The 71,764-nt window shown below is 45.5% G+C and overlaps 3 protein-coding genes across 4 annotated transcripts; 2 read left to right on the top strand and 1 right to left on the bottom strand.

The window, feature by feature from the left end:
• Positions 1-43,128: 43,128 nt before the first annotated feature.
• Positions 43,129-45,352, top strand: LOC125530576 (uncharacterized). 2 transcript variants are annotated; one of them, XM_048694956.2, is made up of 4 exons: positions 43,137-43,346; positions 43,441-43,516; positions 43,600-43,772; positions 45,084-45,352. In XM_048694956.2, the coding sequence occupies exons 1-4, from the start codon at positions 43,234-43,236 to the stop codon at positions 45,166-45,168; spliced, it is 447 nt and encodes a 148-aa protein (XP_048550913.1). In that variant the 5' UTR covers positions 43,137-43,233; the 3' UTR covers positions 45,169-45,352. The 2 variants fall into 2 exon arrangements, with proteins under 2 accessions (XP_048550912.2, XP_048550913.1); XM_048694955.2 differs by lacking the exon at positions 45,084-45,352 and having other exon boundaries at positions 43,129-43,346; positions 43,600-44,182.
• A 2,128-nt stretch (positions 45,353-47,480) lies between these two features.
• On the top strand, positions 47,481-49,217 carry LOC125530575 (uncharacterized). The gene is made up of 4 exons (XM_048694954.2): positions 47,481-47,756; positions 47,851-47,926; positions 48,035-48,207; positions 48,950-49,217. Exons 1-4 carry the CDS (start codon positions 47,644-47,646, stop codon positions 49,032-49,034), a joined length of 447 nt encoding a protein of 148 aa, XP_048550911.1. The 5' UTR covers positions 47,481-47,643; the 3' UTR covers positions 49,035-49,217.
• Positions 49,218-49,388: 171 nt separating this feature from the next.
• On the bottom strand, positions 49,389-54,515 carry LOC125530578 (uncharacterized). The gene is made up of 6 exons (XM_087517592.1): positions 53,902-54,515; positions 52,962-53,079; positions 52,428-52,798; positions 50,432-50,548; positions 50,251-50,349; positions 49,389-50,175 (listed from the first exon to the last, which is right to left on the bottom strand). The coding sequence occupies exons 1-6, from the start codon at positions 54,369-54,371 to the stop codon at positions 49,605-49,607; spliced, it is 1,746 nt and encodes a 581-aa protein (XP_087373718.1). The 5' UTR covers positions 54,372-54,515; the 3' UTR covers positions 49,389-49,604.
• Positions 54,516-71,764: the final 17,249 nt, after the last annotated feature.

Below are 71,764 nucleotides of genomic sequence, written 5' to 3'. Positions count from 1 at the left end.
TTAGACCTAAATAATTATTATTTGGTGCTAGCGTTGAGCATGAACATTATATCTGGATCTTGTTTGATGCGAGACGGTTATTCATTTAAATCAGAGAATAATGGTTGTTCTATTTATATGAGTAATATCTTTTATGGTCATGCACCCTTGAAGAGTGGTCTATTTTTGATGAATCTCGATAGTAGTGATACACATATTCATAATGTTGAAGCCAAAAGATGCAGAGTTGATAATGATAGTGCAACTTATTTGTGGCACTGCCATTTAGGTCATATCGGTGTAAAGCGCATGAAGAAACTCCATACTGATGGACTTTTGGAACCACTTGATTATGAATCACTTGGTACTTGCGAACCGTGCCTCATGGGCAAGATGACTAAAACACCGTTCTCCGGTACTATGGAGAGAGCAACAGATTTGTTGGAAATCATACATACAGATATCGTTATTTTCTCACCTTCACAGATGATTTAAGCAGATATGGGTATATCTACTTAATGAAACATAAGTCTGAAACATTTGAAAAGTTCAAAGAATTTCAGAGTGAAGTTGAAAATCATCGTAACAAGAAAATAAAGTTTCTACGATCTGATCGTGGAGGAGAATATTTGAGTTACGAGTTTGGTTTACATTTGAAACAATGCGGAATAGTTTCGCAACTCACGCCACCCGGAACACCACAGCGTAATGGTGTGTCCGAACGTCGTAATCGTACTTTACTTGATATGGTGCGATCTATGATGTCTCTTACAGATTTACCGCTATCGTTTTGGGGTTATGCTTTAGAGACAGACGCATTCACGTTAAATAGGGCACCATCAAAATCCGTTGAGACGACACCTTATGAACTATGGTTTGGCAAGAAACCAAAGTTGTCGTTTCTGAAAGTTTGGGGCTGCGATACTTATGTGAAAAAGCTTCAACCTGATAAGCTCGAACCCAAATCGGAGAAATGTGTCTTCATAGGATACCCGAAGGAGACTGTTGGGTACACCTTCTATCACAGATCCGAAGGCAAGACATTTGTTACTAAGAATGGATCCTTTCTAGAGAAGGAGTTTCTCTCGAAAGAAGTGAGTGGGAGGAAAGTAGAACTTGATGAGGTAACTGTACCTGCTCCCTTATTGGAAAGTAGTACATCACAGAAACTGGTTTCTGTGACACCTACACCAATTAGTGAGGAAGCTAATGATGATGATCATGAAACTTCAGAACAAGTTACTACTGAACCTCGTAGATCAACTAGAGTAAGATCCGCACCAGAGTGGTATGGTAATCCTGTTCTGGAAGTCATGCTACTAGATCATGATGAAGCTACGAACTATGAAGAAGCGATGGTGAGCCCAGATTCCGCAAAATGGCTTGAAGCCATGAAATCTGAGATGGGATCCATGTATGAGAACAAAGTGTGGACTTTGGTTGACTTGCCCAATGATCGGCAAGCAATTGAGAATAAATGGATCTTCAAGAAGAAGACTGACGCTGACGGTAATGTTACTGTCTACGAAGCTCGACTTGTCGCAAAAGGTTTTCGACAAGTTCAAGGGATTGACTACGATGAGACCTTCTCACCCGTAGCGATGCTTAAGTCTGTCCGAATCATGTTAGCAATTGCCGCATTTTATGATTATGAAATTTGGCAGATGGATGTCAAAACTGCATTCCTGAATGGATTTCTGGAAGAAGAGTTGTATATGATGCAACCAGAAGGTTTTGTCGATCCAAAGGGAGCTAACAAAGTGTGCAAGCTCCAGCGATCCATTTATGGACTGGTGCAAGCATCTCGGAGTTGGAATAAACGCTTTGATAGTGTGATCAAAGCATTTGGTTTTATACAGACTTTTGGAGAAGCCTGTATTTACAAGAAAGTGAGTGGGAGCTCTGTAGCATTTCTGATATTATATGTGGATGACATATTACTAATCGGAAATGATATAGAATTTCTGGATAGCATAAAGGGATACTTGAATAAGAGTTTTTCCATGAAAGACCTCGGTGAAGCTGCTTACATATTGGGCATTAAGATCTATAGAGATAAATCAAGACGCTTAATTGGACTTTCACAAAGCACATACCTTGACAAAGTTTTGAAGAAGTTCAAAATGGATCAAGCAAAGAAAGGATTCTTGCCTGTTTTACAAGGTGTGAAGTTGAGTAAGACTCAATGCCCGGCCATTGCAGAAGATAGAGAGAAAATGAAAGATGTTCCCTATGCTTCAGCCATAGGCTCTATCATGTATGCAATGCTGTGTACCAGACCTGATGTGTGCCTTACTATAAGTCTAGCAGGGAGGTACCAAAGTAATCCAGGAGTGGATCACTAGACAACGGTCAAGAACATCCTGAAATACCTGAAAAGGACTAAGGATATGTTTCTCGTATATGGAGGTGACAAAGAGCTCATCGTAAATGGTTATGTTGATGCAAGCTTTGACACTGATCCGGACGATTCTAAATCGCAAACCGGATACGTATTTACATTAAACGGTGGAGCTGTCAGTTGGTGCAGTTCTAAACAAAGCGTTGTGGCGGGATCTACATGTGAAGTGGAGTACATAGCTGCTTCGGAAGCAGCAAACGAAGGAGTCTGGATGAAGGAGTTCATATCCGATCTAGGTGTCACACCTAGTGCATCGGGTCCAATGAAAATCTTTTGTGACAATACTGGTGCAATTGCCTTGGCAAAGGAATCCAGATTTCACAAGAGAACCAAGCATATCAAGAGACGCTTCAATTCCATCCGGGATCTAGTCCAGGTGGGAGACATAGAGATTTGCAAGATACATACGGATCTGAATGTAGCAGACCCATTGACTAAGCCTCTTCCACGAGCAAAACATGATCAGCGCCAAGGCTCCATGGGTGTTAGAATCATTACTGTGTAATCTAGATTATTGACTCTAGTGCAAGTGGGAGACTGAAGGAAATATGCCCTAGAGGCAATAATAAAGTTATTATTTATTTCCTTATATCATGATAAATGTTTATTATTCATGCTAGAATTGTATTAACTGGAAACATAATACTTGTGTGAATACATAAACAAACAAAGTGTCACTAGTATGCCTCTACTTGACTAGCTCGTTAATCGAAGATGGTTATGTTTCCTAACCATAGACATGAGTTGTCATTTGATTAATGAGATCACATCATTAGGAGAATGATGTAATTGACATGACCCATTCCATTAGCTTAGCACCCGATCGTTTAGTATGTTGCTATTGCTTTCTTCATGACTTATACATGTTCCTATGACTATGAGATTATGCAACTACCGTTTAGCAGAGGAACACTTTGCGTGCTACCAAACGTCACAACGTAACTGGGTGATTATAAAGGTGCTCTACAGGTGTCTCCAAAGGTACATGTTGGGTTGGCGTATTTCGAGATTAGGATTTGTCACTCCGATTGTCGGAGAGGTATCTCTGGGCCCTCTCGGTAATGCACATCACTTAAGCCTTGCAAGCAATGCAACTAATAAGTTAGTTGCAAGATTATGTATTATAGAACGAGTAAAGAGACTTGCCGGTAACGATATTGAACTAGGTATTGAGATACCGACGATCAAATCTCGGGCAAGTAACATACCGATGACAAAGGGAACAAACGTATGTTGTTATGCGGTTTGACCGATAAAGATCTTCGTAGAATATGTAAGAGCCAATATGAGCATCCAGGTTCCGCTATTGGTTATTGACCAGAGACGTGTCTCGGTCATGTCTACATTGTTCTCGAACCCGTAGGGTCCGCACGCTTAACGTACGATGACAGTTTCATTATGAGTTTATATATTTTGATGTACCGAAGGTTGTTCGGAATCCCAGATGTGATCACGGACTTGACGAGGAGTCTCGAAATGGTCGAGATATAAAGATCGATATATTGGACGACTATATTTGGACACCAGAAAGATTCTGGGTGAGATTGGGACAATACCGGATCACCGGGAGGTTATCGGAACCCCCCGGGAGGTATATGGGCCTTATTGGGCCTTAGTGGAAAGGAGGGGAAAGGAGCAAGGGAGGGGGCGCGCCCCCCCAAGCCCAATCCAAATTGGGAGGGGGGCCGGCCCCCCTTTCCTTCCTCCCTCCTTCCTCTTCCTTCCTCTTCCTCTTCCTTCCTTAGGGCGCGCCACCCTCCTTGGCCGTCCCCCTCCTCCACTCCTTTATATACGGGGGCAGGGGGCACCCCATAGACACAACAATTGATCATTGATCTCTTAGCCGTGTGCGGTGCCCCCCTCCACCACAATCCTCGATAATATTGTAGCGGTGCTTAGGCGAAGCCCTGCGACGGTAGAACATCAAGATCGTCACCACGCCGTCGTGCTGACAGAACTCATCCCCGACACTTTGCTGGATCGGAGTCCGGGGTTCGTCATCGAGCTGAACGTGTGCTAGAACTCGGAGGTGCCGTAGTTTTGGTGCTTGATCGGTCAGGCCGTGAAGATGTACGACTACATCAACCGCGTTGTGATAACGCTTCCGCTTACGGTCTACGAGGGTACGTAGACAACACTCTTCCCTCTCGTTGCTATGCATCACCATGATCTTGCGTGTGCGTAGGAAAATTTTGAAATTACTACGTTCCCAAACAAATTCCATAAACCCTCGAAAGTTAACTTGGATGAGTTTTTTCACCACAGTAAGCCTCTATTCTGAAGCGATCTCATCCGAAGCCCTGTTTCGGCACCCTGCCAGAGGGGGGAAGTCATCATCGGAGGCCATCTTCATCATCCCTGCTGCCTCCATGACGAGGAGGGAGTAGTTCACCCCCGGGGCTGAGGGTATATACCAGTTGCTATGTGTTTGATCTCTCTCTCTCTCTCTCCTGTGATCTTGATAGGACATGATCTTAAATACCATGAGCTTTGTTAATATAGTCAGATCATATGGTGTTCTTTTCTCTCCATCTCTGTTGTGATGAATTGAGTCCTTCTCTTTGAAGTTTCATATGTTGGATTGAATACTTTAGATTTGAGATCACTTAATGTATGTCTTGCCTGTGGATACCCGTGGTGGCAATGGAGTAATTTATCAAGATCACTTGACAAGTGTTTTGGTAATCAACTCACATATTCTTATAGTGACATTGGGGTAATCTAGGCATAGAGGTTGATACACGTTTTCATCCTACTTTTCCAAAGGATATCTTATATGAGCCATACTTATCCAGGGAATCAATCGCGTGAGGGTGTTGTTAATAGAGGGAGCTCTGGCCAGGAGAGGCTAGAGCGAGTGATATCAACAAAAATGTACATTGGAGAGATTCTTTATCACACATTGAGGGATTGTTATGTGATTCAATTATGTCAGTATTGTTGAGAAACTGCACTAGTGAAAATATGAACCCTAAGCCTTGTTTTCAAGCATTGCAATGCCGTTTGTGTTCACTCTTATCACTTGCTACCTTGATATTTTTATTATTTCAGATTACAAAAACATATATCTACTATCCATACTACACTTGTATCATCATCTCTTCGCTGAACTAGTGCACCTATACAATTTACAATTGTATTGGGTGTGTTGGGGACATAAGGGATTTATTATATATGATTGCAGGGTTGTTTAGAGAGACCGTCTTCATCATATACCTCCCACAGATTCATAAACATTAGGTCATCTACTTGAGAGAAATTTGTTGCTGACCTACAAAACTCTGGTGAAAGTGCTAATGGCACTTATGCTATGTTTTGGTGTGATGACAATGTGGTTAGTTGAACTAATATCGGTTGCTAAAGTTTATCTCGGGTTATTGGTTCTAAGTGGCCACGATGGAGATGTGCGACCCCCCCATTTCAATAGGACAAAGGCGTGGTCTTTCGACGCTTCGAAGGTTTGGTTTGGTTTGCTTCGAGTCGTAGGAAAGACCGCACTATTAAGAGGGGTTTGTGTGGATAAATGTTGTGTGGGAATGCCTTTGCCGAGCCTTACTTGAAGGAAATATGCCCTAGAGGCAATAATAAAGTTATTATTTATTTCCTTATATCATGATAAATGTTTATTATTCATGCTAGAATTGTATTAACCGGAAACATAATACATGTGTGAATACATAGACAAACAGAGTGTCACTAGTATGCCTCTACTAGACTAGCTCGTTAATCAAAGATGGTTATGTTTCCTAACCACGGACAAAGAGTTGTTATTTGATTAACGGGATCACATCATTAGGTGAATGATCTGATTGACATGACCCATTCCATTAGCTTAGCACCCGATCATTTAGTATGTTGCTATTGCTTTCTTCATGACTTATACATGTTCCTATGACTATGAGATTATGCAACTCCCGTTTACCGGAGGAACACTTTGTGTGCTACCAAACGCCACAACGTAACTGGGTGATTATAAAGGTGCTCTACAGGTGTCTCCAAAGGTACATGTTGGGTTGGCGTATTTCGAGATTAGGATTTGTCACTCCGATTGTCGGAGAGGTATCTCTGGGCCCTCTCGGTAATACACATCACATAAGCCTTGCAAGCATTGCAACTAATGAGTTAGTTGTGAGATGATGTATTACGGAACGAGTAAAGAGACTTGCCGGTAACGAGATTGAACTAGGTATTGAGATACCGACGATCGAATCTCGGGCAAGTAACATACCGATGACAAAGGGAACAACGTATGTTGTTATGCGGTCTGACCGATAAAAGATCTTCGTAGAATATGTAGGAGCCAATATGAGCATCCAGGTTCCGCTATTGGTTATTGACCGGAGACATGTCTCGGTCATGTCTACATTGTTCTCGAACCCGTAGGGTCCGCACGCTTAAGGTTTTGATGACAGTTATATTATGAGTTTATGAGTTTTGATGTACCGAAGGAGTTTGGAGTCCCGGATGGGATCGGGGACATGACGAGGAGTCTCGAAATGGTCGAGACATAAAGATTGATATATTGGAAGTCTATATTTGGATATCGGAAGTGTTCCGGGTGAAATGGGGATTTTACCGGAGTACCGGGAGGTTACCGGAACCCCCCGGGAGGTATATGGGCCTTAGTGGGCCTTAGTGGAAGAGAGGAGAGGTGGCCAGGGCTGGGCCGCGCGCCCCTCCCCCCCTAGTCCGAATAGGATAAGGAGAGGGGGGCGGCGCCCCCCCCTTCCTTCTCCCTCTCCTCTTCCCCCCCGAAGTCATGCTACTAGATCATGATGAACCTACGAACTATGAAGAAGCAATGGTGAGCCCAGATTCCGCAAAATGGCTTGAAGCCATGAAATCTGAGATGGGATCCATGTATGAGAACAAAGTATGGACTTTGGTTGACTTGCCCAATGATCGGCAAGCAATTGAGAATAAATGGATCTTCAAGAAGAAGACGGACGCTGACGGTAATATTACTGTCTACAAAGCTCGACTTGTCGCAAAAGGTTTCGGCAAGTTCAAGGGATTGACTACGACGAGACCTTCTCACCCCTAGCGATGCTTAAGTCTGTCCGAATCATGTTAGAAATTGCCGCATTTTATGATTATGAAATTTGGCAGATGGATGTCAAAACTGCATTCCTGAATGGATTTCTGGAAGAAGAGTTGTATATGATGCAACCAGAAGGTTTTGTCGATCCAAAGGGAGCTAACAAATTGTGCAAGCTCCAGCGATCCATTTATGGACTGGTGCAAGACTCTCGGAGTTGGAATAAACGCTTTGATAGTGTGATCAAAGCATTTGGTTTTATGCAGACTTTTGGAGAAGCCTGTATTTACAAGAAAGTGAGTGGGAGCTCTGTAGCATTTCTGATATTATATGTGGATGACATATTACTAATTGGAAATGATATAGAATTTCTGGATAGCATAAAGGGATACTTGAATAAGAGTTTTTCAATGAAAGACCTCGGTGAAGCTGCTTACATATTAGGCATTAATATCTATAGAGATAGATCAAGACGCTTAATTGGACTTTCACAAAGCACATACCTTGACAAAGTTTTGAAGAAGTTCAAAATGGATCAAGCAAAGAAAGGGTTCTTGCCTGTGTTACAAGGTGTGAAGTTGAGTCAGACTCAATGCCTGACCACTGCAGAAGATAGAGAGAAAATGAAAGATGTTCCCTAAGCTTCAGCCATAGGCTCTATCATGTATGCAATGCTGTGTACCAGACCTGATGTGTGCCTTGCTATAAGTCTAGCAGGGAGGTACCAAAGTAATCCAGGAGTGGATCACTGGACAGCAGTCAAGAACATCTTGAAATACCTGAAAAGGACTAAGGATATGTTTCTCGTTTATGGAGGTGACAAAGAGCTAATCGTAAATGGTTACGTCGATGCGAGCTTTGACACTGATCCGGACGATTCTAAATCGCAAACTGGATACGTATTTACATTAAACGGTGGAGCTGTCAGTTGGTGCAGTTCTAAACAAAGCGTCGTGGCGGGATCTACGTGTGAAGCAGAATACATAGCTTGTAACATCCCAAATTTTGCAATTTGGAATGTTATACACTAGATCATCATGCATATCATATTTTCATGCATTTTGGTTGATCCTAGAAATTTCACGCAACTCAAGGACCTTCAGAGAGAGTTGGAGATTTCGTTATTTTCATATTTGAGAGTTTTCTCAAATTTTGAAAAGAGGATCATTTGATTTATTTGTTTCATCTTCAATTATTTTTCCAATATCAAAAATATAAGAGAGGGAATAATATGACTTTCCCAAACTTAGGAAAAATGAAGATTTAATGAATAAGTCAAATTTTGGTTTTCGGTGTTTGTTTGCTTTTTCTTTGGATAGGGAAAAATGCGCGTTTTCAAAAAATTGCATTTTAGGCCCGGAGTAAAGTTCATTTTGTTCGACTCGTTGTTAGGAGTCGGGGAAAATTTACTTTAGATTTTTCGGAGTTCGTTTAGTTAGTTTTCTTTTTGTTTTTCTGTGCGGAACTGTTAAAAAAAACTTCGCAGCGCCTTGGGCCAAGGCCCAGCCAGCAGGCCGGCCGGCCAGGCCCCAGCCCCAGCCGCGCGCGCGCCAGGCGCCAGGCGCCACTCGCAGGCAGCCGCCGCCTCTCGCTCTAGGCCGAGTCCCAGCGGGACTCTAGGCCGGTTAGCCCCCCCTCTTTCCTTGTTTCTTTTTCTTTTGCTTGCCCCCTGCCCCAAGTCTCCTCTCCCCTCACCTATATAAATACCAACACCCCCCCTCTCCTCACATCAAAACCCCAAGCCCCTCTCCTCCTAAGCCGCAGCAAGCAGCAGCGCGCAGCCCCAAGCCACCGCCTATAGCCGCCGCCGCCGCCTCTAGCTGCCGCCGCCGCCTTACCCCGCCGCCGCCGGAGCCCCTTGCCGGAGGTAGCCGCGCAACCCCTCGCCTCGGTTCTGTTTTTCTTAAAAGAACCATTCTGTTTCTTTTCCGTTTTCTTTTCCGGTTTTTGTTTCGGTTTTTCTTCCGAAACCCTAGATCGGTTTTCGTTATTCTTTTGGACCGTTCGTCTCAACGAACGTGATCACCGATTTTTCCCGGTTAACGACGCCCGTTCGTTTAACCGTTCATCTCTTTCTTTTCGTCGGATTTATTCCGCGATCGCGATCTCAGATCCGATCTTCGTTCTAGTCTTTCTTCTCGCTCGTTTATCGGAATCAGGTGATTCAAGCGCCTGGAGTTTCGTTTCGAAACCGCCGTTCCGACTAATCAACTTGAACAAGTTTTTTCCACAATAAAATTTGACCTAGTTTCAACTTGCTAGAACCGAGTTGTTTTCTTCCGCCATTTGTTTTCCGTTTCTTTGTTCGGTTCGTTCCTTCTTTGCAACCGGAGTTCTTAAGTTGAATTTTCTGGTTCGTTCTCTTGTTCGAGTTTTACCTGTGCATTAGTTGAGTACTTATTGTGTGCTTGTTGTTTGTCTGCGATAGATCACCCGGATTGCGCCGCTTGTTACTTCGAAACCCTAGGTCTCGCGGATCATCAGCAAGGCAAGTAACACTTTGATCATACCTTTTCTACAACCCAGTTTTATTGCATTAGATCAATCCTCTCACATTGCATGGTTAGGATCTGAATAAATTGTGGGATGGGAAGTAGATGAGGTAGTACCTATCACCTGTATTATTATGAAACCTTTGGGAGTTACTTCTACGTTTGCTTATTATGCCATGCTATGCTAGTAGACGTGGATTGGGTGAGTGATATCCATGACAGATGTGAGATTTATAATTAAGGGTTTATCTAAGGTGGCAACCTAACACACATCTGGGTGGATTGAGGCACCTGATGTCTATCAGGACTTGCCTGTTTTTATTTCGGACCGCCACCCAGGCTCAAAGGGATCATAAGATCATTCATGCTAGTAACTTCCGTGTGCAGCCACAAGCCATTATGGGCTCTGGCATAGTTGACTAAGTCGTGCGAACTCTTATGGGTAGACTAGCAGATGTAGGGGAAAGTAGGTGTACCGGTCTACCCACATGTAAGGTGCTAGTGCTTCTGAAAGACTGTGTCTCGGTCATCCGTCTTCTCAAACACCATGTAGTGCGAGAAACCAAACGGAGGCAATCGAGTCTTGTGGGGAAAAGTGCGCAAACCTCTGCAGAGTGTACAAACTAATCATGATTAGCCGTGTCCCCGGTTATGGACAACTTGAGTATCTAGTACTTGAATATCATGTGAATCTCATCACGTTACTTATAATTAATGTTGTTAGGTTTTAATTATTCACTTAATTGGGATCGGAATGCTGTCAACCATTCTCGATGTTTAACAACTACCATGATAGTTAAATAAATTTATTCGTTTGCAGTAGTGAAAAACTGGCTTTACGCAAAACTGTAACCATAGAGCTTTCCACCAGCCATATATGCATGTAGTATAGCTGTTTCATTCCATTACTCTCTATGTGTTACATTGCCAGCATATTCCATGTGCTGACCCGTTTTCGGGCTGCAACTTCTCATGTTGCAGACTTTTCAGACGACGAGTAAGGTGCTTTTAGGTCGTGGTTCTATACTCAGTGATGCCGTTGGAGTTGATGGACCCATTTATCTTCCGAGTCTTCCGCTGTTATCGTTATTAGATGGCCTTAAGCCATATTTATTGTAATAAGTTCTCTTTGAGACAACGATGTAATAAGTGTGTGATTGCCACTCTGCTATAAATCCTTCGATGTACTGTGTGGTGTCAGCATTACTGATCCAGGGATGACACCGGAGCACAGAGCACTTGATCCATTCGGGTCGGGTCGCTACAGAGAATGGTATCAGAGCACACGCTGACTGTAGGACACGACCACTAAGTTAAAGCCATAGATCACCATTCTCTTCTCATTTTCTAACTCCTCATCTTTTCTACTCTTTTAGGATGACGAACGCGAAGATTAAGTACTGTCAACCGGATGAAGGCACACCATTTGGATTTCACCTGAAGGAAGTCACCAAGTACCTGAACATTGGACTACCAAGCTTCACGGGAACCTTCAACGCCACTCTGCCTGAAGAGGAGCGCTGGAAGATTCAAGCTCACGTTCTGGGAAGAACATTCGCACCAATCACGAAGCCCATAGATAGTATTTTCAATGCACCAACCTGGAGTCTGGGAAGGAGCATGGCAGCTCATATCACCATGGGACGCATTGGAGAAGTTTATTAAGAAGACCTCAAGGACACTATCTACCAGATTTGCGGACGCAGAGACAAACAATGGGAGTTAGTCAGCACCAAGAAGGATAGATCCATTGCATCTTTCATCCAGGAGTTAAACCAGCACATTCGACGCCACGAGAACCAGATGTGCAACGATATGATAGAGTTGAAGAATGCGAAGGCAAGGATCATCGAGCTAGAAGGAGAACTGAAGTCTACACGCAAGGACTACATGGACGAGATCGTAGCTCTAGCAAGGCACAATGGCGATCTTAAGCAGGAGATTGAAGAACTCAAGAGGAAGTTAGCATCCAAGGAGGAGGACGAGTATGTCGCATGTCCGGATAACTACATCATCATCGACGACACTGATTCGGATCCAAGTGAACCCGACTTTGAAGACGAAGCTGGAGCAGATATCATGGAGTCTTCCACCGGTTCAATTTCTAGATGACCACCAGATAGTAGTAGTATTCCCCCATGTAAACACAATAGTTCGAGCACTTTTGCGATAGCTAGACCGATTGTAAGCCCTTGTTTGATTGAATGAAGTGATTTTGTGTGCATTTGCTCATGTGCATTGGGGTAGTGTTTTCCCTTTAGACCTCACTCTATTCTTAATTCTCGTCTTTTCTAAACCCTCAGATGCCTCCGAGACGTGACAATGGATTTCCACCGGAGCTCACTCAGTTGATCCAGCAGCAGAATCAATTGATGCAGATGTTAGTCCAGAATCAGCAGAACAACAACAACAACCCACCACCACCACCACCACCTGTTGACCACTTAGCCCGTTTCCTTAGGCTGAATCCGCCGGTGTTTTCCAGTAGCACCGAGCCAATAGTAGCAGACGATTGGCTCCGCAAGATAGGAAGGGAGTTGACCACTGCAGGATGCACGGATGGTGAGAAAGTGAAGTTTGCCGCTCACCAGCTTGACGAACCCGCGGCAGCATGGTGGGAGAATTTCACAGCCACTTACCCAGTTGACACTGTCACATGGGATCAGTTTCAGCAAGCTTTCCGCACTGCCCATGTTTCAGCAAGAGCTATGGCCATGAAGAAGCGTGAGTTTCGCAACTTACGCCAAGGAGGAAGGACAGTTGGCCAGTACGTTGACGATTTCAGCAAGTTAGCACGTTATGCCCCAGATGACGTTGCTACAGATGCTGCTAAGTAGGAGAAGTTTCCGGAAGGACTGAATGATGAACTAAGCATGAAGTTGATGGTAGCGAGTTTCAACAACTACCAGGAGTTGGTAGATCGTGCCATCATGATTGAAGGGAAGCAACAGCAGATTGAGAACCGCAAGAGGAAGTATGGACAGGGGAAATATAACTCTGGAGCCCAGCAGAAGCCCCGTTTTACCCCTAAACCGGGATTTCAGTTTCAGCACACCCATGGAGGAGGTAGTTCGCACAACCATAATGGCCAAAAAAATGGTAATGGGAATGGAGGAAGCAACGGCCAGAACCGGACCACCCCATCGACCCCAACCAAGAGAGACCTGAGTCAAGTCACCTGTTTCAAGTGTTCCAAGACCGGACATTATGCCAATGAATGTCCTGAAGGCCAGAATGGAAATGGCAATGGAAGCTCTGGGAAGAAGCCGAACCCTTTCAATAGGGGACAGGTGAACCACGTTAATGTGGAGGAGGTTGAAGATCAGCCCGATGCAGTAATCGGTAAGTTTTTGGTTAAGTCATTTACCGCACTCGTTCTTTTCGATACTGGTGCATCGCATTCATACATATCAAGGGGATTTGTGGAAAAGTATAGCCTGCCCACTAGGATTCTTAAAACGCCTATGCTAGTAAGCTCGCCAGGAGCAGAGTACATGGCCAGACAAGGATGTTTCCAAGTGCCATTAAGTATAGGAAGGCATGTTTTCCCAACGAATTTAATTATTCTGGAGTCCCAAGGTCTGGATGTGATTCTTGGTATGGATTGGCTATCGATGTATGGAGGAAACATCGATTGCGCCAATAAGACAATTTTGCTTACCACACCAGAAGGAAGAAGGATCAAGTATGTATCCCGGCATGTGCCAAATAGGACACAAGTAAACTGCCTTACAGGAGTTGTGCAAGAAGAAGTACCAGTGGTAAAGGATTTTCCTGATGTATTTCCTGAGGAATTATCAGGCATGCCATCGGATAGAGACATTGAGTTTTTGATTGAGTTATTGCCAGGTACAGGCCCAATATCGAAGCAACTGTACCGGATGCCAGCAAAGGATTTGGTGGAAATTAAGAATCAGATTAAGGAGTTATTGGATAAAGGTTACATTCGCCCAAGTTCTTCGCCTTGGGGATCACCCGTACTTCTAGTGGAAAAGAAGGATGGATCATTAAGGATGGTTGTAGATTATCGGGGATTGAATGAAGTAACCATCAAGAACAAGTACCCACTGCCAATGATCAACGATCTATTTGATCGATTGCAAGGAGCTAAAGTGTTTTCCAAGATCGATTTGCGATCGGGGTACCATCAACTGAAGATTCGGGAGCAGGACATACCGAAGACAGCGTTCACCACGAGATATGGACTATATGAGTATACCGTTATGTCATTTGGATTGACTAACGCACCTGCCTATTTTATGAACCTGATGAACAAAGTGTTTATGGAGTTTTTGGACAAGTTCATCGTAGTGTTCATTGATGACATCCTGGTTTATTCAAAGAATGAAGAGGAGCATAAGGAACATTTGCGTTTGGTTTTGGAGAAACTAAGGGAACATCAGTTATACGCCAAATTCAGCAAATGTGAGTTTTGGTTGAAGGAAGTTGGATTCCTCGGACACGTTATATCCGGAGAAGGTATAGTAGTTGACCCCACTAAGGTTGAGACCGTAACCGAATGGGAAGCACCAACAACAGTTGGAGAGATCCGGAGTTTTCTTGGACTCGCAGGATACTACCGGAGATTCATTGAGAACTTTTCAAAGATGCAAAGCCTATGACTGAATTGTTGAAGAAGGATACTAAGTTCAATTGGACTGAGGAGTGTGAGGCTAGTTTCCAGGAATTGAAGAAACGCTTGGTTACCTCACCTGTATTGATTTTGCCAGATCAGACCAAGGATTATGAGGTGTATTGCGACGCTTCACATCGAGGACTTGGAGCAATGCTTATGCAGGAAGGAAGAGTTGTTTCGTATGCTTCACGACAACTGAAGCCTCATGAGTTGAATTATGCCACGCATGATTTGGAGTTAGCAGCCGTAGTGCATGCATTGAAAACGTGGAGACATTTCCTCATTGGAAATCATTGTGAGGTGTACACGGATCACAAGAGTTTGAAGTACATTTTCACGCAGAAGGAGTTGAACCTTAGACAAAGGAGATGGTTGGAGCTCATCAAGGATTATGATATGAGATTGCATTACCATCCCGGAAAAGCTAATGTAGTAGCTGACGCATTGAGCCGTAAGAGCCATGTCAATACTCTAATGACGGGGAAAATACCCAAGGAGTTAGCAGAAAACCTTCGTGAGCTATGTTTGGAAATAGTTCCGAGAGGCTATGTAGCAGCATTGGAGATTCAGTCAACATTGATGGATAAGATCAGAGAAGCTCAGAAATCTGACAAGGAGATTGCTGCTATAAAAGAGAAACTGAGCGAAGGAAAAGCAAAGGGATTTCGTGAGGATGAGCACGATACCCTATGGTTTGAGGACCGTGTTTATGTGCCAAATGACCCGGAGATCAGGAAGTTGATTTTGCAAGAGGCACATGATTCACCGTATTCGATTCACCCAGGGAATACCAAGATGTATTTGGATTTGAAGGAAACATTCTGGTGGACCGGAATGAAGAAGGATATTGTAGCATATGTAGCAGTTTGTGACGTATGTCAGAGAGTAAAGGTAGAGCATCAGAAGCCAGCAGGATTGTTACAACCATTGCCGATACCCGAATGGAAGTGGGATAAGATAGGCATGGATTTTATCACAGGACTACCCAGGACTAAAGCAGGCTATGACTCGATATGGGTAGTAGTTGATCGTTTGACGAAGGTAGCACATTTTATTCCAGTTAAGACCACTTACACCAGTGCTAAGTTGGCGAAGATATACATGACTAGGATCATTTGTTTGCATGAAGTTCCGAGGAGTATCATATCAGATAGAGGAACCCAATTTACCTCAAAGTTTTGGAATCAGTTGCATGAAACTTTAGGAACCAGACTGGAGTTCAGCACAGCTTTTCATCCGCAGACAGATGGACAGACCGAGAGAGTCAATCAGATTTTGGAGGATATGCTGAGAGCTTGTGCACTAGATTATAGATCTAGTTGGGACGATAACTTGCCGTATGCGGAGTTTTCTTATAACAACAGTTACCAAACCAGTTTGGAGATGGCACCTTTCGAAGCCTTATACGGAAGGAGGTGCAGGACACCGTTGTCATGGGACGAAGTTGGAGACCGTCAATTCTTTGGACCAGATTTGATTAAGGAGTCTGAACGGAAAGTTAAGTTGATTCGCGATAGGCTCAAGGTAGCCCAGTCCAGGCAGAAGAGCTACGCAGATTCAAAATGCAAGGAGACAGTCTACGAAACCGGAGACAGAGTTTATCTCCGAGTATCCCCACTTCGAGGAGTTAAGCGCTTTGGAGTTAAGGGAAAGTTAGCACCGCGTTTCGTTGGACCGTATAAGATCTTGCAACGTATGGGAGAAGTCGCTCATAAGTTGGAATTACCAGAGGGACTGTCAGGAGTTCATGATGTATTCCATGTTTCTCAGCTAAAGAAATGTCACGCCGAGATGGCGCAGGTACCGCTAAGAGATACCGTGCCACTCGAAGCGATTCAGTTGAAGGACGACTTAACGTATAAGGAGAAGCCAGTCAAGATTCTCGATTATGCCAGCAGAGTTACCCGCAGCAAGGTTATCAAGTTTTGCAAAGTTCAGTGGAACCACCACTCAAAGGATGAAGCCACCTGGGAAAGAGAAGAAGATTTGCTCAAGGACCACCCTCACCTATTTTCTAGCCAACCCGAATCTCGAGGGCGAGATTCATCTTAAGGGGGGTAGGTTTGTAACATCCCAAATTTTGCAAATTGGAATGTTATACACTAGATCATCATGCATATCATATTTTCATGCATTTTGGTTGATCCTAGAAATTTCACGCAACTCAAGGACCTTCGGAGAGAGTTGGAGATTTCGTTATTTTCATATTTGAGAGTTTTCTCAAATTTTGAAAAGAGGATCATTTGATTTATTTATTTCATCTTCAATTATTTTTCCAATATCAAAAATATAAGAGAGGGAATAATATGACTTTCCCAAACTTAGGAAAAATGAAGATTTAATGAATAAGTCAAATTTTGGTTTTCGGTGTTTGTTTGCTTTTTCTTTGGATAGGGAAAATGTGCGTTTTCAAAAAATTGCATTTTAGGCCCGGAGTAAAGTTCATTTTGTTCGACTCGTTGTTAGGAGTCGGGGAAAATTTACTTTAGATTTTTCGGAGTTCGTTTAGTTAGTTTTCTTTTTGTTTTTCTGCGCGGAACCGTTAAAAAAAAATCTTCGCAGCGCCTTGGGCCAAGGCCCAGCCAGCAGGCCGGCCGGCCAGGCCCCAGCCCCAGCCGCGCGCGCGCCAGGCGCCAGGCGCAGGCAGCCGCCGCCTCTCGCTCTAGGCCGAGTCCCAGCGGGACTCTAGGCCGGTTAGCCCCCCCTCTTTCCTTGTTTCTTTTTCTTTTGCTTGCCCCCTACCCCAAGTCTCCTCTCCCCTCACCTATATAAATACCAACACCCCCCCTCTCCTCACATCAAAACCGCAAGCCCCTCTCCTCCTAAGCTGCAGCAAGCAGCAGCGCGCAGCCCCAAGCCGCCGCCTATAGCCGCCGCCGCCTCTAGCTGCCGCTGCCGCCTTACCCCTCCACCGCCGGAGCCCCTTGCCGGAGCCTCGCCGGAGGTAGCCGCGCAACCCCTCGCCTCGGTTCGGTTTTTCTTAAAAGAACCGTTCCGTTTCTTTTCCGTTTTCTTTTCCGGTTTTTGTTTCGGTTTTTCTTCCGAAACCCTAGATCGGTTTTCGTTCTTCTTTCGGACCGTTCGTCTCAATGAACGTGATCACCGATTTTTCCCGGTTAACGACGCCCGTTCGTTTAACCGTTCATCTCTTTCTTTTCGTCGGATTTATTCCGCGATCGCGATCTCAGATCCGATCTTCGTTCTAGTCTTTCTTCTCGCTCATTTATCGGAATCAGGTGATTCAAGCGCCTGGAGTTTCGTTTCGAAACCGCCGTTCCGACTAATCAACTTGAACAAGTTTTTGCCACAATAAAATTTGACCTATTTTCAACTTGCTAGAACCGAGTTGTTTTCTTCCGCCGTTTGTTTTCCGTTTCTTTGTTCGGTTCGTTCCTTCTTTGCAACCGGAGTTCTTAAGTTGAATTTTCTGGTTCGTTCTCTTATTCGAGTTTTACTTGTGCATTAGTTGAGTACTTATTGTGTGCTTGTTGTTTGTCTGCGATAGATCACTCGGATTGTGCCGCTTGTTACTTCGAAACCCTAGGTCTTGCGGATCATCAGCAAGGCAAGTAACACTTTGATCATACCTTTTCTACAACCCAGTTTTATTGCATTAGATCAATCCTCTCACATTGCATGGTTAGGATCTGAATAAATTGTGGGATGGGAAGTAGATGAGGTAGTACCTATCACCTGTATTATTATGAAACCTTTGGGAGTTACTTCTACGTTTGCTTATTATGCCATGCTATGCTAGTAGACGTGGATTGGGTGAGTGATATCCATGACAGATGTGAGATTTATAATTAAGGGTTTATCTAAGGTGGCAACCTAACACACATCTGGGTGGATTGAGGCACCTGATGTCTATCAGGACTTGCCTGTTTTTATTTCGGACCGCCACCCAGGCTCAAAGGGATCATAAGATCATTCATGCTAGTAACTTCCGTGTGCAGCCACAAGCCATTATGGGCTCTGGCATAGTTGACTAAGCCGTGCGAACTCTTATGGGCAGACTAGCAGATGTAGGGGAAAGTAGGTGTACCGGTCTACCCACATGTAAGGTGCTAGTGCTTCTGAAAGACTGTGTCTCGGTCATCCGTCTTCTCAAACACCATGTAGTGCGAGAAACCAAACGGAGGCGATCGAGTCTTGTGGGGAAAAGTGCGCAAACCTCTGCAGAGTGTACAAACTAATCATGATTAGCCGTGTCCCCGGTTATGGACAACTTGAGTATCTAGTACTTGAATATCATGTGAATCTCATCACGCTACTTATAATTAATGTTGTTGGGTTTTAATTATTCACTTAATTGGGATCGGAATGCTGTCAACCATTCTCGATGTTTAACAACTACCATGATAGTTAAATAAATTTATTCCTTTACAGTAGGGAAAAACTGGCTTTACGCAAAACTGTAACCATAGAGCTTTCCACCAGCCATATATGCATGTAGTATAGCTGTTTCATTCCATTACTCTCTATGTGTTACATTGCCAGCATATTCCATGTGCTGACCCGTTTTCGGGCTGCAACTTCTCATGTTGCAGACTTTTCAGACGACGAGTAAGGTGCTTTTAGGTCGTGGTTCTATACTCAGTGATGCCGTTGGAGTTGATGGACCCATTTATCTTCCGAGTCTTCCGCTGTTATCGTTATTAGATGGCCTTAAGCCATATTTATTGTAATAAGTTCTCTTTGAGACAACGATGTAATAAGTGTGTGATTGCCACTCTGCTATAAATCCTTCGATGTACTGTGTGGTGTCAGCATTACTGATCCAGGGATGACACCGGAGCACAGAGCACTTGATCCATTCAGGTCGGGTCGCTACATAGCTGCTTCGGAAGCAGCAAATGAAGGATTCTGGATGAAGGAGTTCATATCCGATCTAGGTGTCATACCTAGTGCATCGGGTCCAATGAAAATCTTTTGTGACAATACTGGTGCAATTTCCTTGGCAAAGGAATCCAGATTTCACAAGAGAACCAAGCACATCAAGAGACGCTTCAATTCCATCCGGGATCTAGTCCAGGTGGGAGACATAGAGATTTGCAAGATACATACGGATCTGAATGTAGCAGACCCGTTGACTAAGCCTCTTCCACGAGCAAAACATGATCAACACCAAGGCTCCATGGGTGTTAGAATCATTACTGTATAATCTAGATTATTGACTCTAGTGCAAGTGGGAGACTGAAGGAAATATGCCCTAGAGGCAATAATAAAGTTATTATTTATTTCCTTATATCATGATAAATGTTTATTATTCATGCTAGAATTGTATTAACCGGAAACATAATACATGTGTGAATACATAGACAAACAGAGTGTCACTAGTATGCCTCTACTAGACTAGCTCGTTAATCAAAGATGGTTATGTTTCCTAACCACGGACAAAGAGTTGTTATTTGATTAACGGGATCACATCATTAGGTGAATGATCTGATTGACATGACCCATTCCATTAGCTTAGCACCCGATCGTTTAGTATGTTGCTATTGCTTTCTTCATGACTTATACATGTTCCTATGACTATGAGATTATGCAACTCCCGTTTACCGGAGGAACACTTTGTGTGCTACCAAACGCCACAACGTAACTGGGTGATTATAAAGGTGCTCTACAGGTGTCTCCAAAGGTACATGTTGGGTTGGCGTATTTCGAGATTAGGATTTGTCACTCCGATTGTCGGAGAGGTATCTCTGGGCCATCTCGGTAATACACATCACATAAGCCTTGCAAGCATTGCAACTAATGAGTTAGTTGTGAGGTGATGTATTACGGAACAAGTAAAGAGACTTGCCGGTAACGATATTGAACTAGGTATTGAGATACCGACGATCGAATCTCGGGCAAGTAACATACCGATGACAAAGGGAACAACGTATGTTGTTATGCGGTTTGACCAATAAAAGATCTTCGTAGAATATGTAGGAGCCAATATGAGCATACAGGTTCCGCTATTGGTTATTGACCAGAGACATGTCTTGGTCATGTCTACATTGTTCTCGAACCCGTAGGGTCCGCACGCTTAAGGTTTCGATGACAGTTATATTATGAGTTTATGAGTTTTGATGTACCGAAGGAGTTCGGAGTCCCGGATGGGATCGGGGACATGACGAGGAGTCTCGAAATGGTCGAGACATAAAGATTGATATATTGGAAGCCTATATTTGGATATCGGAAGTGTTCCGGGTGAAATCGGGATTTTACCGGAGTACCGGGAGGTTACCGGAACCCCCCGGGAGGTATATGGGCCTTAGTGGAAGAGAGGAGAGGTGGCCAGGGCTGGGCCGTGCGCCCCTCCCCCCTAGTCTGAATAGGACAAGGACAGGGGGGCGGCGCCCCCTTCCTTCTCTCTCTCCTCTTTCCCCCCTCCCGAATCCTATTCCAACTAGGAAAGGGGGGGAATCCTACTCCCAGAGGGAGTAGGACTCCTCTTGGCGCGCCCTCTGCTGGCCGGCCGCACCCCCCTTTGATCCTTTATATACGGAGGCAGGGGGCACCCCTAGAGACACAAGTTGATCCACGTGATCATATTCTTAGCCGTGTGCGTTGCCCCCTTCCACCATAGTCCTCGATAATATTGTAGCGGTGCTTAGGCGAAGCCCTGCGATGGTAGTACATCAAGATCGTCACCACGCCGTCATGCTGATGGAACTCTTCCCCGACACTTTGCTGGATCGGAGTCCGGGGATCGTCATCGAGCTGAACGTGTGCTAGAACTCGGAGGTGCCGTAGTTTCGGTGCTTGATCGGTCGGGTCGTGAAGACGTATGACTACATCAACCACGTTGTGCTAACGCTTCCGTTGTCGATCTACAAGGGTACTTAGATCACACTCTCCCCTCTCGTTGCTATGCATCACCATGATCTTGCGTGTGCGTAGGAATTTTTTTGAAATTACTATGTTTCCCAACATTACTCTCTTACCCTTCCCACTCCGACCACCTAAAAAGAACCTAGTGTGTGTGTGCTGTGGTACTCAGAAAGTTGCAACAGAAATTTACTAGGTACCCCGTGCGCACGGGGTCCTATGTAAACTCTCTGAGTACCCCGTGCGCACGAGGTCTTTTGACCCCCGTGCGCACGGGGTGGTGTGTTTGTCTCTGAGTACCCCGTGCGCACGGGGCTGACTTAGCCCGTGCGCACGGGGTCCAACGGGCAGAAATCCCCACCAGCCCATGAACACTATTTAAAGGCCCTTCTTCCACCTCCAACCTTCAACCCTAATGTCTTGTTGAGCTCCACCATTGCTACACCCCATTTTGCTCAATACTTTCAGTCCCTCCACCCAAACTTGTTGAAACTTTGGGGGTTGGGAGAGCAAGACCCGATCTACAACTTGACCAAACCAAATCGCATTCCCCGCAACATTTCTTCCCCATTGACTTGTTACTCTTGGAGCTTGGGCTCCTAGGCGGTTACAGGTTCCTCCGAAAGCTTCCTTGCTTGTGGTGTGCTCCGGAGAAGTTGGTAAAGGTGTGGTGGTCGCCTTCAAGACCAACCCCGAGTGTTTCGAGGCTCATTCATTGGGGTGACTCGAAGGAGAATACGGTGAGCCTTTGGTGGCGTTCCACAAGCTTTGGCTCCGGCATCGCTCCAAACGAAGATTAGCTCTTCCCCAAGGAAGAGTGAACTTTGGGTTAAAATCCGCGTCCTCGTCTCACTTGTGGTTAATCCTTTACCGCACCTTTCTTTGTTGTTGTATGCTTGTTGGCTTGCTAAGTAGTTTGTTACCTAGCATATCTATCTTGGAGCTTGCTTGTCATATAGGTTGCATTCACCTAGTTGCATATCTAGTGAACTCTTTTATCCGCTAAGCCTTAAAATATACAAGCAAGATTAAAATTTGTAGTCTCCTATTCACCCCCCCTCTAGTCGACCGTATCGATCCTTTCAATTGGTATCAGAGCCTCGTGCTCTAATATAAGGTTTTACAACCTTAGAGGATATGGTCGATCTAGGGAATGAGGGAGGTGGCCTACCCGTTGCGGGGGATGGTCAAAACCAACCCCCGCCGCGACCGAGACACTTGGTGCTCCTGTCGTTGCTCCCGCCGCTCCTACTAACCCGAATGTCCCCTTGACCGCGGTCGATCTTCTTTCAATGTTTGCGGACCTCAAAGTCTCTATGTTGAAAGAGGTTCAGGCCTCGGTCAAGGAGGAAATTGATGCTCGCTTAAAGCCATCAACGTCCGCATCAAACTCATTTAATCCAAATGAGGTTCATGATGCGGATGACTCGAGGGAACCTCTTGCTTCTCTGGCTCGTACTCAAGTTCCCCAGTACAATGCCGTGGAACCCTTTTACTCTCCTCAACCCTTGCAACATCCCCGCATTAATCTTGTTGGGCCTCCGCCCCCTTCGAAAGCTAATGCATTTGCTAAGTGGAAGATAGATATGGAGTCTCACATGCGCAGTGCTTCAACCCAATTGTGGTGGATTGTGGTGAATAGATTCAACCCCAAGGACCCAATGAATCTCACTCCAAGGGGAGCAGTTGACGATCAACTCAATGCTACCGCGCACAACATGCTTCGCAACGCTGTGACTGAAGACTATAGTGATTCCATTGCTCTTCTCAAAACCGCAAAGGAAATTTGGGATTGCCTTGAGGAGGCTCTTGAAGGAGATGAAGCAATTCGAAGATCTCGGTTGGCCTTGCTCAAACAAGAAGTCAATCTCTTTGTGAGGAATGAGGGTGAGTCCGCAGAAGAGGTTTACCGAAGGTTGAAGTCCCTTGTGCTCAACTTGAGAACCTTTGGGTGCACTTGGGCAAATGATGATTTCATCAAGGACAAGTTCATAGATGCTATGGTTCTCACGGAACATACCATGGTCATGATGGTTCATTAACGTCCGGACTATCACAAGTTGACTTCGGCTCAAGTTGTTTCCACCTTCTCTACCCATGTTCTTTTGGAAACCAAGTCCAAGAAAACATTTGCAATAGCTCAAGCAACCAAGAACTCCAATCTTGCCTTGAAGGCCAAGAAAGTGATGAGCCAATCCTTAAGGGCGGAAGAAGTGAGTGAAGAGATATGTGAGGAGGATAATGATACCTCGTGCCCAGCAAATGATTTTGCAGAAGACTTGGCTCTCTTAGTCAAGAAATACTCCGGGACCATGGCAAACAAAGAAAGAAATCTTCAAGGAAGATCGTTTGGACGAAGGAAATGCTACAATTGTGATAGCCCAAGACACTTTGTTCATGATTGTCCATACGAGAGACGTGAAGACAAGTCCGAGAAGCTTGTGCTTAAGAAGAAGTTCACCAAGTTTGCAAAGAGGAAGGATGACAAGGCTCTTGTTCATGAATAATACATGTCTGGAGATGAAGATGACGGTGATGATGATCAAGTGGGCACGGCCGCCTTTGCCATGCATGCCACTACCTCCTCCTCCACCACCGGCCTCTTCGACTCTCCAAACGAGGACAAGCCATTCACTCATCGGTGCCTCATGGCCAAAGATGTAAAAACAAAGTCCAAACCCAAGAAACCCGACACCTACACTCCCAATGTCTCATGTGAGATATTGGAGGATGAGTGTGAGGAGGGTGTGGATAATGACGAGGAATCCTTAATGGCTTTCATGAAAACTCTTCATGGTGAAGCTCGTGCTCATTTTGGCGATTTCCTTAAGTCACTTGCCGAACGCGATGACTTTATTGAGAACGTTGAGAACCTCCTTATAGAGGAAAAAGAGAGAGTTGATCTCCTCGAGCATGAACTTAATGAAGAGAGTGTCATGAGAGCATCACTTGAGGAAGCCTTATCCGCTCATCAAATTGACTTTGTTAAAACCAATGATGCTTTGCAACTTGCTCTTGAGAATAAAGATGCTCTTAACGTTAGAGTTGAAAAGCTTCTAGTTGACCATACAAGACTTGTTGAGGAGCATGAGTTCCTTGTGATTAGTTCCAAGGTTGTCAAAGGTGACCTCATTGCCCTCACTGAGTCTTATGCTCAACTAAAAGCTACAACCATTAAGGCTCTCACTTCCGTACCTCATATAGATTTAAATGATGATGCTTGTATGACTAATTTTGCTCATGATTGCACCTCCCTTCAAGAGGAAAATAAGAAGTTGAAAGCTCAAATTGAGAAAGGGCTTGTATCATGCATCCAAGGGGAGAAAAACCTAAACGATCTCTTGAGAAACCAAAAGGAGTGTGTTGCCAAGGAGGGAGTTGGGTTTAATTCCGCATCTAAGAGTGGTAAGAAAAAGAAGAAGAAGAACAACAAGAAGATCGGTCCGACTCCTTCCCCTCCCCAAAAGGTAGTGTTTGTGCAAGAAGGGTACAAGGAGAAGGAGAAGGAAATGAAGGGTGCTGGGAATGGAAAGGTCATTAGAGACAAGGCCATTCCCAAGAATTTTGCCGGCAAGAACAATCCATCATATGTTCTCATGAGAGGAGATGATGGCTATACCTTTGCAAAATTTGTTGGAACTAACTATGGTGATTATGCTTGGGCTATTTGGGTTCCCAAGACCCTTGTTGCTAACTCACCAGGACCCATTGCAAAATGGGTACCTATAACCAAAGCTTGATTATTGTAGGACTATGTCTCCGGTGGAACTCAATGGGTGATCGACAGTGGATGCACCAATCATATGACCAGAGAAAGGGAGATGCTTGTGGAGTTCATTGATTCACTCAAGGCCTCTTCGAACATCTCCTTCGGTGACAATGGCAAGGGCAAGGTAGTAATCTCTAATGATTCATCTCTTTCAAATGTCATGCTTGTCCAATCCCTTCACTACAACTTACTTTCTACTATTCAATTGGCTCGTGCCGGTTATGATTCATATTTTGGTGAATTCCATGTGACCGTATTTAAGAGAAGCAATCTCAAAGTGGTCTTCGTTGGGCATGTTGAAGACAACCTTTACGTGGTTGATTTCTCGAAAGAGAAAACTCATCTTGCAACATGCCTAATGGACAAGGCCGACGTGGGGTGGCTATGGCACCGTAGGCTAGCCCACGCGGGCATGAGAAATTTACAAGCTCTCTTAAAGGGGGAGCACATTCTTGGACTAACCAATGTGTCTTTTGCCAAAGATCGTCCTTGTAGTGCTTGCATTGCCGGAAAGCTTCATGAAAAAGCTCATAAAGTAAAGACTATCATCACCACCTTGAGGCCCCTCGAGCTCATCCATTTGGATCTATTCGGGCCTCCAACATATGATAGTTTGGGAGGAAGGGGATATTGCCTTGTCATTGTTGATGACTTCACAAGATATTCTTGGGTGTTCTTTCTCAAGACTAAAGATGAAACTCAAGAAACCTTCATCAACTTTGCCAAAGAAGCTCAACGTCAACATAACTGTGAGATCAAGGCAATCCGAAGTGACAATGGCACCGAGTTCAAAAACTATATAATGGATGAATTCTTGAGTGAAGAGGGGATAAAGCACCAATATGCCGCACCATATACTCCCCAACAAAATGGTGTTGCGGAGAGGAAGAATCAGACTCTTATTGAGATGGCGAGGACCATGCTTGATGAGTACAAATCACCATACAAGCTTTGGGCAGAAGCCATCAACACCGCGTGCCATGCTTCAAACCGGCTTTATCTTCGCAAGCTCAAGAACAAGACCCCTTATGAGCAAATCGGGAGAAAGCCCAACGTCAAATACTTTCGGGTATTCGGTTGTAAGTGTTTCATTTTGAACAAAAAATCCCGGTTAGCTAAATTTGAGTCTAGAACTTATTATGGCATATTTGTTGGGTATGCATCAAACTCTCATGCTTACCGAGTTCTCAATAAATCCACCGGATGCATTGAGGAAACGGTAAATGTGGAGTTTGATGAAGATAACGGCTCCCGTATGGAGCAAATCGTTCCTAGTGTTGTAGGTGATGAGGCTCCTGCACAAGCTATAAGGACAATGGGGATAGGCCACATTCTTCCACAAGAAACACCCCATGTCCAAGTAGAAGAAGAAGGAGTAAGAGCCCCTCTTGAGGATTTTCCACAAGGGAAGTCACCACCGACACCACTTGTACAAGATGCTTTGGGAAATAATGAACCTATCCAAGAACAGGATCAAGACCCTCATATTCCTGAGCAAGATCAAGAGCAAACTCTTCCGTATAATGAATATTCAATCGTTGAGGCTCAAGATCAAGCTCAAAGTCATGATCAAGATCAAGATCAACCCCAACCACAAGTGTCTTCATCGTCATCACTTCCTACTGAGCAAGAACCTGTGGTTGCAAAGAGAAGAGTGTCTCCAAGGCTAAAGCAATCTCAAGGGCAAGCTTCTTCATCAAGTCCAAAACCCAGTGAAGAAGAGGTTGACCGCAAAGAGCAAAAAGTGGCCGCCAAGCTGAAACATCTTCAACACCTCACCGAGAACATCTACGGAAGCATCAAAAAAGGGGGTAACTACTCGTAGACGTTTGGCAAACTTTTGTGAACATCACTCGTTTGTCTCTTGTGTTGAACCTCTTAAGGTGGAAGATGCACTTGACGATCCGGATTGGATAGATGCCATGCATGAAGAACTCAACAACTTCACACGCAACAAAGTGTGGACCCTTGTAGAAAGACCCAAGGAATTTCATAATGTCATTGGAACAAAGTGGATTTTCAAGAACAAACAAGATGAATATGGACAAGTAATAAGGAACAAGGCAAGGTTAGTGGCACAAGGTTTCACCCAAGTTGAAGGTTTGGACTTTGGTGAAACTTTTGCCCCCGTTGCCCGTCTCGAATCCATTCGCATCTTGCTTGCTTATGCCTCTCATCATGATTTCAAATTATATCAAATGGATATTAAGAGCGCATTTCTTAATGGTCCTCTTAAGGAGTTGGTGTATGTCAAGCAACCTCCCGGTTTTGAAGACCCTGATCATCCCTCTCACGTTTATGAACTGCATAAGGCACTCTATGGACTCAAACAAGCACCTCGTGCTTGGTATGATCACCTTACGGCGTTCCTAAGCTAGAAGGGGTTCCAGATTGGGGTAATAGATTCCACTCTCTTTACGAAGAGGGTAAAAGGAGAGTTGTTTGTCTGCCAAATATATGTTGATGATATTATCTTTGGGTCAACTAACCATGCTATTAACGTTGAGTTTGAGAATCTTATGACTAAGGAATTTGCGATGAGCATGATGGGAGAGTTGAAGTTCTTTCTCGGCTTTCAAGTGAAGCAATTGAGAGGCGGAACCTTCATCAATCAATCTCGTTATATCCAAGACATGCTCAAGAGATTCAAAATGCAAGATGTCAAGCCAATGAAGACACCCATAGCCACAAATGGTCAACTTCATCTTGATCCAAATGGTAAAGAAGTGGATCAAAAGGTATATCGCTCTATGATCAGTTCCTTGCTTTACCTTTGTCCATCTAGGCCAGATATTATGTTGAGTGTGTGTATGTGTGCAAGATTTCAATCCGCTCCTAAGGAGAGCCACTATTCGGCAGTGAAAAGGATCCTTCGATATTTGGTTCATACCCCAAACTTGGGCCTTTGGTATCCCAAGGGATCATCATTTGAGTTAATGGGTTACTCGGATTCGGATTGGGCCGGAGACAAGGTTGATTGCAAGTCCACATCCGGTTCATGTCAATTCCTAGGGAGATCGTTGGTAAGTTGGTCTTCAAAGAAGCAAAATTGTATATCTCTCTCCATAGCCGAAGCCGAGTATATTGCTGCCGGAAGTTGTTGTGCCCAATTATTATGGATGAGGCAAACTTTGATGGATTACGGTGTCAAATGTGACAAAGTGCCTCTTTGGTGTGACAATGAAAGTGCCATCAAGATCGCCGAGAATCCGGTTCAACATAGCAAGACCAAGCATATTGAGATTTGTCATCATTTCATTAGAGATCATGTGGCCAAGGGAAACATTGAGTTACTCCATGTCAACACCGAGAATCAACTAGCAGACATCTTCACCAAGCCCATTGACGAAGCAAGATTCCGCGAGTTAAGGCATGAGCTAAATATCGTGGATATTAGTAACTTCGGATGAAACTCTCTCTCACACACCCATACTCATGTACTATCTTGCTTAGATGTAGGCACATGTCTAGGGGGAGCTAGCTCAACTCATGAGCTATCTTATCCTAGAAGTGCATAAAACAAACACAATCTTTCACATAAGCCACTTTAGGTGGTACTTGTGCTTCAAAGATGAGTATTGGTCTTGGGCCCAAGGTTCATATCTTCGCGGTGCCATACCAAGTAAACTCAAACATGGTGGCCTCGGCCACCGCCCTCACTTGAGTGTTGTGTCCGTGTTTGTTTCGCTTGTGTGGTGTGTTGTTTCTTTTCTTTTTTTTGGTTGGTTCTCCTCGCTTCTCGTTTGGTACAAGTGCTCCACATATACCCTTTCCATAGTGATAGGTCTTTCCTCGCGGCGTATTCAGAAATGTAGACCGAGTGCTTTGTGAAGTAGGGGTAAGAGTATTCACTTAGCCTTGTATTTAAAAATCCACTCATGTCAAAGTTCCTGAATACCCCGTGCGCATGGGCCTGTACCATGCACACGGGCCCCTCGTGTGCACGGAGCTCACTTAGCCCGTGCGCACGGGGTCTGCGGTTTCTGGTCCTAAGGAGGTGGGGCGTGGGGGGGCTCGGGTTCTTTTCCACCCATTCGCCCCCTCCACTCCCCAGGAAGCCTCCAGCGCCGCCGCCGCCTCCACTTGTCGGAGCTCCTCCGGGCTTCGTCGAGGTTCCTCCTCCGTGGATCTGCATCCAGATGGGGTCCTCCTCCGGTTGGTCTTGTCCCCTTGATCTATCTCCTTGAGTTCCTATCTTTTGTTCTAGCTTTAGGGTTTCTTTGCTCCCTAGATTCGTTTGGCCTCAACTAGCTTGTAGATAAGTCTAGTACTTAGATCCTTTGGTCCCTCTGCTACACCCACTCCCGGAGTTCATTCTGGTAGTGGCTGTCGCTGGGAGACCCCCATGTCCACGGGGTGTTTGACCCCCGTGCGCACGGGGCCCCGTGCCCACGGTCCTGTACCGTGCGCACGGGCCCCCGTGCCCACGGGGTCTAAACCCCTGTGCACATGGACTATCCAGGAACTTTTGCCTAGATTTTTGTCTATCTCCTTGCCATTCATCTTGCACTTGTACTCTTTTGTGTATCGTGCTTTGTGTTGTTGGGTGTTTGCGTGTGTTTCAGACTCTGCCGACAAGAGGTCTGAGCTTCGTCGCAAGCGTGCAAAAGGAGGATCAAAGGACTTCACCATTGCTCGTCGTCAGCCATCTGAAGGCATGGGTCAGGGGTCTGGGTCAGGTCAGGGCCGTGCTCGCCGTGCAGCCTCAAAGCGGCCCGTTGTTGAGGCTTCCGATGATTCTGAGGAAGAATATGACTCGCAAGATGATGAGATAGAAGAAGAAGATGATCGTGGTGAGGAAGATGAAGAAGAGGAAGAGGAGTCTAGTCCGGAGCAAGCCATTCCGGGCAGGCGTGACCTCCGGAATATGCCTCTTGTCAAGTGGACCAAGCCAGAGATCTGGGCTGAGAGACAGAGCCATCTGTATGTTAAGGCCACGAGTATGGGAGTGGATCCCCGTTTCAAGAATGGGTTTCAGCAAAGGATCTATCATGAGTTTCTTATGACCAAGTCAAAGAAGTTTGCTCCTCACAAGCAAGTCAACACTGAGAGTTTGCGCGACAATGATCATCTGTATCCCGGTGTGTACTCCGCTCTTGGACGACTGGGTCTGATTCCGTTTGTCACCTTCAACCACCCCTACAATGAAGATCTAGTGATGCAGTTCTTTGCCACTCTGTACTTCTCCAATGATTCTGCTCGCACCCTCACATGGATGTCCGGAACGCATCAATGCTCAGCTCCTATGGCAAAGTTCTCTGAGATCATTCCCTTCCCGTTCATGGATGAAGAGACTGTTTCTGATGAGTTTGGCATTGTTCGGGAAAGTGGGCAGCGCACTAAGGATGAGATTGCCTTTGCTTACAAACAAGAGAAGTCGTTTGTCACTGGGTCAATCAAAGACCTCTTGCCCCTCTATGACACCATGCGCCATATCCTGCGGTATACCCTCACTCCAAAGGCCGGGGATTCCCATAACATCCGGAGCTCCATGCTTGATGTCTTTGTGTATCTTCATCAGAAGAAGAAAGTGGATGTTCTGGATTTCATGTACTACGAGCTGCGTCAGTGTGTACAAGAGAACAAGTCTTTGATCTATGCTCCATTCATACAGGCGTTGATTCAGACCATCTGTCCAGCAAAGTACATCGCCAGCTTCAAGACTACTGTTCCCAAGCGCAACTCCAACTGGACCCCAGCTGCTCCTGCTCCCTATGTTCCCATCAAGAAGGGGCGCAACCCTAGGCCTGAGGATCGTGCTACTTACACTCCAGGCATGTCCTCTACTGCACGGATCCCTCGTGGTAAGGCCAAGTCTGTTGGCTCTAAGGCCATCTTTGCCAAGGGAGAGAAGAAGTCGCTGTTCAAGACCTTGAGCAACATGTTCAAGATGTGTCAGTCGATTCAGCGTCGTCAGATCAAGGAAATCAACAAGGAGAAGCTTGTTTGGCGTGAGCAGAAGGCAGCAAGGGCTGTTGCTGGTGAGGATGTCGGTCCAGGTTCAGAGGACGTCGACAGTGAGGCCACTGCTCGGTCTTTCCCAATGGCCGGGTGGGGTTTTGATGATGATGATGATGATGCCTCGAGTGCTCCTCCTCTTGTCTAGTGGGTCTCGTGTCGCCATTTGTCTCCTTTTTGTTGTCTTGATGACAAAGGGGGAGAAGTGGTGTGTGTGTTTGTGTGTTCGTGGGTGTGTGGTGCGTTCGTGGGTGTGTTGAGATCTCAAGCCTCGTGTTTCTCGTTGTTGGTTGGTTTTAGTTGGCTTGAGATACTCTTATTTACCTTCCGTCTGTGTGGTTGTGTGTCTCTAGATTTATTAGTGAACCTTGCCATTATCCTCTTATGCTTATTGGGTCTCACATTATTTGCTCACCACACTATGTCATGAGATCTAGGCACCGTTATAGGTTTATTTTGATGAATCTCACGACTTAACAATAATGATCTTGGTCGAACCTCCTATGGGTGTACTAGATGCATTCTGGTTTTCGGGCACACATATAGGGGGAGCTATTATGATCATTATTTGTTCCATGGCTTTCTATCTGTTTATCCTCTTTGCCATGCTCTAACCACGTTGTCATCAATGCACCAAAAAGGGGGAGATTGAAAGTGCTAATGGCACTTATGCTATGTTTTGGTGTGATGACAATGTGGTTAGTTGAACTAATATCGGTTGCTAAAGTTTATCTCAGGTTATTGGTTCTAAGTGCCCGTGATGGAGATGTGCGACCCCCCCCCCCATTTCAAAAAGGACAAAGGCGTGGTCTTTCGACGCTTCGAAGGTTTAGTTTTGGTTTGCATCGAGTCGTAGGAAAGACCGCACTATTAAGAGGGGTTTGTGTGGATAAATGTCATGTGGGAATGCCTTTGCCGAGCCTTACTCTCTTACCCTTCCCACTCCGACCACCTAAAAATAACCTAGTGTGTGTGCTGTGGTACTCAGAAAGTTGCAACAGAAAGTTACCGGGTACCCCGTGCGCACAGGGTCTTTTGACCCCCGTGCGCATGGGGTACTGTGTAACTCTCTGGGTACCCCGTGCGCACGGGGTCCTATGTAAACTCTCTGAGTACCCCATGCGCACGGGGTGGTGTGTTTGTCTCTGAGTACCCCGTGCGCACGGGGCTGACTTAGCCCGTGCGCACGGGGTCCAACGGGCAGAAATCCCCACCAGCCCATGAACACTATTTAAAGACCCTTCTTCCACCTCCAACCTTCAACCCTAATGTCTTGTTGAGCTCCACCATTGCTACACCCCATTTTGCTCAATACTCTCAATCCCTCCACCCAAACTTGTTGAAACTTTGGGGATTGGGAGAGCAAGACCCGATCTACAACTTGACCAAACCAAATTGCGTTCCCCGCAACATTTCTTCCCCATTGACTTGTTACTGTTGGAGCTTGGGCTCCTAGGCGGTTAGAGGTTCCTCCGGAAGCTTCCTTACTTGTGGTGTGCTCCGGAGAAGTTTGTAAAGGTGTGGTGGTCGCCTTCAAGACCAACCCCGAGTGTTTCGAGGCTCATCCGTTGGGGGTAACTCGAAGGAGAATACGGTGAGCCTTTGGTGGCGTTCCGCAAGCTTTGGTTCCGGCACCGCTCCAAACGGAGATTGGCTCTTCCCCAAAGAAGAGTGAACTTCCGGTTAAAATCCGTGTCCTCGTCTCACTTGTGGTTAATCCTTTCCCGCACCTTTCTTTGTTGTTGTATGCTTGTTGGCTTGCTAAGTAGTTTGTTGCCTAGCATATCTATCTTGGAGCTTGCTTGTCATATAGGTTGCATTCACCTAGTTGCATATCTAGTGAACTCTTTTATCCGCTAAGCCTTAAAATCTACAAGAAAGATTAAAATTTGTAGTCTCCTATTCACCCCCCCTCTAGTCGACCGTATCGATCCTTTCATCTGCGCTTAGAGGCCCAATGAAGCCTACAAGAATAAACTTGTGCAGTAGACATCAGCCGTACACCAACGACACACAGAGCCGCACTACTCCCCGTCCCCCACCCCCACCCCACGCAGCACCGTCCCCCTCCTCGTCACCGTTCCTGAGCCCAGCGGTGATGCCGAAATACTGGTTCTCCATGCCGGCAGGCGGAGGCGGTGGAAGTTCCTCGTCGGGCAGTTCTTGGCGCCGCCGCCCTCGCTCTTCGGGCCCAACGGCATCCACTATAGCAGAATCCTCCAACAATGAGAAGATAGTCATCTCCTTCGGCGACGAGGAGGACCAGCAGCAGCGGCCCGTCTCCTCATGGAGGCCGCTCTGACGGACGAAATTCGTCCGTCAGATGATGATCATGACGGAGTGCTCGCTCCGTAAGATGGGCCCGACGCCAACATCGCCGGCGCGCGTGAAGGAGGAGCCACCCTCCCCGATATGCGTCTGTGTGAAGCAAGAGCCGGCATTCCCACTCCTGTGGGTAAGGGACGAACCCGCGCCCTGTCGCTCAACTGCAGCCTCTTCAATGGAGGTCGCGTGAAGGAGGAGTCCATGTCCCCCAACGCATCCGCCGTGGCAAGGACGAGCCAGTGTCGCCCCCACCGCACAGTCGGTACGCCCGCATTAACGGGCCCTCGTCGCCGCCACCACCGCCCGATAAAGGAAGAGCTATCGCCCGTGATCACGAGGTGCATGGCCGCATCCTCCACTACCTCAGAGGAGGCGGTTACGGCGGTGCCTTGGGCTCGAGGGCCGTCATATCCAAGGCGGAGCACGCGGCGAGGTAGCAGGCGCAGTACGACAGGCGCAATGCCGGCCGCCATTACGTGTTCGCCAGGACCGACGTGACGCCGAAATGGGTCTGCAATGACCCGGACCTCCCCGTCGCGTGGGCACTCAACTGTTCCGTCACCACCACGGAGACGACTGCCAGGCGTAGCCGTCGCCTTGATGATGAGCTTGGCAAGATTGACGATGAGCGGTCGCTTAGCGACTGCTCCGCCCACGCCGCCAGGGCTTCACCACGTCGTCGACACTGGCCAAGGCAGCCCTCCGCACTGAGCAACAAGAGGTGCAGCGGCTCCTCCGCGAGCGGCGGGTAGTTGCCGGACAAGACTGTCGCGGCCCTCCGGCACCCTTGCACCACTGGAGGGACGACAGCGACACAGACAGTGACGGCGGTGCGGCAGGACAGGGCGGCCATGCGTACAAGGTGGTCATTCGCTATAGGGTTTAGGATTTTTTTATATAGTTTTTAGTGAAACGGTCAAAATATCACTCGTTTTATATAAATTATATCCGAACTTTAATAAAATATGTAGTGTTTGCATGAATTTTGCCCGGTATGTTGAAACCCGGCTTGAAATGTATATGGGTAGCGTTAGAACGCCGGTTTCCACATCAGTGTCGGTGAACTGGTCTCCTCTGCCAGTAGACGGGTGCCGAAACAAATCTACATGTCAACGTTGAAGATACCCTAAAGGCGAGTTTGCAATCAGAAGAGATAATTAAATGTCATTTCCAACTCCAATTGATCCCTCATTTGGCACGATGCGTGCTCTTAACCACGACCACCTGCCCCACATCTGAAAAACAAAGGAAATCGGACACGATGCGTGCTACCAAATGAATTCGAGACGAGACCTATTCCGTTTTATGACTTACGGGGTGTTTGTTTCCAGGGATTTTTTAGGGACTAGAAAAAGTCCCTCTTAGAGACTTTTTTACCAAACAGAAGGGACTTTTTAAGGACTAAACTAGGCATTTGGGATTAAATGAAGAAGACTTTCAAGGAGAGTTTTTTTGGGACTTTTCCAACAATGCCCCTCCATGCACTCATTGGCCCGCCACTCCATGATATTATTTGATTGTTATTTTTCTATATGCTAGGGGCAATATGGTCATTTAATAACCTCTAGGAAGGGACTAAGAACTTTTTAGTCTCTGAAAACAAACAGGAAGGGACTTTTTAGAGAGTAGGGACTTTTTAGTTGGGACTAGAAAAAGTCTTAGGACTAGAGAACCAAACACCACCTTATTAGGAACAGCCCGGTCGACCGTTCACTCACTTTCCACACCGTGAAACTACCAGTCCGCGATGGTTTACGAACTCATCTGACGTGAGACTATTTAATTGGATTAAAGAAAAAGATTAAGCCCATCCCATCTAAAAATCAGGAAGGGGCAAATATAGATTGGATGAAAGTTTACATAACAGCTACGTAGCCCTTCGTAAGTTTAGGATTTTCGGTCCGCGATTTCTTTTCCAACGGTACGTAGGTCCGCCGTGAAAGGAACCTACCTAGCCAGCAGCTCTCTAGAGATGATTCCTGCGGCGACGTTCAAGCAGGCCTCATGCGTGACGCAGGCCTCCCGTTGACTGGAGCAGGATCTAGCCGCAAAGGTCTCCCCATGACGAAATGATCTTGTCCATTCCAGCTTATCCATCGTCTTCAAACGTCACTATGGATCTCACTAAGGACCTCTTTGAAGCTTTTTTTTGTTGTTGCAAAAAATGATCAAATCTATTATAAAAATTCACCTGAAGTATAGAAAATCTTAAACATAATAAAGACTACACCGAGATTTCGAGATCATTGAACGAACATAATAAAGACTACATTGAGATTTCGAGATCATCGAACGACCATTATTGTCGTCAGATCAAGCCGCTAACACGTTGTTGTCGCCGCTCCCTTATCGGAGCCATCTTGACCTTGTCGATTATAGCTGGAAAGTCTAGACCAGCGCACAATTGTCACTGTTGAACCCTTTCATAGATCCGAAACACTTGACACCAAATCTGGCCACATAACGATAAACTCTAACTTCACCGGCCAAGAAGACAACAGGAATCTACGTCAGAGCTCCGTCGATTACGTCCATATAGATGAACTAGAGGAGAATCGAAGCCCGAAAGACAAACTTGAAAAAGAAGAGACGAATCCATCCAAGTGCATGTGAGGACTAAAAAATCCTAATAAGCTGCTAACCAGAGTGGAGGCACCGGATTCCCCTCTCCGCCATGGGCCGCCAGAGCGGCAGGCGGAAGGTGCTGGAATTTAGTCTATTTTGGACAGCCCAATAACTATTTCAGAAATTCCTAATAAATCCTAGAGGCCCACTTAGCTCATTTATGCAAGGCAAGGGATACTACTAAAGTTTAGTCCCACATTGCTAGTTTAGTGGGAGTTGGACCTCCTTATAAGAGAGGTTTTTTCCCCACTTGTACGAGCATGAGAATAAGAGGGATATCCACGCGCGCTCCTCCTCCGCCGCCCGCCTCGCCTCGTCACGATGCGCCGCGGGTTGCGGGAATGAGCCGAGCCAATATCTAAATTTTTGCCACGCACGACGGGTATACGAAAGGTCACGTGGGAGTTGAAACGTTTTCTGTAGTGGACACTGAATTCGAACGGTGCGCCTCTTCGGCCGCTGCCTGTTCGCTTCGTCTCCCTTCGTTGCTTCACCTCCTGCCGCAGCCTCTTCGCGTCCTTCTCCTATGCCTATATAAGAGAGGTCGCTCCTCTCTAGAGAGACACACCAGAAGATCCCCTTCCTCTCGCCACAAAGTTCCTGAGCACTGCGCTGCTGCTACAATCTTCCCCATCCCGGTTTGCGGCGTGCACCGCAGGTCGGGACATTAGACCTCCGAAACCGCACCTTTTGAGTCTTGTACGGGAGAAGGGTGATAAGGTTTTTGGGGAGCGCTCAGCGCGACTACTGGCTGCTTCATCGCGGACGATCCGGTCGCCGACGACTTCTTCCCTGACATCCATGACCTCCTCGACGACATGGCAGGCGAGGACACCGACCCCAAGTCCAGCGCTTCTGCTGCTGCTGTCCCGTACGTGTTCTTGTCTTTCCTGTTAAAGGCTCTGCCGCAGTTCCTTGTTCTAGTCCTTGTCCTACACATGTTAGGTTCTACTTCATATATGCTACTTGTTATACTGTCTGCTTTAGATATGATAGGCTACGGTTCATATATGCAGAAGCTATTTTTCTTCTCTCTGTCAGAACGCATGACTTGTTTTATCTCTACTATATTAGTCATGCTTTATCTAGTATTTCTGTTAATAAAATCATTCGGTAAATTGCTCATATTTCAACAATCCAAAAACCTTATCATAGACAATTTACCACAAGTGGTTTTGCTGCTTCCCTGAGACCTCCTATGTTTGAGGGTATCCACTATAAGAGGTGGCGCATGAGAGCAGTCTTATGGTTTCAAACCATGAGTTGCTATGACGCCACTCTCGGCAAACCTGAAGGAGAGCTTGATGCTCAACAGGCACAAGCTTTTCAGAAAATGGATACTCTGTTTAAGGCTGCTCTCTTGAGTGTTCTTGGTGAGAACATAGTTGATGCTTATGCGTCAATTGATAATGGAAAAGATATGTGGGATGCACTCGAGGCCAAGTTTGGGGTCTCGGATGCTGGCACTGAGCTGTACATCATGGAGCAATTCTATGATTACAGGATGACTGAAGAGCGCTCCGTGGTTGAGCAAGCTCATGAGATACAGTCATTTACTAGAGAACTTGAGCACTTCAGTTGTATGCTACCGGACAAGTTTGTTGCCGGGGGTATCATCACTAAGCTTCCTCCTTCATGGAGGAACTTTGCTACCTTGCTCAAGCATAAGAGGCAGGAGTTTTCCGTCCCGGATCTCATTGGCACTCTTGATGTGGAAGAAAAGGCGAGAGCAAAGGACACACGTGCTCGAGGTATTGAGGGAGGATCTAGTGCCAATGTGGTACAGAAGCAGAACTTCCAGCCCCACAAGTTCAAGAACAAGGGCAAGTTCGATGGAAAAGCAAAGTTTGATGGGAAGAACAAGGCTGTGCAACACACAAACTTCAAGAAGAAGAATGGCAAGAAGAAAGGTGCTTGTCATGTGTGTGGGGATCCTGATCATTGGGCTCCTAGTTGCCCTAATCGCTATGACAAGCGTCATCCTGGGAAAGGCGGCAAGACTGCTAATGTTGTCATTGGAGACACTGACATGAAGGATGCTGGGTATGGTATATTTCCCACTATTCTTTCAGTATGTCATTCTCCTGACTGGTTGATTGACACGGGTGCTAATGTGCATGTATGCGGTGATATTTCCATGTTTTCGTCTTATCAGACCGCAGGGACTTCAACCGTGCTGATGGGCAACGGTTCAAGTGCTTCTGTTCGTGGTGTTGGCACGGTCGATCTGAAGTTTACTTCGAGGAAGATCGTGCGGCTGAAGAACGTGCATTATGTCCCCTCGGTCAATAAAAATCTTGTTAGCGGATCTCTTCTGTGTAGAGATGGCTACAAGCTTGTCTTTGAGTCGAATAAATTTGTAATATCCAAGTATGGAACCTTTCTTGGTAAAGGCTATGAGTCAGGAGGCTTGTTTTGTTTATCCTTATCAGACGTTTGCAATAAAGTTGTTAATCATATTTGCAACAATAGTGAATCCAATGTGTGGCATTCACGTCTTTGTCATGTTAACTTTGGTTGCATGTCGCGACTAGCGAAGTTGAACTTAATCCCTAGTTTCACCACTGTCAAGGGATCTAAGTGTCAAGTGTGTGTGCAAGCTAAGCAACCTCGTAAGTCTCACACGACTGCGGAAATAAGAAATCTTGCACCACTAGAGCTCATACATTCAGATCTATGTGTAATGAATGGTGTGTTGACAAAAGGTGGAAAGAAATATTTCATGACATTAATTGATGACTCCACTAGATACTGCCGTGTGTATCTTCTGAAGTCTAAGGATGAGGCTTTGAACTTTTTCAAGATCTACAAAGCTGAAGTGGAAAACCAACTTGATCGAAAAATCAAGAGGCTTAGGTCCGACCGTGGTGGAGAGTATTTTTTCCAATGAGTTTGATGCCTTTTGTGCGGAACATGGTATAATCCATGAGAGGACTCCTCCCTACTCACCTCAGTCAAATGGGGTGGCCGAAAGAAAGAACCGTACTCTAACTGATTTGGTTAACGCCATGTTAGATACATCGGGTCTCTCCAAGGCATGGTGGGGGAAGGCGATATTGACAGCATGTCATGTCCTGAACCGAGTCCCCACAAAGAACAAAGAGATAACTCCATTCGAGGAATGGGAGAAGAAAAGGTTAAAACTCTCTTATCTGCGAACATGGGGTTGTTTGGCAAAAGTTAACGTTCCAATTCCAAAGAAGCGGAAACTTGGACCAAAGACTGTGGATTGTGTTTTCCTGGGATATGATTTTCATAGCATTGGTTATAGATTCTTGGTTGTAAAATCTGAGGTACCTGACATGCATGCCGGTACGATCATGGAGTCGAATGATGCGACTTTCTTTGAAGATATCTTTCCCATGAAGGATATGGCTACCTCATCTAATCAGGAGATGCCTAGTTCATCGAATCAGGAACCAGTTACAATTACCGAACCCACAATTTCGATGGAACACTTTGAAAGTCCTGTGGAGGAGAACAATGAAGTTCCTATTAGGAGCAAGAGACAGAGGACTGCAAAGTCCTTTGGTGATGATTTTCTTGTGTACCTCATAGATGACACTCCCAGTTCTATTTCAGAGGCCTATGCATCTGAAAATGCTGACTACTGGAAGGAAGCGGTTCGTAGCGAGATGGATTCCATCTTGGCAAATGAAACTTGGGAGATAATTGATCGTCCTTATGGGTGCAAACCTATAGGATGCAAATGGGTATTCAAGAAGAAGCTTAGGCCTGATGGTACTATTGAAAAGTACAAGGCTCGGCTTGTGGCTAAGGGTTATACCCAAAAGGAAGGTGAAGATTTCTTTGATACTTACTCACCTGTGGCTCGACTGACCATTATTCGAGTTCTGCTTTCACTAGCTGCCTCGCATGGTTTTCTCATTCATCAAATGGATGTTAAGACTGCTTTCCTAAATGGAGAGTTGGACGAGGAAATTTATATGGAACAACCAGATGGGTTTGTACTAGATGGTCAGGAAGGGAAAGTGTGCAAGTTGCTGAAGTCTTTGTACGGACTTAAGCAAGCACCCAAACAGTGGCATGAGAAATTTGAAAGAACTTTAACAGCTGCAGGCTTTGTTGTGAACGAAGCTGACAAATGTGTGTACTATCGCCATGGTGGGGGCAAGGAAGTTATACTGTGCTTGTATGTTGATGACATACTGATTTTCGGAACCAATCTGAATGTTATTAAGGAGGTCAAGGATTTCCTATCTCGTTGTTTTGAGATGAAGGATTTAGGAATGGCTGATGTCATTCTGAACATCAAGTTGTTGAGAGACGATGATGGTGGGATTACATTACTTCAATCTCATTATGTGGAAAAGATTTTGAGTCACTTTGGCTATAGTGACTGCAATCCCTCTCCAACATCATATGATGCTAGTGTGTTGCTTTGAAAGAATCGAAGAATTGCTAGAGACCAATTGAAGTATTCTCAGATTATTGGCTCGCTTATGTACTTAGCCAGTGCTACAAGACCTGCTTGCTGTTAGCAAACTGAGTCGGTTTGTTTCAAAACCAGGAGATGTGCATTGGAAAGCTCTAGAAAGAGTTTTGCGTTATTTGAAAGGCACTGCAAATTATGGAATTCACTAGACCGGGCATCCAAAGGTGCTTAAAGAGTACAGTGACTCAAACTAGATCTCAGATGCTGATGAGATAAAGGCCACGAGCGGTTATGTATTCACTCATGGAGGTGGCGCTGTTTCTTGGAAGTCTTGCAAGCAGACCATCTTAACGAGGTCAACAATGGAAGCAGAACTCACAGCACTAGATACAGCTACGGTTGAAGCAGATTGGCTTCGCCGGTTCTTGAATGACTTGCCGGTTGTTGAGAAATCTGTACCGGGTGTCCTTATGAACTGCGACAATCAAACTGTGATCACAAAAGTGAGCAGTTCAAAGGATAACATGAAGTCATCAAGACACGTTCAGAGAAGGTTAAAGTCTGTCAGGAAAATGAAAAACTCCGGAGTTATTGCGTTGATTATATCCAAACGTCTAAAAATCTGGCAGATCCTTTTACCAAGGGTCTATCACATAATGTGATAGATAATGCATCCAGGGAGATGGGTATGAGACCCACAATATGAGTTGTTCACAGTGGTAACCTATTCTTTATGATCGGAGATCCCGTGAATTAGATGTGGAAGACAAGCTGTTGGTCAACTGAGAGGAGAGTATCCTTACTATTCACAATACCACTCCATGAAGATGCAATACTCTCCTAATCTGCATGGCAGGTTGATGTATATCTTAATGTGTTCTAAGTGGCTTATTTAAGTAGAGATGTTATCCTGCAGAACATCTTTTGAAGAACACACCTATATGAGTCTGATTGTCAAACGTCGCAATCTATGAGAGTAGGGTTCTCTCTAGTAAACTCATGAAAGGTCACGGAGTATGACGCATAAGCTCCACCCGCGGGGAGATCCACGGTAGCCACGTATCGGTCAAGGCTTTATGTGAAGCTAGATTCGCAGAAAACTTGCAGTTCAAGGCCCAGTCCACTGTTCAAGTTGCTTACTAGTGTAGCATAGAGTTCTAGGTGGAAGTTCAACTTAACAGTCTCCACTGCAGTACCGGTATATAAATCAATGTTTTGGAACCAAAGGCAAATTTCTGTGTGCCTCTGGGATCTGGTGGGGGATTGCTGGAATTTAGTCTATTTTGGACAGCCCAATAACTATTTCAGAAATTCCTAATAAATCCTAGAGACCCACTTAGCCCATTTGTGCAAGGCAAGGGATACTACTAAAGTTTAGTCCCGTATTGCTAGTTTAGTGGGAGTTGGACCTCCTTATAAGGGAGGTTCTTTCCCCACTTGTACGAGTATGAGAACAAGAGGGATATCCACGCGTGCTCCTCCTCCGCCGCCCGCCTCGCCTCGTCACGACGCGCCGCGGGTTGCGGGAATGAGCCGAGCCGATATCTAAATTTTTGCCACGCACGACGGGTATACGAAAGGTCACGTAGGAATTGAAACGTTTTCTGTAGTGGACACTGAATTCGAACGGCGCGCCTCTTCGGCCGCTGCCTGTTCGCTTCGTCTCCCTTCGTTGCTTCACCTCCTGCCGCAGCATCTTCGCGTCCTTCTCCTGTGCCTATATAAGAGAGGTCGCTCCTCTCTAGAGAGACACACCAGAAGATCCCCTTCCTCTCGCCACAAAGTTCCTGAGCACTACGCTGCTGCTACGATCTTCCCCATCCCGGTTTGCGACGTGCACCGCAGGTCGGGACAGTAGGCCTCCGAAACCGCACCTTTTGAGTTATGTACGGGAAAAGGGTGATAAGGTTTTTGGGGAGCGCTCAGCGCGACTACTGGCTGCTTCATCACGGATGATCCGGTCGCCGACGACTACTTCCCCGACGACGACTTCTTCCCCGACGTCCACGACCTCCTCGACGACATGGCAGGCGAGGACACCGACCCCAAGTCCAGCGCTTCTGCTGCTGCTGTCCCGTACGTGTTCTTGTCTTTCCTGTTAAAGGCTCCGCCACAGTTCCTTGTTCTAATCCTTGTCCTACACATGTTATTCATATATGCTACTTGCTATACTGTCTGCTTTAGATATGATAGGCTACGGTTCATATATGCAGAAGCTATTTTTCTTCTCTCTGTCAGAACGCATGACTTGTTTTATCTCTACAATATTAGTCATGCTTTATCTAGTATTTTTATTAATAAAATCATTCGGTAAATTGCTCATATTTCCAACAGAAGGAAGGTAAATCCACATGCTTCCGGTTTAGTCTGGTTGAAAGAGTTTGCCCTTGCCGCCTAGAGTCGGGGAAGGAAATAAGAGGGTCGTGCGCCTTTTTGAAGTTTGCTACGCAAGACTGTAAAAACGTGGTAACGGGGGAAACGCATAATTGAATTTGAGTTTGCTTAATCGCATCACAAGAAAAGCAAATGTTTCTTTGAAGGGGTTGGGGTGGATGATAAATTTCCAATAGAATGAACAATGGTGATCTCGCTCTGTGCCTCTGTCCCTACTTTTCAACAAGGCATGCCCATTATTGAGCCGGTCAAAGCTTTCTTGAGCCGGAGGGCAGGAACTTACAATCTGGGACTTTGTCTAGACACCTCCGGTCTCCTATAAGATAGACCTCCGCTCCGTTCCCTCTCCCATCCAATCAGTTTCCAAGGTAAACCAAGCGGAGAGACCAAGGTAGACGACGATGGCGGTGTCGGTGGAGCTGCCCAAGGAGTACGGCTACGTGGTGCTCACCGTGGTGGCCTACGCCTTCCTCAACTTCTGGATGAGCTTCCAGGTCGGCGCCGCTCGCAAGAAGTGCGTGTTTCTTCATTGATTTGCCCATTTTTGCTCTGGAGAATTTGATTTTGGAGCTTGATCGACGATCCTGTGCCGCTGCTTGTTGTTCCAGGTACAAGGTGTTCTACCCCACCATGTACGCCATCGAGTCGGAGAACAAGGATGCCAAGCCCTTCAACTGCGTCCAGGTCTGTCCCCATTGCCCTCTCCGTCCGCTGATTTCGAACAAGAGTTAGCTAAATTCCCGTGGACTTGTGTTCTGGCGCTGCAGAGGGGGCACCAGAACTCGATTGAGATGATGCCGCTCTTCTTCGCCACGCTACTGCTCGGTGGCCTGCAGCACCCGGTCATCGCCGCCGTGCTGGGGCTCCTCTACACCGTCGCCAGATTCTTCTACTTCAAGGGCTACGCCACCGGCGTCCGGGAAAGCCGCCACAAGCTTGGGTATGTTTGCTTTTCGGTCAGCGATGATTCAGATGAGGATGGCGTCCAAATCAGATCACCATGTGGACGTGAACAAGCAATAGAGACCCACTTGATTTCCAGCATGTTTTACTACTAGTTTCTTAGGAAATTCTTAGTCCTGGGAATTTTACATGCCATTTGATTTCGTTGATATATGATCCTAGTACTCCCTATGATCTTTTTTAGTCTGCATATGAGTTTTGACCGGAGATGAAGTATCTCTACTGTGACCAAATACGTAGAGAAAATTATCAACATTCACCATGCCAAGTCAATATTGTTAGCTTCATTATAAAATGTAGTTCATAGTATACATATTTGGCATTGTAAATGTTGATATTTTTTAATATAAATTTGGTCAAACTCTACAATGTTTGACTTGACCAAAATCTAAGGCTAGTCATATTGGGGAGTAACTTAGAGTAGTGTCATGCATATGACACTAGTGTTTGTTACTACCTTCATAGTGCAAGGTAACATACAAGTAGTATCATAGATGATAGCATTTATTACATCATAGATTCATTTTGCTTTGGGTTGCGTTATGTTACAGTACCCTATTATGTTACTCGAAACACCTCTCTCCTCGTTAACTCTATACCACATAAGCAAACTTGTTTTGAAATGCGCTATGTTATTTGTTAAGTTACTCTCACTATGACCAGCCTAATACACGAAGTAAAAAAGACAGGAGGAAGTCTTAGTCAACCACACTCAACTCATTAATGCAGTGAGTAGGTCAGAACAAGTTCTCGGCATGGTGCAATTCATATAGGTGAACCTTGGTAGGTACTGTGAAGATTCATTCTTATCTCAAAAGAAAAGGGCGAGATGGAGATCCATTCGCATTGCATCATAAAGTAGGGCCATGAATTTTTTTTGAAACCCTCAAAGTTTATTGCTCATCAAATGAGTTACATCATGTAGTACAACGGACAACAAGAACCAGCGTGGGTCACCATCCCAAATTAAATCTAACTTAAGATCATAAGAAATTTTTGCCCATTGATGGGCATGATAATTGGATGTGCTGGTGCAATCCTACCTAAGCTTATGTCCTATGTCAACCACTCCGGTTTCATGCATGGTAACTAGGAGCAAAGTCGTGAGCTCAGAATTGAGCGAAAATGGTTGACTTGAACCAAATTTGCAGCTTGTGATGCCGAATAACATGACCAAATGACAAATACTAGAAGGATTTCATTCTCTTTTTTGTCCAGTCAGTTCTCATTTTTCGTCGAAGCGGTTCTGATCTTGTCGATTTCCTTTTCTCTTTGGTGAACTCTGCAGGAGTCTCAACTACCCGGCGATATTCGGACTGATCATCTGCACGGCGTCGTTCGGCATCAACCTTGTAATCAGGGAGGCGATCTAAGGTTCCGGACTGATGTGCTTGACTTGATAGGCGTTGTGACTCGAGTCATTTAGACGTGGTGGTCTCTTTTATAGTGTCCAAAAATGTGTGTGCGTCTGTTTTACTCTTCGGAGAATAAGCATGGATGGAGACGGTTTGTAACATCGAGGTTTTAGGTTTTGCAGTACAACTTTTGATTCGGTTTCGTAAATCTCCTTGCTAGTTTCCTTGTGCGACATCTGTGGACCATGTTATGCTCGTTCTTATCTCCGGTCAGTTTTGACGTTGATGTTGTATGCAGGGCCAGCCTAGGCCATGGCAAAAGGTGCGGCGGCCTAGGACCCATTTTAAATAAGGACCCAATACATCGACATTCTTAAATAAATTAAAAAAAATTCATTTGCATAACATAAAATCAACATGGATAGGGGGCATGCCCCCCCCCCCCCCCCCCCGCCCTCCTCAGCTCACTTCATCGGGTTGTATTTATTTAATAGTTATTTATAGTTGAGTATATTATAATCATTATTTGCATCATATAATCATAAATAGATGATGTATTCAGACTTTATTTGTGAACAATTTTTTTATGTTTATGCTTTTATATTGTTCTTGATATACAATATTTATTGTTACAAGTATATATGATACTACTTTGTTAATGCTTATTGCGCCTCAATCGCATCAGGGCCTCCATAATGCTAGGTTCGGTCCCGGTTGTATGCATTTGTTTCTGATACAATTTTAAGCCTCCAGTCTGTGTCAGTTCACAAGAGAAGTACATGGCATGATCACCGTTGGTGTACCCACAAAAGTATACCTCGCCAAGAAACAGCTGTGTTTAACTACTCAGATTATCTCACACATCAAAAGTGTGTATATATGAGGCTGTCCACATAGTTTCTAAATTCCAAAAAGGGAAGTAATTTGCTAGAATCGCTCAGCTAAAATATATGCAATACGGTATCATATCTAATACAAGAAAAAGCATCGATGGGGTATAGCTACTGCCTATTCTCCTCTAGCAGCAGTGAATCTCCTCTGGAATGGGGTTGGCCTTCTGCTTACCACATGCTTGCGCGCCCCTTCGTACAGCAACACGTCGTCTTCATCCTTGGTGAATCCCATCCGGCCTGGCGCTGCCGGACAAGGCTGCCGCGGCCCTCCAGCATCCTTGCACCCATGACGGACGACGACACAAATGCCAACAACGGTGCGGCAGGATAGAGCGGCCGCACGTACAAGGTAGTCATCCTGTATAGGATTTAAATTTTTTATAGAGTTTTCAATAAAACGGCCGAAATATCATCTATTTTATGTAAATTATACTAAACAATCTCTCTTGGGATGAGACGTTCAGGCAGACGTCACGCGTGACGCAGGCCTCCGGTTGACTGGAGCAGAATCTAGCAGCAACGGTCTCCGCATGTGGAAATGATCTTGTCCATTCCAGCTTATCCATCGTCTTCAAACGTCACTATGGATCTCACTAAGGGCCTCTTTGAAGTTTTTTTTTTTTGCAAACAACGGTCAGATCTATCATAAGATTCATCGAAAGTACAAAAAATATCAAACATAATAAAAACTACATTGAGATTCCAAGATGACCGAACAACCACTATTGTCGTCAGAACAAGCCGCTAACACGCTGTTGTCGCTGCTCCCTTACTCGAGCCGACTTGACCTTGTCGATTATAGCTGAAAAGTCTTCATGCACCTACTATAAGGACCAGCGCACTGGAGCCACAATTGTCATTGTTGAACCCTTACATAGATCTGAAACACATGGCTTCAAATCTGGCCACATGACGATAAACTCTAACTTCACCACCCCAAGGAGATGGCAGGACTCTATGCCATAGCTCTGTCGACTACGTCTAAACGGACAAACTCGAAGAAGAAGAGACACATCCGTCCAAGCATCACGCCTGCGAGAACTGAAAAACTCTAACAAACTGCTAACCAGAGTGAAGGCACAGGAATTCCGCTCCCTGCCATCGGCCGCCAGAGCGGCAGACAGAAGGGAGTTTGCGCTAGCCGCCTAAAGTTATGAGAGGAAACAAGAGGGTCGTCGGCCTCTTTGAAATTTGCTAGCAAGACCGTAAAAACGTAGGGACGGCAAACCACATAGTTGAATTTGAGTTTGTTTAATTGCATGACAGGAATAGCAAATGTTTTTTTCAAGAGGTTGAGATGGATGATAAACTTCCAATAGAATGAACAGTGATGATCTCACTAAAATCACTATTTTTCTGAAATTGGTATCAACATTAAATCCAATGCCTCGTCGAAAAGTAGGGACAGAGCGACAAGAACAAAGGTGGGGTAGCCAAGATGGGCTTTTGGGAGGGAATCGGTCAAAGCTTTCTTGGGCCGGAGTGCAGACACCTCCGGTCTCTCCACTCTCCTATAAGATATAGACCTGCGCTCCATTCCCTCTCCCATCCAATCTCAGTTTCCAAGGTAAACCAAGAGGCGAGACCAAGGTAGACGACGATGGCGGTGTCGGTGGAGCTGCCCAAGGAGTACGGCTACGTGGTGCTCACCGTGGTGGCCTACGCCTTCCTCAACTTCTGGATGAGCTTCCAGGTCGGCGCCGCCCGCAAGAAGTACGTGTTTCTTCATCGATTTGCCCATTTTTTCCTATGGAGAATTTGATTCTGGAGCTTGATGACGGTCCTGTGCCGGTGCTTGTTCTTCCAGGTACAAGGTGTTCTACCCCACCATGTACGCCACCGAGTCGGAGAACAAGGACGCCAAGCCCTTCAACTGCGTCCAGGTCCGTCCGCCACCGCCAGATTCCCCGCCGCCCGCCCTCTCCGTCCGCTGATCGATTTCAAGCAAGAGTTGGCTGAATTCTTGTGGATTTGTGTTGTGGGGGTTGCAGAGGGGGCACCAGAACTCGATCGAGATGATGCCGCTCTTCTTCGCCACGCTGCTGCTCGGCGGCCTGCAGCACCCGGTCGTCGCCGCCGCGCTGGGGCTCCTCTACACCGTCGCCAGGTTCTTCTACTTCAAGGGCTACGCCACCGGCGTCCCAGAGAACCGCTACAAGCTTGGGTACGTTTGCTTTTCGCTCAGCGATGATTCAGATGATGATGGCGTTGTGTGGACGTGAAGCAATAGGGATCCACTTGATTTCCAGCATGCTTTACTACTATTCCCTCGGTTCCAAAATATATGACCCAATTTTATACTAACTTAGTATAAAGTTGAGTCATTTATTTTGAAACGGAGGGAGTAGTTTCTTAGGAAATTCTCAGTCCTGGAAATTTTACAGGTCATTTGATTTCATTGATAGTATATGATAGTACTCCCTTCTTAAAGAAATACGTATAAGGCATTGATAATTGGATGTGATGTTGCAATCCTACCTAAGCTTCTGTCCTACTCCTATGTCAACCACTCCGGTTTTATACATGGTAGTAACTACTCCCTCCGTTTGGAAATACTTTTTTTTCAAAAAGAAGCGCTTTATTACTTAAAAGATTTTGTTCGGAAATACTTGTCTTAGAAATGGTTGTATCTAGAACTAAAACAAGTCTAGGTACAACCATTTCTAGGACAAGTATTTCCGAACGGAGGGAGTAGGAGCAAAGTCGTGAGCTATGAATTGAATGTGAAAAATGGTTGACTTGAACCAAATTTGCAGCTTATGATGCCGAATAACGCGTACGTCGATGACACCAAATGATAGCTGCTAGAAGGATTTCATTCCCTTTTTTGTACACTCGGTTCTTATTTTTTGTCAAAGCGGTTTTGATCTTGTCGATTTTCCTTCTCGGTTTGGTGAACTCTGCAGGGGGCTTAACTTCCCGGCGATAATGGGGCTGATCATCTGCACGGCGTCGTTCGGCGTCAACCTTATCATCAGGGAAGCGATCTGAGGCTCCGGACTGATGCCTGACTTGATAGCCGTTGTGACTGGATCACTGGAGTCATTTTGGCGTGGTGGTGATGATGTCTTTTGAAGTGTCAAATGTGTGTGTGCGTTTGTTTCTCTCAGAATAAAGCTAGATGGAGACGGTTTTGCAGTACAGATTTTGATACAGTTTCCGTAAATCTCCTTGCCAATTTCCTTGTGCGACATCTGCGGAGCATGTTATGCTTGTGTTGTTATCTCCGGTGACGTTGATGTTGTTGTGTGCATTCATTTCTGATACAATCTTTAAGCCCCTCCAGCCTGTGTCACTTCACAAGAGAAGTACAAGACATGGTCATCCTTGTGTGCACAACAAGTATACCTCGCCAAGAAACAGCTGTTTTTAACTACTCAGATTAACTCACACATCAGAAGTGTATACATGAGGCTGTCAATATTGTTTCTAAATTCCAAGAAGGGAAGTAATTTGCCAAAATTGCAATTATTTCGTGACTTGTGCTCAGCTAAAATATGCGCAATACGGTATCATATCTGCTAAGTACAAGAAAACGCATCAATGGTGTATAACTACTGCCTATTCTCCTCTAGCGGCAGTGAATCTCCTCTGGGATGGGGTCGCCCTTCTGCTTACCACATGCTTGCGCGCCCCTTCGTACGGCAACACGTCGTCTTCATCCTTGGTGAATCCCCTCCGACCTGTCGCCGCCCTTCTGCTCGATCCATGCTTGCGCTCCCCATCATATGGCGAGACATCGAATTCGACATCCTCATCGCCATCGTCGTTCTTCGCGAATCCCTTCCGGGCTGGTGAGGCCCTTCTGCTCGACACACGCCTGTCTCCCCCCTCGTATGGCAAGGCATTGTCTTCGTCGCCATGGTTCCTACTCTTGCCCGCGAACTCCCTCCGGGCTGGTGACGCCCTTCTGCTCGCTACATGCCTGCGGTCCTCCCCCTTGTATGGCAACCCCTCTTCATCGCCGTCGTCGTCTCCCTGATGAACAGAGTTAAAGCTTCTATCCTTGCCAGCTCCCTTGGTGTTCCTCCACACATCGTATCCGAGCTTATTATCCTGGGTATCGTCTTCGGGGCGGTCATGGCTGCATTTTTTGCACTCCTGGTTCCGCCGGAAGTTAACAAAATCACATCTGTAAGGGAGGTAATTTATCATTAGTTTGTTATAAGCAGGGAAGAGTCACAAAGAGGACGTGGATAGCACATACGAGGGGCATTCCCACTCTCCAGGGTTGAGCTGCCTCTTTGGCCGTTGTCCTTCACATTTAAAACACATCTTATTGCGAGAGAAGTTCATAAAAGCGCACCTGAAAGCTCAAACAAGTGAGTATGGACAAAGGAGCGCTGCTGAAACATTAGGGAAAAATGTATACGAGATCAGATAATTACCCTGGACAGATCCAATCTCCCATTTTCATTTCACTGGTGGCTGCTTCTATCTTCTTTGGTCCATCTACTTTGCATTCGAGACACTGACGATTTCGAGCAAAATTTAAGAAGTTGCAGCTGGCAAAATTACAGAGAAGTCCATTAACAAGACATAATCAGCAGCCAACAGTATATCATCCCTCCACATGTGCAAGAAAATAATATATGAAATCAGTGCAGCAAACAAGAGAGGCCACTGATTAACGCCAGCTTTTCGCACAATCATGAACTTTTAGTCTTGTAAAAAATCAACCCCGGCCAATGCATACCCCATAAGAGGTGCTTCTGCGATCCACCAAAACAAAATCTGCACAGATTCTGAACCTAGCGAGAGAGCTGAGCACCGGTTAGTTGGCTACCTGCTACCAAGGTTGTTTCCTTCTATTAAAAAATACAGCAAGCAAGGTTCAACAAAGTGCTAGGCTTGCTGTCACCTAGCATCTAGCCCACTTAAGCTATGCCTAGGCGGTCGTCAGCATGAACAGCAGCTTCTTCCTGGAGAGCTCATAGGGAGAAATCTGACGGTGTGGAAGGCCAAATAAAAAGGAAAAAGAAAGAAAAGAAGGGCCGCCACCATATACAGCAAGCATGACTGCATGAGCAATAGCGGCGACAACGAACCGCCAGCGACCAACTGCCACACTTCCTCGTCTCACCAGAGCCTCTGGGTGTTCTCTCTCCCCACACTGGCTACTCCCTCCCCATAATTCCTCGCCGGTGAGGTCGATTCCTTGCCAGAAAACCTCACTGGCTGCCTAGAGCCCTGCTCTTGCCCTAGGTTACACGTTTGGTTGTCGCTTAGCGCCTAAGAGGTGCCTTTCTGAACAATGCCACCAAGGGCTAGTCCTGGCTGGTGCAAATCAACCATTTAACTCAACATTCACTTCAAAACCTAAGATTTTTTATTGAACACAGAAGCATTTTACACTACATAACATATCCAGGAAAATGTAACAAACCTGGCATCCCAGCCTGTTTGGATGCACACATCAAGAAAAAATATAAACCGGCCTATTAGGTACAACTAATTTTAACTAAAACCGACTGACCTTGCTCTGGGATCCCTCCCAAACTTTTATCAGATAGTATGTGGATTTCTAGGAAGTCAGAAGTCCTATTACAACATAACATATCGCTTTGCAAACAGGTATTCCAAGCTCTTAAGCAATAATAGATACATCTAGATTTGGTTCAAATATCCATGCGAAGAGTATCACTGGAGATGCAAGTAGACTTGGCTGTACAGCAAATTATATCATGCTACAGACAATCAATCCAAAATCTAGTACTCCTCTGATCCATATTACTTGTCGCTGAAACAGATGTATGACGTATTTCAGTGTTAGATACACCCATTTGAGCGACAAGTAATATGGATCGGAGGGAGTATTCATGTTTTCCTCACATAGAAAAGGTTACAATGACATTGTAAGCCATTGGATAAAGTACATAAGAATACATTGTAATTGGGCAAAGTTAAGCGCTGAAAGTACAAATACTGGATCAGATGGAAAAGCAGTCATAAGAAAAGCACAAACTGTCTTGTGTTTAGTGGTAAATGAGGATATAAACCACTACCATGAAATGGATTTTTTTGATAAATTAGTTTAATATCATCCAACTGGTATTAAGAAAGTACCATACCTAATTACAGCCCTAGAGATGGCCTTATGTAATGTGAATGAAGTAGTAACATATTTTTTCAAAAGAAGTAGTAACATCTGTCCAAAGAAAAAACTGGTGCTAGTGATGGTACTGGACCCTAGGTTGCATGAGTTGAGAAAATCACTGATCATAATACATGATGCTCTCATATGAGCATTGCAGTAACAAAATCATCCAACTTAGCAATCTCACAGGGCAACATAAAGAAAATCAAACCCGAGGTTCATAAAAAAGAAGGTAGAGCAGCATAAGCTGCATAACAGTCGATTAATTTAGAGATTAACGGACTTACTTCGAGCAAAGCCAGTCACCCTTCTTCATTTCAGTCACAGCCGTTTCTCTACCCTTTCCAGCTGATACCCTAGATGATTGTTTGCCCTTGTCAGGTTTGGTTGATGAATCCTGCTTGCTATAAGTGTGAATTACAGGTTTAGGAAGAGATGGATCAATTGTTGTGTCACAAAGCATAGTCAGATCTGAGAGAAGCTTCCTTGCAGATTCTTGCACACCCCCACCAACAGAATTTTCTCCAGATAGGGTGGCTGGATCTATTGCATAAGTTAGCAGTATGCGCACAACATCAACGGTACGAGCTGCTTCCTCAGCTTTTGGAATGACATAAGCCTTATCACAAGATCCACGTAATTTGCAAACACTGCATGCCTGTATCAAAGATCAAAGTCTTAAGACCCTTTTTCTGATATCAAACTGTGAGTAAAGAAAGGAGCCTGCTATATGTAAAGAAAATCAACAGCGTATATGTAAAGAAAATCAACAACCCATTTTAACAGGAAACACATACTGAAGAAAGAACACACCAACTTACATCTCCTTCGTCAACCTGCACAAATTCTCTCAGCCTTTTTGCAGAACTGACAGCCTTTCGGAAGATATTAGGACAACCACACTCGACAATAGCTTGAATATCCTTCTTGGGAAGAGAGCTGTGATAATAACGCAGTCAAATTAAATTCCAGTCAAGCAAGAAACATAAAAGTAGTTACAAAGTTAGTAGGCACAATCAGTTCAAAGATTCAGTTACTGGTCACAGAATCACTATTAAATTGCTGACAACCATGACCCCAACATGAATTGGAATATAACTTCTCTGGATAATATTTAATCATTACAGCAAGGTTCGCATGTCCAGTATCAGACTTAGGACAGTGTGGTCGGACACATTTTTATATCAGTTCACTGTCTACAATTCTACCATGTTTGTTTTGTGTCACTCTGCGAGTAATTGTTGAAGCCATGATAGGAATGTCAATTATGCCAATTGTGTGGTTACTAGACCATATAATGCATAAAAAACAGATAATAAATAAACATCATTAATATTATTATTTTTATTCTTTCTTCTATTTATTTTTTATTCCAGACCTCCAAATCTGAATGCCTTTTACCTAGTACTTACAATCCAATTTGAATTGAGAGATGGAACACAACCAAACACACTAGGTCTGGGAGTATGGATGATTCTACCACAGGCTTTCACAAGAGCACAACTAGGATCGCGGCTTCAGTAAAATCCTACCAGGTACAAAGTACAACTCAGGGCTCAATTTAAGTCATATTGGTGTGGTGTCTGTGGGATAGCAGGATCATAGAATCCTACAGCTAGGATCACGACTTCAACAATTGTTTATCAAACAACAAATAGCGGCAGTAATGATTTAGCTGATGCTCCATGGCTGTCATCATTGGAAGTGATTTTTCTATTAAGACCGAGCTAGAAGACAACTATGTATCTCGCGGCTGCGAACCTGAGAAGATCGAAGCGCTCGCGCGCGAAGTTGAGGCACGCGTTCTTCACCCTGTTCTGGTCCCTGAAGGGGTAGTCGGGCTTGCCCACGGCATCCGCCGCCACCTCCTCGCCCACGGGGGCGCCGGAGGCGAGAGGGGGCCGCACGAAGTACCCCTTTGCCCGCAGCTTCTCGAGGAAGTCGGCCCACTCCGGCCACGGGTGGCCCTCGGAGACCGCGGCGACGGCGGAGTAGGCGGCATCCACGGGCGCGGGGGCGGCTGCCGTGGCGGCGGCGACGGCGGAGTAGGCGGCATCCACTGGTGCGGGGGCGGCTGCTGTTGCGGCGGCGGCGGAGCAGAAGCGTGCGGAGAGGAGTGGCACCGGGAGGCGGCGGGAGGCGGGCGGCGGGAGGAGGGGGGAGGAGGCGAGGCGGTAGAAGCGCCGGATGGAGGAGCTCACGGCGGTGGTCAGGAGCTTGGAGGAGGCCATGGCGGATGGGGCTGTGCGGGATTGCTCAGGTGAGCATGGAGGCGGGGCTGGGCAAGAGCAGGCAGAGAGGGGGGAATGGATGGATAGAAGAAGGATTAGGGTTTAGAGGGTTTTGGAACGAGATGGGCTGGGACTGACAAATGCAATAGTACCTTGCTCCTTTGTTTCAGTAGTTGATGATGGTATAGTGCTTCTCTTCTCTCTTTTTTTGCAGGACATAGTACTCCTCGATGACACCTTCTGTGAGATGTACCATCTTTTATGGGCTGTTCTGATATCCTCCAACTTAAACTTCACGAAATCTTTTCCAAAAACCAACACAAACGCCACATCTCCAAGAAACTAAGATTCTCTAAACCATCATGCGTTGTAGTGTATTTTTTCGGGGATTTGATTATTTGCCACCTCTTTCTTTGGACTTTGATAATTTGACACCCGTTACTTTGTAATTGATCTAGTGACACTCTTTTGTTTGGACTTTGATTTTTTGCCACTTTTCAACACAAAAACAACTTTGTAAATAATACACAACATAAGTGAATAAAATAAAGGACTATTATGCCCTTATACCTGTTTGACCCAAACATAAGGATGAACTCGTGCTCCACTCCTCTCTCCCGCACCTTTGTACTGCTCCTCGCTGGCCCTTGCCTTGCTGCTCCTCGTCGGCCTTGCTGCCTTGCTGACGCTGCCCCCTCTTGCACCTCACACCCCGCCACCACTGTCCCAACTAGTACAGTCTCTCCTTCCCCTGTTGCTCCTCGTCAATTTTTGGTCAAAATTTGCTCAGACTAGTTACCGTTGAACCGTTGATCCGAATTGGATGAAACTTTCCCAGATTAGTCATGCATATATGAACAATTATTCTGTAATTTTTTGAAATTATTCTGACAACTTTCAAATTTTGGTAAAATTTTGGTCAAACTAGTTAAACTGTAATTGAAATGCATGGAACCGTTGATCCAAATTCTATGAAACTTTCTCAGATTAGGCGCACTTCTATGTTTGTTTTTATGGATTTTTTTTCATTTTTTTGGGTGGTTCGAAAAAAAGTCAAAATTTTGGCAGCAATCTGGCTCAATTTGGACAACATTTTGACTGTTTTTTGGCTTTTCAACAAATTTGTGCACAAAATATCCAAATTCAAACATATATTTCCAGATGGACATATTCATATGCCATGACGCAATATGAAGAGAACATAGCAATATAAAGCATTTAATATGTCCATACATCATATCCATATCTCATCTACCTCAAGGCAATAGTTGCTGCCACGATTACAACCAAAAGTATAAGGCAATAGTTGCTGCCACGTTACAACCAAAAGCATAAGGCAATAGTTGCTGCCATAGATATTACAACCAAAAGCATAGAGAAGATCGAACACAACACTAGTACTTCCTTCTCTTCGGGGTCAACTTTCTAGCTTTTGAGCTTGTGACCATGTCATATGCAATCATGGTGTCCTCCACGGTTGAGGTAGGTTGCTGCGACGCCTCGTCAGCCAATGCCATAACCAACATCCTTCTTGTCACATGATTGGGACTGCCTTGAAGACTATGAGGCATAGTGATCATGTGCCTATTGGGAGTGACAACAACTTCAAGTTGTGGTGCTACATGTGTTGTCTCATCAGCCAACGTCGTAGCCAACATCCTGCATGTATTGAGAAATGTGAGAATTGCAAGGAAAAATAGATATTACTATAGTATGTGGATGTGTTACCTTCTTGTCACTAGAATGGGCTGCCTTGAAGACTTTGTGGCATAGTGATCATGTGCCTATTGGGAGTGACAACAACTTCAGGTTGTTAGGCTGCCACTTCAGGTTCCGGTGCCGAGGCATCATCATCAGCTGGATATCTTAGTGCTCTCTTCTTTCTTTTCCTGCACATAAACAAGTTAGTACACAGTAAAATAAGTGATGAAATAAACATTGATCATTACAAATGATGAAATAAACATTGATCATTACATGTACCTTGGCCTTGGTCCATTCAACGGACAGATGGACTGCATGTGGCCTAAAATGTGGCATCTTTTGCATCTATTCTTGATGCCTAGTGATAACCCACAAGTATAGGAGATGTTTGTAGCCTTCTTTGATAAATAAGAGTGTTGAACCCAATGAAGAGCTAAAGGCAAACAAATATTCCCTCAAGTTCTATCGACCACCAATACAACTCTACGCACACTTGACACTTGCTTTACCTAAAACAAGTATGAAACTATTTTGTAAGAATAAAACTACGAGTACTTTGCGACAATAAAACTACGAATAAATTGCAAGGCAATAAAAGTGGATAGCTTTTGTCAACAAGAAAGTCATTTGTCCCTAGGCAATCGATAACAAGTACTGGTAATCGTTCTTGTAATTTTATACGAGGGCGAGGCATGAGCTAACATACTTTCTCTACTAGGATCATATGCACTTATGATTGGAACTCTACCAAGCATCCGCAACTGCTAAAGATCATTAAGGTCGTGAAACCCAATCATAGTATTAAGTATCACGTCCTCTTTACTCCCATACGCAACAACCAACTTACTAGGGTATGTGCTTCTGTCACTCACGCCACCCACCATAAGCGAATCATGAACATATTGCAACAACCTACAGCGGGGATCCCTCCGTTTGCGCGACACGGAGGGCACCATAGGACGGCACTATAAATAAAATATACAATCATACCAACCAAGATCACGATTAGCCCACTGATGACCCACAAGTATAGGGGATCTATCGTAGTCCTTTCGATAAGTAAGAGTGTCGAACCCAACGAGGAGCAGAAGGAAATGATAAGCGGTTTTCAGCAAGGTATTCTCTGCAAGCGATGAAACAATAGGTAACAGATAGTTTTGTGATAGGATAATTTGTAACGAGTAACAAGTAACAAAAGTAAATAAAGTGCAGCAAGGTGGCCCAATCCTTTTTGTAGCAAAGGACAAGCCTGGACAAACTCTTATATGATGTAAAGCGCTCCCGAGGACACATGGGAATATCGTCAAGCTAGGTTTCATCACGTTCATATGATTCACGTTATGTACTTTGATAATTTGGTATGTAGGTGGACCGGTGCTTGGGTGTTGTCCTTACTTGGAAAAACATCCCACTTATGATTAACCTCTATTGCAAGCATCCGCAACTACAACAAAAGTATTAAGGTAAACCTAACCATAGCATGAAACATATGGATCCAAATCAGCCCCTTACGAAGCAACACATAAACTAGGGTTTAAACTTCTGTCACTCTAGCAACCCATCATCTACTTATTACTTCCCAATGCCTTCCTCTAGGCCCAAATAATGGTGAAGTGTCATGTAGTCGACGTTCACATAACACCACTAGAGGAGAGACAACATACATCTCATCAAAATATCGAACGAATACCAAATTCACATGACTACTAATAGCAAGACTTCTCCCATGTCCTCAGGAACAAATGTAACTACTCACAAAGCATATTCATGTTCATAATCAGAGGGGTATTAATATGCATATAGGATCTGAACATATGATCTTCCACCAAATAAACCAACTAGCATCAACTACAAGGAGTAATTAACACTACTAGCAACCCACGGGTACCAATCCCGGGCTTAGAGACAAGAATTGGATATAAGAGATGAACTAGGGTTTTGAGAGGAGATGGTGCTAGTGAAGATGTTGATGGAGATTGCCCTCTCCCGATGAGAGGAGCGTTGGTGATGACGATGGTGATGATTCCCCCCTCCCGGAGGGAAGTTTCCCTGGTAGATTAGCTCCGCCAGAGCCCTAGATTGGTTCCGCCTCGTGGCGGTGGAGTCTCGTCCGGAAAGATGGCTTATGATTTTTTTCTCATCGAAAGACTCCATATAGCAAAAGATGGCCATCGGAGGGCCACCAGAGGGCCCCCGAGGTAGGGGGCGCGCCCCCCACCCTCATGGGCAGGGTGTGGCCCCCCTGGTGAACTTCTTGTGCTCAATATTTATTATATATTCTGAAAATGTCTTCCGTGAAGTTTCAGGACTTTTGGAGCTGTGCAGAATAGGTCTCTAATATTTGCTCCTTTTCCAGCCCAGAATCCCAGCTGTCGGCATTCTCCCTCTTTATGTAAACCTTGTAAAATAAGAGAGAATAGGCATAAGTATTGTGACATAATGTGTAATAACAGCCTATAATGCAATAAATATCGATATAAAAGCATGATGCAAAATGGACGTATCAACTCCCCCAAGCTTAGACCTCGCTTGTCCTCAAGCGAAAGCCGAAATCAAAAAATATGTCCACATGTTTAGAGATAGAGGTGTCGATAAAAATAAAATACGGACATGAGAGCATCATGATCATTCTTAGAACAACAACTTATATAATTCTTGTCATATGATCTCTTATGCTAAAGTAACAATTCAATCACAATTTCAAGTATGAATCGTAAACTTCATTGAAAACTAACAAACTATAGTCTCAGTCATTGGAGCAATTGCAATTTATCATAACATAGGAAAGAGTCAATATAAGAGCTTTTCAGCAAGTCCACATACTCAACTATCATATAGTCTTTCACAATTGCTAACACTCACACAATACTTATGGGTATGGAGTTTTAATCGGACACAGAGAAAGATAGGGGCTTATAGTTTTGCCTCCCAATGTTTTACCTCAAGGGTAATGTCAACAATAATAGTTCATGAAAACTCACATCCAGTTAGCCATATATACTAGGATCTTTCCAACATGTTGTGCTTGCCAAAAGATAAAATGTAAAAAGGAAGGGTGAAGATCACCATGACTCTTATGTAAGGCAGGAGATAAAAGTAAAAGCTAGGCCCTTCGCAGAGGGAAGCAGAGGTTGTCATGCGCTTTTATGGTTGGATGCACAAAATCTTAATGCGACAGAACGTCACTTTATATTGCCAGTTGTGATATGGAACTTTATTATGCAGTATGTCGCTTTTATTTCTTCCATATCACACGATCGTATAAAGCTTATTTTCTCCCACACTAATAAGTCATACATATTTAGAGAGCAATTTTTATTGCTTGCACCGATGACAACTTACTTGGAGGATCTTACTCAATCCATAGGTAGGTATGGTGGACTCTCATGGCAAAACTGGTTTAAGGGTGTTTGGAAGCACAAGTAGTATCTCTACTTGGTGCGATGAATTTGGCTAGCATGAGGGGGAAAGGCAAGCTCAATCATGTTGGATGATCCATGACAATATAATTTATCTCAGATGTAAGAAAACATAACCCAATATGTTGTCTTCCTTGTCCAACGTCAATTCTTTAGCATGTCATATTTTAATGAGTGCTCACAATCATAAAAGATGTCCAAGATAGTATATTTATATGTGAAGACCTCTCTTTCTTTATTACTTCCTATTAACTGCAACGATGACCAAAACTATGTTTGTCAACTCTCAACAGCTTTTATTCATCATACTCTTTCTATGTGAGCTCATTACTCTCCATAAGATCCATATGATCTCTTTTATTTCCTTTTTATTCTTTCTCTTTTCTTTTATTCACTCAAGATCAAGGCAAAATAATCAAGCCCTTGACTCAACACTAATCTTTATTATATAGCTCACGTACTCGATTACATAGAAGGATCATAAAGCAAAACTCACAACTAGATCATACTAAAAGCTTTATACTACTAGATCAAGATATTACCAAAAGGATCGAACTAAGAAAAAGGTAAAGATAAAAGTGATTGTGATACGATACCGGGGCACTCCCCCAAGCTTGGCAGTTGCCAAGGGGAGTGCCCATACCAGATACTCAATTCTTCTTTGTTGGTGAAGAAGGTGATGGTTTTGTTGATGGCGTAGGCTTGTCGTCCTTCTTCCAAGGCATAGGCTCACCATCATAGAAGGATGATCGAGTCTCCTGAAACCTCAAATCTATAGCCAAACTCATCCTCTTGAATCTATATTCATACCCACAATTTTGATTTTGCAGGTCATAGATCTGGGCTTGGAGGTGCTCGATTTTCTCATGAAGCTTGAAGATGGCCTCCCCAATGTCCTTGACGTCTAGCTTGTGGTTGTTGGTGAACTCTGTGATCATAATGTGATTGGAATCGAGTCCACGCTCCACCATCTCCTGACACTTGAAAACTTCTTGCTCCAATGCCTCGAGCCTTGCCTCCGTGCTTCCAGTCTTCCTTGGTCCCTCAACATCGTGGATGTGCAACAACCCTCACGCATCTCAATGGTTTGAGGGTGTTGCAGCACCTCCGCGAGGTAGGGGTTGATGACCTTCTTGAAGAGCTGGTCCTTGGGGGCACTTGAAGACGACATGACGACCTGGATCTGTCAGAAAAACAGCTCAAAACAAAGACAGGAGATTTTTGCGTGATACGGGAGTCAAAACCTCCGGGAGATTATATAATGAATTTTTACCGACCAAAATACGTGTCATGTAAGAAAACGGAGTCCGGAGAGCACACGAGGTGCCCACGAGGTAGGGGGGCGCGCCCTCCACCCTCGTGGAGGCCTCGTGTCCTTCCCGGACTACTTCTTATTTTTTCTATTTTTCTAAATATTCCAAAACGGAAGAAAATTGCCATTAGAACTGTTTTGGAGTCGGTTTACTTACCGTACCACATACCTATTCCTTTTCGGAGTCTGAAACGTTCCGGAAAGTGTCCCTTATGTATTCCTCCGGGGTTACAGTTTCAATAACATTGGTTTCAACATTTATAGGATTACCTGAGATATAGTGTTTAATTCTTTGACCGTTCACCACCTTCGTATTTGTGCCTTCGAAGTTGTTGATTTTTATGGCACCGGAGTGATAGACCTCCTCGATAACGCAAGGACCTTCCCATTTAGAGAGAAGTTTTCCTGCAAAAAATCTTAAACGAGAGTTGTATAATAACACATAATCACCTACATTAAACTCAGGCTTTTGTATTCTTTTGTCATGCCATCTTTTAACTTTTTCTTTAAATAATTTGGCATTCTCATAGGCTTGGTGTCGGTGTCAAAACCGGTGGATCTCGGGTAGGGGGTCCCGAACTGTGCATCTAAGGAGGATGGTAACAGGAGGCAGGGGACACGATATTTCACCCAGGTTCGGGCCCTCTTGATGGAGGTAAAACCCTACGTCCTGCTTGATTAATATTGATGATATGGGTAGTACAAGAGTAGATCTACCACGAGATCAGAGAGGCTAAACCCTAGAAGCTAGCCTATGGTATGATTGTTTGTTATTGTGTCCTACGGACTAAAACCCTCCGGTTTATATAGACACCGAAGAGGGTTAGGGTTACACAAGGTCGGTTACAAAGGAGGAGATATCCATATCCGTACTGCCTAGCTTGCCTTCCACGCCAAGTAGAGTCCCATCCGGACATGAGACGAAGTCTTCAATCTTGTATCTTCATAGTCCAACAGTCCGGCCAAAGGATATAATCCGGCTGTCCGGAGACCCCTAATCTCGGACTCCCTCAGTAGCCCCTGAACCAGGCTTCAATGACGATGAGTCCGGCGCGCAGTGTTGTCTTCGGCATTGCAAGGCGGGTTCCTCCTCCGAATACATCAGGGAAGAAGTTGAATACAAGGATAGTGTCCAACCCTGCAAAATAAGTTCCACATACCTCCGTAGAGAGAATAATATTTCCACAAATCTAATCTGCTGACACGTTTTGGCAATACGACATTAAGCCATGGCCCGGTGATTATTTGAACCGTTTCCTTTAACTAGCCCCGCACATAACGCGAGGCAGTTTTGTGACACGTCTTGTCAAAGCAGAGATTGTGTTCCCCTTATTACGGGATTCTCATCAATACGGGCGTGGGTAACCCAACCGCGCCATCGATTATGGCGCTTGGGGGATAAGCGAGTTTTACCAGGCTAGTGGGCGCATAATTTCGGCCGCCCATATAAAGGGATAAGGATTCACCTTTTCATCCACGCCTTCTTCCTCCTTTGCTCATCCATTTTCGCACACTCGATCTCCAGCGCCCAAGTCCGCATTTCCCACCTCGACCTTCTCCAACCATGTCCGGAGCGGGAGGCAGGTGGATGGTCTCCTCCTTCACGGAGGGACACATCAAGAAGCTGAGGAGAGCCGGATACCTGCCCGACGACATCGCACACCGGCTCCCAGATGAGGGGCAGCTCATCCCCACCCCCAGGCCCCATGAGAGGGTAGTGTTCCTTACCCAGTTCCTCCGCGGACTGGGATTCCCTCTCCACCCATTCGTCTGGGGCTCATGTTCTACTACGGCCTGTATTTCCACGATCTAGCCCTGAACTTCATCCTCAACATCTCGGCGTTTATCGTCGTGTGCGAGGCCTTCCTCCGTATCAAGCCCCACTTCGGCTTATGGCTGAAGACCTTCAATGTCAAGCCGAAGGTAGTGAGCGGCTGCCAGGCGGAGTGCGGAGGCGTCGTGGTGGGCAAGATGCCCAACGTCACATGGCTCGAGGGCTCCTTCGTGGAGACCATAAAGGGGTGGCAATCGGGGTGGTTCTACATCACCGAGCCGCGTGACCCTAAATGGGCAGCGGCCCCTGAGTTCCGATCTGGCATCCCCACACGGCTCACCTCCTGGCAAGAGAAGGGCCTGTCCTAGGGTAGTTCGGGAGAGCTGACCGGACTCCAAACATGTATTCAAAACATGGTGAACAAGAAGCTCAAACTCGTCAACGTAGTCCAGGTCATGCTCATCCGCCGGATCCTCCCGTGCCAACAACGGGCTTTCAACTTGTGGGAGTTCGACCCGGCCCAACACCGAACTCTGAACAGGCTCTTCGACACAACTCACGAGGATGCCTGGAAGGTGCTATTCAAAGGTGCCGAGGTTCCCCCTCCCACTACCGGGGATCACGGATTCTGTGTGAAGCGCCAAGCCGGCGCGGTAAGCTGTTTTACCTCTCACAGGATACTTGTTTTTCATAGTTTGACTCTATGCGGGATCTAAGCTCCCGTACCTTTGACAGGACTGGCAGGAGACGGCCGGACAAATCGACTGTCCGGTTCCTTTGCCCGAAGGCCCAGCAGACGCTCTCCTGACGAAGATGCTGACTCCGGCTCCTTACAAGGTGCCGGAGAAGACCAAGAAGGCCAAGGGAACCCGAAAGAGTTCCCGACGCCAGGCGTCATTGGAATCATCGTCCGATAACTCTGTGACGCACTCCTCCCCCGAAGACGAGGAGGGAGAAGAAGACGTTCCCCCTTCAGTTGGGGGAGACAAGAAAAGGAAGGCCGCCCCAACTGGGGAGGCCGAAGGGTCCAAGAAGGGAAGGACTCTCCTTCCGGACAGTTCCACCACCGCCGTCGAAGGCGAATACGAGTGGCTGCTCAGGGCCAAGCCCCTGGCGAAGTCGTAAGTATTCAGATGCCAGAGTAACTCATAGCATTCCGTTGTCGCACTGCTTTTCCTAATGCCGAATATGATTATGCAGGCCGCCACGAGCCCGTATCGATGTATCGTCGGACGGCTCCTGGGCTTGTCGGATATGGATAGCGATCCACTTCCGACCACCACCTCCCCTTGCCTTGCGGACGACGCTGAGGTATTGTCTCAAGAGGCACCGGGTCGAGGGGAGACAGTCCCGGAGTCACCTCAAGGCGACCTTCCGGACTCCGGGAGCATAGGGAACAAGGCCCCTGAGGGCTCCGAGTTCGGCCCTCAACCGAACACCGCGTCGGAACCTCCAGTGGTTCCGGACTCGGGCAGACGGCCTCCTTCCTAGAGGGGCAAGACGCCTGTGCCGGTGACCTCTGTCCATCCAGAGGTGCCGAACAATCTGCTGGGAGCGCTTCGCAGCGCTTCCATCGACGAGGAGCATCATACTATTATGAGTGCGGTGGTCCAGAAGGTTCAGTCCGCCAAGAGCGGATTGACTGAGGCCTGTGCCAGCCTTCTAACAGGCTTTGAGGTAAGTGTTTAAAATATAAGAAAAATATTACCGCATAGACAGTAGCCCCTGATGCTCTGTTCGGTGTTCACAAAGAAAAGCCGAACAGAGGATCAAACAATATCGCAGGAGTCTAATATAAGTATGTCAATATGCGTATGCAGGCTTCGCTGCTGGCATCTGCCGCACTGACTGCGGAGGTCACCACGCAGAAGCAGGACCTTAAAGGGTCCAAGGACGAGCTCGGCCTTGCCAAGAGGCAGCTCGAGGAGAACAAAGGTAAGTAGTACCTAGTCTATGGATATGTATAAAAAGAATGCGATTGCAAGATGACAAGATCATCATGAATTTGCCAGGGGCCACGACCGAAGTGGCGACCCTAAAGCAAGTGCTGTCCGAGGCCAAAGATAAAGCGGCCAAGGAGTGCACCGAGCGGGAAAGGCAAGAGGCTCGGGTGGGCGAGGTGCAACAAGAGCTCCAGGCTCTCGTGACGAAGCACGAGGCGTTGGAGCTTGACTCGAAGACGCGAGAGTCTAAGTTTGCCGCGGCCCTCGAGAGCGCAAAGAGTGCCAAGGTCGAAGCCCAAAAGGCCCTCCAGGAGATTGACGCGATGAAGAAAATAGCGGCGGGTAAGGCATTCTATATGCAAAGCAAGCATGTGAAAGTAAATTACCTATTACTTACCCGAATTCGGAGCTCTCCAGGAGCATTCGCATATTTGCCCCGCAGCGTGTTGGATGCCGCACAGTTTTACCAGGCCGAGGAGGGAAGCTCAACGGAGAAGCTGTTCTGGTCTCAGTATACTGGGATCGAACACCCGGTGCCTATGAGCGACCAGCTGAAGCAGCTGGTCGAGCTACACAAGGCGGCCGAACAGGCCATGAAGGGCTTTATAGTCCGGCTGTGGCCTGGCGACGCCCTTCCAAACAGCTACTTCGGCCTGGTGAGGCGGCTTGTGGATGCCTGCCCACGGCTGGAAGTCGTCAAGTGGTCCGTCTGCATCGAAGGTGCACGCCGGGCTTTCGCCCGTGTGAAGGTGCAATGGGCCAAGTTAGACGCCGTGAAGCTGATCAAGGAAGGACCGCCGTAGGGCAAGGAGCATCGCACCCCCAAAATTTATTATGAGGGTGTCCTGAAGGGTGCCCGTCTTGTGGCGGACGAATGTCCAAAGGATGTAATATTTGACTAAAGTTGCTCGTGTGATCCTATATGATGAAAACTTGTTTCATATGCGTTATGCAACACTTGTTTGAATTTAAAATATTACCTTCTATTTGGCTGTTTATCCAATCTGAGAGATGGCTAGTCCTCGGCTTCTGCCCCCATTCCGCGAGTGCTGGGGTGTTCGGGATAAACCTGAGCACTCTTGTTCCCATTTTTGGGTCCTTCGAGGGAGGTGCTCAGCGCAGCGAACAAGGCAACCGGACTAATAATGCTTTATCACTCTCACTTAGCCATAGAATTCTATAATTTTAAATTTCGGCGAAGCCCCTGGTATTCGGAAGGCCAAATTCGGGGCGCGATACACGCCTTTAAGCCGGACAGGACCGGCTCCTCGCTCCAAGCGGCATAAGTCTTTAGGGACTCGAAACCTCGCCGAACAGCGACCAATCTCTCGCCTTATCATGACAGTCAGTTTTAGCTTTCTCTAATGAGGTGCTTAGCCCAGCAGAACCGGGGCACAATCGCAGTAGTTCTCCTAGTGCTACCTTAGCCGATAGAGCGGAACGTAAGGTACCAAAACATAGGAGTCGGGCAAACCCAGCATTTGACCAAAGACATGATTTAGAGCTGATGCATATAATGCTATAAGTTCAGGGTGCCGCACTTGTGAAAGTGTTCGGACTTCTCACACCATAATGTGGGGTACTTAAGCCCCTGGTGTATTGGCCGTACCAAAGTGTATGGTTGCAAGGCGTCATTAATGAACACATATATATATAACAAGAATGCAATAATAGTCGTAATGTTATGCATTGTTTATTCAAAAAGGTGCGTTAAAGCAGAATGATACAGATAGTGCGATAAGCAAAAAGTACGACTATGTCCCTTCCAAGGGCAAGCTGAGGAATAGTATTAAAGCAAATATTTCACTCGTTATCGTAATCCACCTGGGAGTTCCGTGGTGTGACGTAGCTTTCTGCCTCCTTGGTTGTTGCATCATGTGTTCGGCAATCATGCTGCCGGAGGGTTTCCAGAGATTAAAGTCCTGAAAAAGAAAAATAACAAAGCGGGAAGCCCCTAGTGCAGTTTAAGCCGCGTATTGGGGCGTGCCGTAGTTGTGCCCCCCTCCCCACCTGTGCCCATGGTATTTTTAATGCGTAATTATGTACGTGTGGCACGAATTTCGCCATTTGGCTTGGGCCGGGGTGGGGGGCGCATTGCTACGTGAGCTTAGATCGTGCCGCGCGATCTAGTTGCCGATTACTCCGAGCGCGCTTGAAGGTGTCCGGGTCTTGAAACGCCGAACTGGTGGATTGCGTTGAGAGGCTGCTTTGCGCTTCTGCTGTGAGGGCTGCAGTGTGCTCCTCCGTGCGGAGAGAGTGCTCTGTGTTTCCATTAACTGTGATGACCCCCCGAGGTCCTGGCATCTTGAGCTTGCGGTATGCATAATGCGGTACCACATTGAATCTTGCAAATGCGGTTCGCCCGAGCAGTGCATGATAGCCACTGCGGAACGGAACTATATCAAAGATTAATTCTTCGCTTCAGAAGTTATCCGGGGATCCAAAGACCACTTCCAGTGTAATTGAGCCTGTGCAATGGGCCTCTACACCTGGAATGACGCCTTTAAAGGTCGTTTTTGTGGGTTTGATCCTTGAGGGGTCTATTGAAGGAAATATGCCCTAGAGGCAATAATAAAGTTATTATTAATTTCCTTATTTCATGATAAATGTTTATTATTCATGCTAGAATTGTATTAACCGGAAACATAATACATGTGTGAATACATAGACAAACAGAGTGTCACTAGTATGCCTCTACTTGACTAGCTCGTTAATCAAAGATGGTTATGTTTCCTAACCATGAACAATGAGTTGTTATTTGATTAACGAGGTCACATCATTAGTTGAATGATCTGATTGACATGACCCATTCCATTAGCTTAGCACCCGATCGTTTAGTATGTTGCTATTGCTTTCTTCATGACTTATACATGTTCCTATGACTATGAGATTATGCAACTCCCGTTTGCCGGAGGAACACTTTGGGTGCTACCAAACGTCACAACGTAACTGGGTGATTATAAAGGAGCATTACAGGTGTCTCCAAAGGTAGATGTTGGGTTGGCGTATATCGAGATTAGGATTTGTCACTCCGATTGTCGGAGAGGTATCTCTGGGCCCTCTCGGTAATACACATCACATAAGCCTTGCAAGCATTACAACTAATATGTCAGTTGTGAGATGATGTATTACGGAACGAGTAAAGAGACTTGCCGATAACGAGATTGAACTAGGTATTGGATACCGACGATCGAATCTCGGGCAAGTAACATATCGATGACAAAGGGAACAACGTATGTTGTTATGCGGTCTGACCGATAAAGATCTTCGTAGAATATGTAGGAGCCAATATGGGCATCCAGGTCCCGCTATTGGTTATTGACCGGAGACGTGTCTCGGTCATGTCTACATTGTTCTCGAACCCGTAGGGTCCGCACGCTTAAGGTTACGATGACAGTTACATTATGAGTTTATGCATTTTGATGTACCGAAGGTTGTTCGGAGTCCCGGATGTGATCACGGACATGATGAGGAGTCTCGAAATGGTCGAGACGTAAAGAATGATATATTGGAAGCCTATGTTTGGACATCGAAAGTGTTCCGGGTGAAATCGGGATTTTACCGGGTTACCGGGAGGTTACCGGAACCCCCCGGGAACCATATGGGCCTTCATGAGCCTTGGTGGAAAGGAGAAAGGGGCAGCCCAAGGGGGCTGCGCACCTCCCCCCTCCCCTAGTCCTATTAGGACTAGGAGAGGTGGCCGGCCACCCTTCTCCCTCTTTCCCCCTCGGGGAATCCTAATTGGAATAGGATTGGAGGGGAGTCCTACTCCCGGAAGGAGTAGGACTCCTCCTGCGCCTCCCTCCTTGGCCGGCCAGCCTCCCCCCTCTACTCCTTTATATACGGAGGCAGGGGGCACCTCTAGACACACAAGTTGATCCACGTGATCTATTCCTTAGCTGTGTGCGGTGCCCCCTGCCACCATATACCTCGATAATACTGTAGCGGAGTTTAGGCGAAGCCCTGCTGCTGTAGTACATCAAGAACGTCACCACGCCGTCGTGCTGACGGAACTCTTCCCCGACACTTTGCTGGATCGGAGTCCGGGGATCGTCATCGAGCTGAACGTGTGCTCGAACTCGGAGGTGTCGTAGTTTCGGTACTTGATCGGTTGGATCGTGAAGACGTACGACTACTTCCTCTACGTCGTGTCATCGCTTCCGCAGTCGGTCTGCGTTGGGTACGTAGACAACACTCTCCCCCTCGTTGCTATGCATCACATGATCTTGCGTGAGCGTAGGAAATTTTTTGAAATTACTACGAAACCCAACAGTGGCATCCGAGCCTAGGTTATTTATGTTGATGTTATATGCACGAGTAGAACACAAGTGAGTTGTGGGCGATATAAGTCATACTGCCTACCAGCATGTCATACTTTGGTTCGGCGGTATTGTTGGACGAGACGACCCGGACCAACCTTACGCGTACGCTTACGCGAGACCGGTTCCCTCGACGTGCTTTGCACATAGATGGCTTGCGGGCGACTGTCTCTCCAACTTTAGTTGAACCGAGTGTGGCTACGCCCGGTCCTTGCGAAGGTTAAAACGGAGTCTATTTGACAAACTATCGTTGTGGTTTTGATGCGTAGGTGAAATTGGTTCTTACTTAAGCCCGTAGCAGCCACGTAAAACATGCAACAACAAAGTAGAGGACGTCTAAACTTGTTTTTGCAGGGCATGTTGTGATGTGATATGGTCAAGGCATGATGCTGAATTTTATTGTATGAGATGATCATGTTTTGTAACCGAGTTATCGGCAACTGGCAGGAGCCATATGGTTGTCGCTTTATTGTATGCAATGCAATCGCGATGTAATGCTTTACTTTATTACTAAACGGTAGTGATAGTCGTGGAAGCATAAGATTGGCGAGACGACAACGATGCTACGATGGAGATCAAGGTGTCGCGCCGGTGACGATGGTGATCATGACGGTGCTTCGGAGATGGAGATCACAGGCACAAGATGATGATGGCCATATCATATCACTTATATTGATTGCATGTGATGTTTATCTTTTATGCATCTTATCTTGCTTTGATTAACGGTAGCATTATAAGATGATCTCTCACTAAATTATCAAGAAGTGTTCTCCCTGAGTATGCACCGTTGCGAAAGTTCTTCGTGCTGAGACACCACGTGATGATTGGGTGTGATAGGCTCTACGTTCAAATACAACGGGTGCAAAACAGTTGCGCACGCAGAATACTCAGGTTATACTTGACGAGCCAAGCATATACAGATATGGCCTCGGAACACGGAGACCGAAAGGTCGAGCGTGAATCATATAGTAGATATGATCAACATAATGATGTTCACCGATGAAACTACTCCATCTCACGTGATGATCGGACATGGTTTAGTTGATTTGGATCACGTGATCACTTAGAGGATTAGAGGGATGTCTATCTAAGTGGGAGTTCTTAAGTAATATGATTAATTGAACTTTAATTTATCATGAACTTAGTCCTGGTAGTATTTTGCAAATTATGTTGTAGATCAATAGCTCGCATTGTTGCTTTCATATGTTTATTTTGATATGTTCCTAGAGAAAATTGTGTTGAAAGATGTTAGTAGCAATGATGCGGATTGGATCCGTGATCTGAGGTTTATCCTCATTGCTGCACAGAAGAATTATGTCCTTGATGCACCGCTAGGTGACGGGCCTATTGCAGGAGCAGATGCAGACGTTATGAACGTTTGGCTAGCTCAATATGATGACTACTTGATAGTTTAGTGCGCCATGCTTAACAGCTTAGAATCGGGACTTCAAAGACGTTTTGAACGTCATGGACCATATGAGATGTTCCAGGAGTTGAAGTTAATATTTCAAGCAAATACCCGAGTTGAGAGATATGAAGTCTCCAACAAGTTCTATAGCTAAAAGATGGAGGAGAATCGCTCAACTAGTGAGCATGTGCTCAGATTGTCTGGGTACTACAATCGCTTGAATCAAGTGGGAGTTAATCTTCCAGATAAAATAGTGATTGACAGAATTCTCTAGTCACCATCACCAAGTTAGTAGAACTTCGTGATGAACTATAATATGCAAGGGATGACAAAAGTAATTCCCAAGCTCTTCATGATGCTGAAATCGACGAAGGTACAAATCAAGAAAACATCAAGTGTTGATGGTTAACAAGACCACTAGTTTCAAGAAAAGGGCAAAGAGAACAAGGGGAACTTCAAGAAGAACGGCAAGCAAGTTGCTGCTCAAGTGAAGAAGCCCAAGTCTGGTCCTAAGCCTGAGACTAAGTGTTTCTACTGCAAAGGGACTGGTCACTGGAAGCGGAACTACCCCAAGTGATTGGAAGATAAGAAGGATGGCAAAGTGAACATAAGTATATTTGATATACATGTTATTGATGTGTACTTTACTAGTGTTTATAGCAACCCCTCAGTATTTGATACTAGTTTAGTTGCTAAGATTAGTAACTCGAAACGGGAGTTGCAGAATAAACATAGACTAGTTAAGGGTGAAGTGACGATGTGTGTTGGAAGTGGTTCCAAGATTGATATGATCATCATCGGACACTCCCCTATACTTTCAGGATTAGTGTTGAACCTAAATAAGTGTTATTTGGTTTTTGCGTTGAGCATGAATATGATTTGATCATGTTTATTGCAATACGGTTATTCATTAAAGTCAGAGAATAATTGTTGTTCTGTTTACATGAATAAAACCTTCGATGGTCATACACCCAATGAAACAAGTTCATTGGATCTCGATCGTAGTGATACACATATTCATAATATTGAAACCAAAAGATGCGAAGTTAATAATGATAGTGCAACTTATTTGTAGCACTGCCGTTTAGGTCATATTGGTATAAAGCGCATGAAGAAACTCCATGCTGATGGGATTTTGGAATCACTTGATTATGAATCACTTGATGCTTGCGAACCATGCCTCATGGGCAAGATGACTAAGACTCCGTTCTCCGGAGCGAGCAACTGACTTATTGGAAATAATACATACTGATGTATGCGGTCCGATGAGTGTTAAGGCTCACGGCAAGTATCGTTATTTTCTGAACTTCACAGATGATTTGAGCAGATATGGGTATATCTACTTGATGAAACATAAGTCTGAAACATTTGAAAAGTTCAAAAGAATTTCAGAGTGAAGTGGAAAATCATCGTGACAAGAAAATAAAGTTTCTACGATCTGATCACGGAGACAAATATTTGAGTTACGAGTTTGGTATTCAAATTAAACAATGTGGAATAGTTTCACAAACTCA

The sequence above is a fragment of the Triticum urartu genome, chromosome 4A (assembly GCF_056163025.1).
Source record: "Triticum urartu cultivar PI428250 chromosome 4A, HENAU_Tu73, whole genome shotgun sequence".
NCBI lineage: Eukaryota > Viridiplantae > Streptophyta > Magnoliopsida > Poales > Poaceae > Triticum > Triticum urartu.
Note: the sequence above shows the minus strand (reverse complement) of the source record. Positions and strands in the feature narration are given on the sequence as shown.

Coding starts and splice junctions, on each gene's coding strand:
- LOC125530576 (XM_048694955.2), top strand. CDS start 43,234: ATGGCGGTGTCGGTGGAGCTGCCCAAGGAGTACGGCTACGTGGTGCTC. Junction 43,347..43,440: donor GTCGGCGCCGCTCGCAAGAA/GTGCGTGTTTCT, acceptor TTGTTGTTCCAG/GTACAAGGTGTTCTACCCCA. Junction 43,517..43,599: donor AGCCCTTCAACTGCGTCCAG/GTCTGTCCCCAT, acceptor CTGGCGCTGCAG/AGGGGGCACCAGAACTCGAT.
- LOC125530575 (XM_048694954.2), top strand. CDS start 47,644: ATGGCGGTGTCGGTGGAGCTGCCCAAGGAGTACGGCTACGTGGTGCTC. Junction 47,757..47,850: donor GTCGGCGCCGCCCGCAAGAA/GTACGTGTTTCT, acceptor TTGTTCTTCCAG/GTACAAGGTGTTCTACCCCA. Junction 47,927..48,034: donor AGCCCTTCAACTGCGTCCAG/GTCCGTCCGCCA, acceptor TGGGGGTTGCAG/AGGGGGCACCAGAACTCGAT.
- LOC125530578 (XM_087517592.1), bottom strand. CDS start 54,371: ATGGCCTCCTCCAAGCTCCTGACCACCGCCGTGAGCTCCTCCATCCGG. Junction 50,350..50,431: donor GGAGATTGGATCTGTCCAGG/GTAATTATCTGA, acceptor TTGAGCTTTCAG/GTGCGCTTTTATGAACTTCT. Junction 50,176..50,250: donor GGAGAGTGGGAATGCCCCTC/GTATGTGCTATC, acceptor CCTCCCTTACAG/ATGTGATTTTGTTAACTTCC.